The sequence below is a fragment of the Passer domesticus genome, chromosome 3, assembly GCF_036417665.1.
Source record: "Passer domesticus isolate bPasDom1 chromosome 3, bPasDom1.hap1, whole genome shotgun sequence".
NCBI classification, from domain to species: Eukaryota; Metazoa; Chordata; class Aves; order Passeriformes; family Passeridae; genus Passer; species Passer domesticus.
The window spans coordinates 37,768,667-37,840,755 of NC_087476.1; the positions used below are offsets into that span (position 1 = coordinate 37,768,667).

General features: G+C 37.0%; 2 long non-coding RNA genes across 2 annotated transcripts; both read left to right on the forward strand.

Moving 5' to 3' along the window:
• Positions 1–14,316: 14,316 nt before the first annotated feature.
• LOC135298017 (uncharacterized) lies at positions 14,317–29,738 on the forward strand. The gene is made up of 5 exons (XR_010359977.1): positions 14,317–14,428; positions 17,176–17,278; positions 18,340–18,467; positions 19,826–19,938; positions 29,651–29,738. It is a non-coding gene; the product is annotated as an uncharacterized LOC135298017 (long non-coding RNA).
• A 2,132-nt stretch (positions 29,739–31,870) lies between these two features.
• On the forward strand, positions 31,871–44,970 carry LOC135298018 (uncharacterized). Its single transcript, XR_010359978.1, has 3 exons — positions 31,871–31,921; positions 42,401–42,440; positions 43,115–44,970. It is a non-coding gene; the product is annotated as an uncharacterized LOC135298018 (long non-coding RNA).
• Positions 44,971–72,089: the final 27,119 nt, after the last annotated feature.

Below are 72,089 nucleotides of genomic sequence, written 5' to 3' on the forward strand. Positions count from 1 at the left end.
GGTCTCAAATAAATGTGGTTATTGTGTCTTTTTTGATATTTGCCAGCCCTTCTAATAACAGAATTCAGTTGCTGCCATCCTAATGGCCTTCAAGAGAGCTGTTAAGTAAGATTAGACTTAACATGAAGTTATGAAAACTTTGGATTCAGAAAAAAATATCACCCTCCTTTCTACAGGTTTGTTTTTTCAGTTAGAGATGGCTGATTAAAGAACAGCATCAGAAAAGAATACTTCAGATAAAAGAAGGCTGGATCATATTTTATAATTACATTTTTCTAGTTCCTGTTACCTAAGGATCAGAAGATATTATTTTCATGTTTGAATTTCCACAATAACAGAAATGACACAAAAGAAAATAAACACCCATGGGTAATAAGATTGCTTCTCTATTTCAGCGTTTTGGGATACTGAGTTTGCAATGTCACAGAAAACCATAAATGGTTAAGACAACATGGTTACAAGTGGTCTAGTGTTTGAATTTAACTTTACTTTTTACAATTTATAGATGTAAATAAGAAAAGTGTTTCTCTCTGCTAATAGAGATTTCTTGCAGAGGCAGTGCTATGATTTTAAAAATTGTGCTTCCATGTAATATATAAGGAGGTGATAAAGACTAGCATCTCTCTGTGAAAGGTAAAGTAGATCATGTTTACAATATAATTTCAATTTTAAAAAGAAAAACAGGACATTGAAAATGACTTGGCATTGTCCCAAACTCACAGAAACCAGTAAGAACTCTTACTGATTATATCAATCAAATACACCCAAAACTAGGCAAATGGTGGAGCTTTTGAGATTTCATAACTTTTCTGTGCATAACAGATGTATTAATTAAATGTATGGATACTTCCCCTCCATCTCCCACACCCTCTCAAAAAGACTAGAGAATATCAGAAAATAAAATGTATCCTACAAATTAATTTAAGTGCAATAACTTAAGACAAACAGCTAAGAAGAAAGGGAAACCAGGTGAGAATGACAAGGTTCCTAAATGTCAACAGGACAAATTCTCCCATTCCTTTTATGAGTAGTGATTGTGGTGTGAGATTTTCTTCCTTCCACAGAAGCCCAGTGAATATTCATGGATTATTTCATGAGGAATGGGGAGCATTTGCACATAGATAGGAGCTACATCTAGCATGAACTCAGTCAGAAAACCTGACTGTGAAATATCCTGTTAGATCACTGAGTCTATGTACCTCCAGAGGCAGGGGTCCTCTTTGGCCAGGTCTGCCCTGTAGCATCTCAGATCACGATCCCTGTGTACATAATTCCTTGGCTTTTATGAGAGAGAAAAGCACAGCTGACAGGCTAAAGGAAAGCAATGGTGATTGTCAACATATTTTTCTCTCTTGGTTACAGAGATGGCAGAAAATAGAGTGTGTGTAAATGTGCAGAGATTTTTAGTACATATCTGAGTTGCTTTTGGTAAAATTAGCTAAATTCTGCTGTTTTCAATAGGAATAGAAGTTGTCCTGCTGAAAACCAGATTCTGCATCTGATTTCCTTAATTTTTTCCTCTGCTAGCCTTAATTTGTGTGTGATTGCATGTGATAGCAGATTGCAGTGGTTCTAAGGAGAAAGAATGAGTATATAACAAGGAGAATGAAGACTCAGAGGCAATCTCCCTTTATAAAAGAAAAAGTAAAAATCTGGACTTTTAAAAATTCTGTGTTATGATGTGAAGCCTGTAACATTTTCTCTTTGGGAGAACAAGTCTTGAGAACTTCATCTAAGTGAAGTGTGATTTACCAAAAAAAGTATATCTTTCAGAAGTAGATTGCCCTCAAAAAAAGTTCCACAAGGATTCCAGAGTAGTGTCATTTCACAGGACACCTCCATGCCTTCCTTGTGTCTGAAAGATGACACTGATCCCAGGTAAATCAGTTTTTCCCCAGCCTTGGTAAAACTACCCCTCTTGGTAAAACTGTTGCCTGCCATCCTCCTCTCTTGTGTAGTCCTCAGCAATGCCTTAATCTGTAAAACTCCTGATGTGACAATGTATATACCTCTAGTATATGTTAACTATTCTTATTGACTACTCTTCCAGCAGGCCAGGTGCACATAGCTTATAACATTTACTTTCAGTGGGATTTTTTTTGTGTGTGGCTGGTTAGCACTTTTTGGCAGTAGAAAAATGTGACCAATATCCACAGTATTTTTTCTTAATCATCATTGTTGTCTTTGGTCCCTTTTTTGTCTAGAGCAGTTTTAACTGTTTTAATTCAGCTGAATTTCTTTTCCCCCTTTTGTTACTGACAGACTGCTTTCAGTGTGCTGACTAAAAAATTCCTTTGGAAAACTGCCTGGTTTCTCTCTAGAGCCTGATGTAAAGTCTTCAAAGTAAGATTAAGAGCTCTTTGTTAATTTATTTATTTACAAACCGTGTCTTGAAGAAAGGGAGATTTGGGTTTTTTATTTCATAGACCCTGAACTTCAAGTACAAATCTTCTAAAGATGAAGGCTCATTGTATCAGTTCAATAGAAACAGAATATTCCAATTAGTTCTAGAGGGATAACCTGGTAGAGAGTGGATGAATCAGCAAAGCTGTAGTCAGTGTTTATCATTGCTGGTCTTATTGATAGATTACTATGAAATGCACAATAATCTGGAAAGGTCAGGATGGTCTGTGGATTATTAGACATCCTAAGAGTTGGAAGTGCTGTGAAAAAATAGTCTGGAGCAAGCGTAGGAAATACTCTTCAGTGAGTCTTGCTGTGTATCAGTCACCTGCAGTCAAACTCAACAAATATATCTTCTAAAAGTCTTCAATTTTTTTTATCTGAAACTCATTATAATTAATAAAAGCTTTTCTGATAGCTAAAAAGAAAAAGACTGAGATCTGAAGTTATGTTACTTGGAGGTAGAATTGTCTTATTTTTTGTTCAGATTTCTAAAATGCAGCTGATGAGGGTTTACAAGGTGGTTACCAGGTGTTTAGATTTTTTATTTAGAAGCCTCAGAATTGTCTGTCAATGTGAATAAGTAATGCCCTGATACCTCTGAGGCAAGGAAAAAAAAGTTCCCCAGGGACAGTGCCTCATGGATGCAGTTAGGATCTGATTATTACGAAATACCTCTGCCCAAATAAAGGTGCAAATGAGACCCAATTCAATAGTAGAGATTTTATTTAACAGTAAATGTGAGGTAGAGAGATATAAATAGGACAGAAAAGAGAAAGATTAAACAAAGATATCACTATGTGGTCCTTCTTCACTCTGCTTTGTGGTGGGTTCCCCTGAGTGTCCTGGAGACACCTCTTTTATTGAATCCAAGTACTGTGAATCCACGAGGTCTATGTGCTGTTCCCACAACTTGGGATGGTATGTGTTTAACTGGCTGTTCTCTTTCTCACAGTTTGCCCTGGTGGGAATTTTTGACCAGATAGGTTGCCTAGATCTGCCTCACCAGGTCTGGCATCTTCCCATTGTTGCTGCCTGCACTTTGCCTGCAGTCTACACAGTGGAGTTTTGTCCAGTGTGCTAATTCCAAACTTTCACCTCTATTTAGGTCTGGGTTTGTTTGCCATCATGCTCATCTCAAGCTCCTCTGATGGTTTACCTTGAGGGATCTTCCTTCTTTCACAGTGTTTGAGGCAGTTAATTGTGCTTCTCTAAGTCCTCACAGATACCACTCATATTTTGGGGCATGACCAGTCAGGATTCAGTTTGTTTTGCTGATATTTCAGCAGCTGCATTAGGGCATCTGAACATGATCACAGAAGCATAAATTTAAAATATTAACTCAAACAATTTTAGTTTTAAGTTATTGATATTTTCTTCATTTGCATCTCCACTGTAACAAAAGGACTGTATGGTATGGGAATAGATTGCCATAAGGGAGAGGTTTACATCTTTTAAAGCAGCCCTGTAAATCTTCTGGAATTGCTGGCAAAAAAGAAATACACTGATAATATATGGGCCTAATCCAGTGGCTGCAGAAATCAGCAGGCATGCTGGAAACACACTTTTGACCAGACAAGCAAGCTTTGCCCAAGGAAAGTATAAAACCAAATAAGCAAAGAGTTCGGAAATGCTTCTGAGAATTGCAAGGAAGAAACATAAAATGCAGCAGATTAAAAGTGAAGGTAGAAGCAGTACAAGTTTACTGTTTTTATTTGTAAAGTTAAGGTAGAAAATAAACAGCTATCCATCAAGGATAGATAGTGCAGTTCTGAACCTCAAGTTAGGCTTGTTAGTAAACTGATTTTTGATTTTTTTTAAAGGAGATGATTTTTTGAAAATATATAAAAAACCCAAAGCAAACCAACTATTGAACTGAAATAGTACACAAACAGAAAAGCATTTAAAAGATCATAAGATCACATTTCCTTCCAGCAGTTTTACAAGGTGTTCAGTATCCAAAATTTTACGTCATTCAAAATATAAGCAAATTGGAACAAATGTAACCAACAAAAATCAAACTGAATAATTTTGAAGTAGCTGAAACTAAAATTCTTCTAGGACCCTAAATCTCAGTTTTGACTCCTAAACATAGATGAAGTTTTGAGTTTTCAGTCTAAGCTTGATTAAAAAATTTGCAGTGCCTTGATCACTCTGACAAGTGAAAAAAAGTGGAAAGTTTTCAGTCCTGCTTATATCAACACTATGTGGGCCATTTGTGTGTTAAATATATTACCTTAATCCTAGCTGACAAAATGAAACGGTTACATTTGTTTTATTTATACTGTGATATTTATCAAAAAAGGTGATAAAGATAAGGCTATAAAACTTGAAGAGAAGTACATGTTTTACACTAAGTGTTATTAAGTCCCTGAGAAGTAATGCTATCTTTATTTATTGTAATGTCTGAGAGAGAATGATTTTACAATTATTTTGACTATCACACTTAATTGAAATGAGAATGTGTAAATTTTCTGTAAGAGTAAAACAGATGGTGGTACTATAATATAGTTGCAATTTAGGCTGTGTTAATTCCTCTTTATAAGCCTGAATCTCCACCTCATTACCTAACATTAATGAATTCATGCCACAAAAGGTTCAGCTAAGGGAAACAATAAAGAAATAAATGCACAAACTAAAAGAGCAACGAAATTATCATCTGAAGAAAAAACGTACATGATTCACCATGTCAGTAAAGGTACAGGAATAATTGGTTATATGGATCACTGCTCCTGCTGTGTTGTATAAGAAATCACTGGATCAGTCTCATACACACGCATCCCTGGAGGGAGCGTGACGAGGAGAACAATTGCTTTTCTGCAACAAGAAAACCTTGAGAACATTTGTTTCCATCCACTGGCAGTTTCATAAACAATGTCATGTCTTCAAAACACATGGATTAAAATCTTTCATTTTAGACCATTCAGCTATTCTGTTACTGGAACAAATCAATGCAATTCTGTTAATTTTAGCAACACAGCCCATGGTTATGATGGTCACTAAACCTCAAAACCATTGTAAATACAAGAAGAGAGTGAGAAACACTATAAGTGGGTGGGACTGATCTTGGAGATGACTGGTTTTTCTTTCAATTTCAGTGATGATAATAATCTTCTAATTCAGACATCAGGCTACATACTGATGTTAGAAGGATAAATCCAGATTTGGCCTTCTTACTTAGATGCTAAATGTGAAGGCTGCAAATATGAACTGACATCCCAAACCCACTGGAATGTGTCTGGGTTTGCTTGTGGGAATATAATGCTTTAGCTCCTAAAAGAACCCCTGTGGCTGCGAATGACCCTTCCAGAGTTGTTCATTGTCAGTGCACAGTATTGACAAATTTTCCTTCCTTTACCTGGGCCATTAGCTTCTACCTTACAGGACACACTGAGACCATTGGGATGAGAAAGGCTTCTTTGGTCTTCTAAAGTTACGAGATTTGCATTGAGAATCTGTAATTTACTCTTACAAATCTCAGGTCTGTCAGAAATTTGAGTTGAAAAGATGGTTCCACATGCCTGCAAACAGAAAAAGAAATAGCTAAGAACGAGTAGAAGAGGTTAGTTTTCACTAAAAGTCAGTGCAAGGTGCTCCATTCCACAACTCTCCCATGAACTGGAGGAAACAGTTTTTGTAATGTGAGAAAGGAGGCTGAGTGCTTTTCTTACCATAGTCATCTAGTCAAAGCAGCAGAATGCAGTGAAACCATTAATACTCATTAATTTTTTGAAAGACCAGTGATTGACTCAGTAGTAACTTGTGTGGTACATGTGTGAGTTTGTACTAGACTTTTCTTACCAGAGGCACAAAACAGCATTAAAATTATTAACTGAGACTGTGTTTTACACTTTTATTACACTCTCCTCTGCCCATGTCCCAGTGGGAACCCCATTTTAGTGAATGTGCAATGTAAAAATATGAATGAGCTAAACACAATTTAATTTTAACTATGGTCATTCCAAGGTCCATAAATACCTATAGATTCAAAAGATCATGAAAGGATTGTTTAAGATGTAAATTACACATGTACTGGCTATTTTGACATAAATTTAAAAATAGCTTTAATGCTGTCATGATGAGTGGTACAGAGTAGCCTAAAGGATTTTCTGTCTTCCTTTGTACTTTGTTTTATTTTGTGTAAAATCCTGTAATGAAAGTATTGTGCACCATCCAAGTGCTAGTAAAGATTGGCAGTAAAAGATATTGCTGTATTTAAAACCTGGCAATTAGTTCAATGAATGATCTTTTGTTTTTTAACAGGCACATGATAAAAAGGAAGCAACAAAATAAGTTCATGAGATGGAAGCGATAAGCCAGCATGAATGATCAGTCAAGGCTGTCAACATTTTATATAGTGTATTTTGCTTTTGTTGCTATTTATGTTCCAATTCAGAAATAAAGGGGGTTTATCTCTTCAGCCCCCTGCCAGACTGGAGCAGAACATACAGATTGTTTTGTTGCTCGGTGTTTGATCTGCACAGAAAAGCTAAGGGTTGATTTTTAATAATTCATTTTAATTTAGAAGATACCCTTATCTCTACAGCTGTAAAGTCCCCCTTTTTCCTTCCCATTCACCCAGGTCTGTGTCAGTTATTTCATACGAAGGACAGGATGAGTTCTAAATTCTGTGTTGTCACACACAGATACCTGAGGTACTACAATAATCCCATGATTTTATAAGGTGAGCAGACTAGCCTGCCATATAGCATAGTGGTTTTAGAGAGAAGTGACTGCCTTTTAGTTTCACAATTGCATCCTTTTCTGATTTACATTCAGCTCTTGTACACACTTTCTGCAGAAGCACTACATAATTTAGTGTAGGGAGGAAAACACCAGGCTAGGTATAGGGTAAAAATCTGGTTGGTGTGAGTTATTTTTTCTCTGCTTAGAAGAGGATAGGGAGGCAAAGGGAATGAGATAGGAACATGCTCATGTCTTACCATTCACTTGGTTTTTTCTCATCATGGATATGTTCTTTCCTTATGACCCCTGCAAAATGGCATTACCATTAGATGGTAAGTGAAAAGATCTCTCTAAAAACATAACACTTTAACAAATTGTTTAGCAATGACTGCATGCAGTTATCAGGAAAAAAACTGACGAGGACGACAGAATTTCAATACTGAATGTGAAAGTATTAAAATAATCTGAGGATTGACTAGAAAAGAAAAGCCTGATTAAATATTCTTGATAGCTTCTGAGGCAGAAAAGAAACCAGACGTCTCTCTGTCTATATTTATTACTGGAACCTCTGTTCATTCTTCTTGGCTACAGTAATAGAGGGGGGATATTATCTCCTCTTGGGAACTGAGAGGCTCAGCCGGAAAGATATTGTCACTGTTCAGCCATTGAGTCTAAATTTCTGTTTTTAAAAGTGTTATCAACCTTTGCCCAAAAACCAAAAATAAACCTGCCACGTCTTTTCTCCTTCTTTGCAGGGATTAGAAGCACTGAAATGCTATAAAAGAGGTAGTTTTTAATGTTTTAAGATTTAGGCCAAACAGTGTTGAGGAGATCAAAGATGTGTCTAAAGCTTTCTCATTAAAGAAAGAGAAATGGAAGCATTCAGATAAACATCCACATTATATTTTTATTTTGATTAGAATGATCTTTTTAAGGTTCACTCATTACTACTTTCCATCAAACATGAGCTTGCACTCACTGAGTGCAATACACCACTCCAACCACTTTCTGTTAATGACATTAATTTTTCTTGTGATACCTATTTGCCATGGACATGTTGCAACTTTCAAATCTCTCAGGACTGTCAGCAGCTTAAATCAGGTGCCATTTTATTATCACTAGAGTGGAAATGAAGGCCACATCTATGTGGGTTTTGCCATTATAGTAACTGCCATTACCAGTTAAGGGATATGATGTTTAGTGACATTTTTATACTCACAAAACCAGCAACATAAGCAACTCTCTTCATAGCTTCAACTTTTATGCATGTAGTCAGCATAAGCTGCATGGGCAAAATATGACTTTTACTGCTCAGAGATACATCTCTGCTAGAAGGAATTTCCAATTCATTGAGAGGCCCCTTTTAATGGAGACAAGAGGTAAGAGAGGGACATGATAGTGCTTTCTCTAAAATGTGGTTTGTTATGATTGTTTTGTCCTGGAGTTCAACACCTTAAAATATTCTGTCTAATGTTGTTTGTTTCCTCTATGCTGGAGGAAAACAGAACAAAATAAGAGATATTGACAAGTCTGTGAAGCAGTGTGAATGAAATACATAAGTAATAATAACCTTCTAGAAAGGTTTTGCAGAAAAGTATTCAATTTATTATCTGCTTCTTAAAAGAAAGCATCAAAGATTATAAAAAAAAAGGAAATAGCACTGTGCTTCTCTAAAAAAAAGCAGAAAGCTTTCTGATTGTGTCTCATAATGCTGCGTTAGTCTCATGTTTTTGCATGTTTCTTTAATTTAATCAGGATACAATTGAATTTATGGAGTGGCAGGATTTAAAATTTTTAAAATGTAGAAATACACCAAATTCTGAATAAAACGGATAGAGTCAGTTGTGCTCTTTTCAGCTGCTATTTGGATTACCATAAGATGATGCTAAATTTGCTGGTACTATTCTCTAAAATGAAGGCCACTTGCACAGAGCTTTTTGTACAAAGCCACCCCCTTATTCTACAAAACAAATGGCTGCACAAAACCTGCTGGTTGGATGTGATCTTCAATGCTGGATTTGTTCCTTTATCTGTGTGTACAGTGCTTGAACACAGTATAGTACTGTGTTCAAAGGGTAGAGACATTTGGGTGCTAGCACCCAGCACGGAACTTAGTGCTTTTTACCAACTGATATTTTTAAAATATATAATGAGAAGGATTTGACATGAAAGGATGCTTCTGGATCAAGAAGGTCTTGCAGTCACCAATAATGATAACTCTTTCATGCTTTTACAGACAGTAGTATTTAAACAACTAAGGAAAGCTATGTGACAAAATGAACAATATACATGTGATCTTCCTCATAGTTCCAAGGTCCAGAAGTTCAGGCTTTTTTTCTTCAAAACACTGGATGTGAGAGAAGCTAGGGGTTCATGGGGTGCAAACCCCAGAGTGCACTATGAAGTCACACAGTAGTATGATACAGAAGAAAGTTAGCTAAACAAACATGTTAAAGCAATTGCAGGTGAATACTCTTTGATCAGCACTTTGCACTTTGATCTGCACTTTGCCAATATGTCAAGGCAATGTTATCCATTTTGTATGCTATGGAAATTCTATGTAAAATTTTAGCAGTTAAAACGTTGAGAATTTTCAGTTTCATGTCTCTAAATCAAACAAAATCATTAAATTTCCTACATATGAAACAGTAAGTATATTTTTTCCTATTGACAAGATAATGTCTTCTTGTCTCTTCTCCTACAATACTCCTGTGTTTTCTCTGGAAGCCTGATTGATTCTTTTGAACTCTGCATGACGTTACAATGAGATTTCCCTGTTTTGGTAATATCTTCTGATGAATAAAGAGTTCAGTATTTCTGAAATATTTTGTGTATACACCCCTTCTATGTTAAGGGCAATATATTAGGCTTCTGGCCATATAGGTTTTTAGGTGAAAACACATAATGACAGTGGACTAAACACAGCTTGTGAAAATCAGATATAGTTTGGGATATCTCTGTGGACAACTGACATTTGAGCACTGGGAAAAAAAAATGCAGTGGCAGAAGATCAAGTCTTAGATACTGGCATATGCACTGCAGAGGCTTATTAAGACACAGGGGAAATGGAAGAGGTGTTGAACAAACAGCTTTCATACTAAAAAATCAGGAAGAAGAGGGACAAGTGAATAAAAAGTGACCATCCAAATTCAAAATGGAAGATCTGAGATGGAAGAGAGCTGTGGTTCAAACGACAAGCCATGATTTAGAGAAGAAAAATCGCTGACAACCTTGAAGAATGTGAAGTGCTGGGAAAGAAAAAGAATGAGAAATCAAGGATAGTACAGATATGCACATTTCTTATTCTACCAAACAGAGATTAAAAGAGCTACAGACTTTCTGGTGTGCATCACACCTGTCAAATGTGCATGAAAATGGTAAAAACCAGACAGGACAATTAATTCCCTCACTGGGCTTTGGGAGGGTATGGATGATCTTCTTGGGGATATGGGAATAGAAATGAATAACATTGGATTTAGCACCTACACACCCCAAAGCACAAGCTACTGCTTAAAATCTTCCCTTCCCCAGGAAATTAAGGGCAGGTGTGAATCTGCATTTGGCTCTTCTCACAAGAGTATCTATCAGGGAGAGGTCAATGACGTGTAACTACCTGCTGGCCTCTTATTCCTCCATTCGACAAGGCTGAGCTTTTCCTATAAACTCACAGCTCGGAGGGGTACAGTTGATTGGCTTTCCTTCTGTTCCGTTCCTCTTCTTTGATTTACAGCAGTCTCCCACACCTTTTTCATAGGTCCTTTTCTAACTTCACTGATAAGGGATTTCTCTGTGTCCAATTAGCAAGGCTAGTGTATCAGGCTGGAACTAGATAATTAAAAGAATGAAAAGACACAGAATGACCTTGGCTCACAAACCTCCATGGGCAATTTATAAAACTTTAAAGATTTCAAGAAAATGTATTAATGTTATTATTCTATATCTTGTTCATCAGAAACAGGTCAGTTGTTCTTATATAACTTCAAGGTCTGTCTAAAATAAAGAAAAAGGTGAATTTCTTTATTTTTTTTCTTCTTCTACGTTTTTTTTTTTTTAACTGTCTTTTAATATTTAGGACAAAACTGCACTATTCAAGTTTCCAAATGGGGGATTGACTTTACTGCATTTTATTTAAAAGCATATAATTTGTTTTGAAGGGAGAATATGAGTGGCACAATTCTCATGGTAAATCTGGAGCAGCAGAAACCACACAAAACAGGAAACTCCATGCTTCATTTTATCTTGCCTGCCTCTCACATATTTTCTTTAGAAGGAGCAAGGGAGAGATATAGTTGCTGGGTAAGGTCCTTATTTGGCTCTTCCATTTGTGCTATATAAATAATGACGCATCTGTGCTTTTAGCAAAGAACAAAAGGTGCCAAAAAACTACTGGGGAAGGTGTAACTCATAAGTTGGTAATTCATCTTACATAGCTAGACTCACCTAAACAAGAGGGAGATCTAATTCAGTTATTTACATTTCAGTAATGGCTGGAAGAGGGAGATGGCAGAGTTATCCAGAGCTGTCTTATCTGACGGCTCATAGCAAAAAGGAATGTCAGGCAAAGACACTCTAGAGGTGCCCTACACTCTGCCTGTCCCTCTTTTGGATATAACTGTAGCCCAGATGGCTTGCTTAGACTAGATGTTTAATTTTTATTTAGCTGTCTAAAGTTAGAGAAAATAAAATGCATTAGAAAACTGGGCTGGTACAACTAGGCTGTGTTTACATAAAAGTTTAATGAGATATTTTGAAAAATACAATGTTGGTAAATTGTCTTATAGCCAAGAAGTTTTAGCTTTTCTGACTAATCCAAAATTAAAAAAGAATAATCTCTTTTTGTCAGATATATAGATCAACAGATGCCAATGAAAGAAGGAAAATATTTCTTACTGAATGTGCATTCTTGGCTTTTAGATGCCTTGAGTTTCCACTGGTATTGGATTATTTAGCCTCTGCTTTTGTGTCAGTTTGATTCCAAGTATTATATTGTGCTATATTTGCTAGGGCAATTTATTTTTCTTTCCTTTGTGTATGTGTCTCTCCTATGTGGATGCAAATTTTAATGTGTGGCTGTGCGTTCACAGGATGAAATCTGCTCAGAAAATTAAATCTAGCTCTGTGGACTGAGCAGAGAGAAGAGTCTCTTCCCAAAAAACACAACAAAAAAATCCAATCTATGGGTCTTTACTCATTTACTGGGTTCATTATATGAAGGCGTTCCCATCTCAGTTGCAGAGAAATGAGATATATCCACTTCCAGATAAAGAACTCAGCTCACAAAATTAAATACTTTTATTCTCCTAATTCCTTAAGACCCTGAAAATAGGTAGGGTGCTATAATTTGATTCCAAAAATCAGCATTAAAATATTCCTGGCCCTCTTTCAATGTCCCCATGTGTATATATCTAGAGGTTGAAGCCAAAGATTTTTCAAATAGCTTTTCTCAAAATATTTCAGACAGACAACCCTGTCATCATTAAAATGGCAAGTTTCACTGCCCAGAAATAAGGAGCATTTTCAGTTATGTGTCTCACCTCTGGGGTTTTGTTTTCTCCATGTCTGATGTGCTTTTTCACATTTGTTTACTTCTAAGACATACTGCAAAACTTGGACAGCGGGATTTTGTTATGGTATGCAGGCATAGCATGCATCCCAGATTTTTAGCACCAAGTATTACTCTACTACTAGACAAAAGTAACATCTGATTTCTTACAAACAATGAAATAGCTGATTTCTTACAAATGATGAATTATCGACATATTGGTAGGCATGGTTTAAAGCTGCACTTAAAAAATAATGACAGACATAAAGAGTGTGCCCTTAAAACCACTGCTGCTCCTAAATCTTCTCTACAGCTTTCAAATTTTCTTCCCTCTAGGTTAGCACTTTTTCTTTTACTGTTATCCTCTCTCTGTGCAGTTTTTGCTGGTTTTGAAACAAACCTTGCAATTTACAATTTGCCTATTACTGGCATTAAATTATTAAACCCTTTCACAATTAAGTAATTTCAGTGTCTTGAGAATTTATTAGCTAGGAATTAACTCTTTGTTCACACATTTACTATCTATGCTATAGTCCCCAGAGATTTTCTTCATAGATCTTGTTATTCCATAATGCTAATTGGTGCCAGTGGAGGAAACCTAAATGCCAAGCTATTTTCAGCTCATCTACAGCTATTTCACTAATGAACTTGTACCATGAGCAGAATAAAGCTAGAGCTCCAACAGAAATGAATGTGTTTGGATTTCTCACAAATGCTTCTGTTGAATTGGCAAAAGGGTGCACTTGTAAAATGCATGAACAAATTTCAGCTGGCCAATCAACATCTGTTATAGAGATAAATGTGAGCCAAAATTTCTTGTTCTAACACTCAGTATTTGGCCTAGAAAGAATGATTATTTAAACTTTTCATGGCTAGATCCCAAATACAGTCTCAGAGCCAGCTAAAGCAGCTACCAGAAAGGTAGGTTATATTCCATATCTGACTGGAAGGATACTTGTTAGACTTAGTTTATTTTCAGTTCAGTTTTTCAGTTCTTTGGCTTTTTTAATTCTAAATTTTCATTTGCATTATAGTAGTACTTTAAAGAGTTAATAAATTCAATTGTTGCTCTTACAAATTCTATTTAACTGAATATGCAAGTAGCCAGATTATTTGCAGAATTTTGGGTACAGGTCTTTGTAGAAGGTATGCACATGAAAATTTGATAATAAAAAATTCTGACATAAAGTAGGATTTGAATGAATAAAAAATTTTCTGGGTAGATATTGATTTCAACAATCATATTAAAAATATTAACATTTCAGAAGAAAAGCTTAAAGCCTATAAAATGTCTTTTTCAATATTTTTCCTTTTGTGACATTTTAAAAACTTTCTAATTTCATGACAAAGGCATTTTCTGGGGATACAGATTCACTGTTCTGAGCAGGTCCCCTATAAATTTTTTCATTTCCTGAGTCTCTCATACTGGAACAATAGATTGGATGCTGAGCTGCTTTTTCCTGAATAAACCAAGAAAGAAAAACTTTTCCTCTGGGAGAAACTGCACTGCCTGCAGTACCCTGTCCTGCAAACTGCATTAAATTATCTTTGAAGGTTATCAGTATCTGCTGAATATCAAGAGGTGTCACTGTTGAGCAGTAAAAAACTTCCCCTTTACTGAGTGAATTGCCCTTGTGAGGTCTAATTTCAGCTTTTTTCCTTGCAGGTGCGGAAAATGGTCTCCAACCCAATGGCCTATTAAGGCTGAAACAACGTCACTTACTGCAGAAAGCACCTATAGAGCACAATGAAAAAATTATCCTTGTTGCAGAGGTCACGGGGAAAAAAATATCAGAGGTCTGTCTCAATTCTAACTTCAACATGGAGATATTCTAATTTAGTCAATCAAACACATATATATATCACCTTCTAAGAATTCTGAAATTGTCTGTTTTATGAAAAGAATGGTTTGAAGGACTACAAGGGAAATGGACATTATAGTCCAACCTCAGGCATGCTAGAAGCTCTGGCCAAGATTGGGATTAGATCCTGACCATCATGTATTTTGGTGTAATTTTGCCTTTATAGACAGGTTTCCTTTGAATCTTAGCTGATGCTACCCAGGCATCATATATTTTGAAATGTCCTTTCTCATTTTTAAGGACAAGGAAGCTTCTCCCTTATTCATAATTTCACCAACCCTTATGTCCTACAAGCTGTTTTTCACTCATGTTACCACCTTAAATTTTCTACACAGGAGCAGATGGTGGAAGAAAAGAGAATTTGATTCATAAAGTGCATTCTTCCCTCATTCTCTGACTTGATAAAAGACAAATCTCTGCCCTCAGGTTTCACATAGGAAAAACTCACCAGAACAGGAACCCTGGGATCTCAGGGCCAAAATCATTTTCAAATGCAGATGGAAGTGTCACAGTGCCACAGTCCTCAGCCAGCCTGAACGGATGTTCCTTTGACTACTGACATCTTGCTGCAAATTCCAGTGTAGTTGCTGAACACTTGCTTGTACTTCTCTTTGTTTACCTTGGACTTAATGTTTTTAAAGCTTTCATGTTCCAGATAGAATCTCTTTCATCTGCCATGGTGTAAATATAAAGTTTCTCATTCTTAAATTCAAATCCATATTCCTTTTTGAAGGGTTTCATTGAAGACTCTCTTTGCTTGAAGTTATTCTATACCAAGTAGCACATGCAGAACCTTAAACAGGATAGCATCATTATTATTAATTTATTAAAATCAGCTTTGGAGTTTTCATTCTTACTCCCTTTAGATTGACATGAAAACAAATGAAGTATATTTATGTGAAAGTATATTGATGTAAGAAAATTTTATCTTGATGGAGTATCTTCAAAGGGAAGGAAATCTTCCTCATGGGGAAAAAAAAGTAAAAACTTTTTGTCTTTCAATATAGTTATGAGAAAGGACAGAGGTCAAAAGGTTTTCCTTGTTTGTATACAGTTATGGAGCCACAAGTCTCTCACTAAATTTGAAGCTTATAGAAGAAAGTCTGTGATGAAAGCACAGTTTTCTTTCAAATGTTTGTCTTCTTTTTGACAGGGTACTTTGTTTTCAGCTGAAGAGCTAAATAAGGCTAAAAATACTCAAAAAAAAAAAAATCAGCCATAGATAAAGGCAAACATATCTCCCAGTGAAGAAAAGCTTAGTTCTATTGATCTAGTAAGGTCTGGTCTAAGCATAAGATGAATACACTTAGATCTAAAAGGCAACTGTGTGAGACAGTGTTTTGGCCAGGGGTCAGGGGTTTTCATGGCACACTGACCCTGGAACCTGAAAAAACACTGGCAGAAGGAGCAGCAGGGAAAACAGCCAGTGTTTCATGGTGGTGTTGTCCCATTTTATGAAGGAGCATCAGGTCAGACTATTTATATAAAATGTTTCAATTCTGGTTTAGTTCTACTGAGTTTTAGCCTCTGGACTTCTGTACTTGTAAAAGGTAAATGACAGGGGATTTTCAGGATGTTTTTCTCTCTGCTACTCCATTTATTAAATATGTCTTTTTGTCACTGATGTCTTATGAACTCAACCCCATGAGTATGAAGGGGCTCCTCAGACTTCCATCACCAGTTTTGTGTTAGAACTGTACTGTGAGTTACTTGGACGTCCCTTGAACCAGCTCCACTCTCTGTGCAAAGGCTTCCTTGGTCCTCTTTTGAGAGATAAGGCATTCAGCTACAACTTCAACAGGAGTTTCTCTTTTGAGTGTGTGTGTTTATGTGGCTGACTCAACATAGGCAGTCCCAGGTCTTAGTCCTGCAAGGCTGATGGCTTTAACCACCTCCTTTGAGATACCTGTTTGTGGCTGAGCCCATGTGTTTTCCTTGTAGCAAAGGAATGGAGCTTGTTCCAAGTTTCTCAGGTTTCCTTGAGAAATGGAGAACTTCTGACACTAAAAACTCGTGAACTTCAGTAGAGACAGACAAAAATTTGAATACAAGCTTATTAAAACCACTAGTTAGAACCCAGGACCATTTCCTATGCCATTACATATATTTTTGTTTATTACTGAGTTTCCATGGATCCAGGACCCTGGGAAGCATAGAGAGCCACATCATTGAAGAGATATTACCCCCTTTTGGTGCATTTTATTAATAGACTAGGGTTTATTATGCAATGATCCTGCTTTTCCCACCAGAGTTTACATTAATGATAAACCAAGCATAATTAACATATGTGCAAGGGTTTTTGGAATATATAAGTTTCATTTCACATTAAGTGACAACTCCTCTGAAATCACTGTTGTTAAGGAAAGTGTGGCACCATGCAGGAGTTGATCAAAGGGGAGGCCCTGAAAAATAAGATATCATGTAACTCAAGATCTTCATAAACACTTATTGAATGTAGAATTCATGAACACAGATCAAGCTGAAATTATGTCAGTTAAAACCAGACTGAAGTAGTGGATATGCATGCGAGTATTTAATTTGAGAAACTCATTGCAGAAGAATTTTTGGGGGAGTTTAATATTATGAAAAATAGGCCTTAGGAGATTCTGCATGTGAAAACTGGTTAACAAGTAAGTAGAATTAGAACAATTGGGTGCATGGATTAATGTCTATATTTCACAGTGTTCTGATCTCCAGATCCTCAAGGTGATGTTGGAAACTGAAGAGTGTGGAGGAAAAAAGAACCAAAAAAGTGGTTTGCAAGGAAGACTAAAAAGTTTGCAAGGTTTGTCTGAAGACTTCAGTCAGTTTGACTTATAAAACAAATATTAATGAGGCAACTTAGAGTATTTATTGATAGCTTAGAAATATTTGGAAGGAAAAAAAAAAAACAACAAAAAGACCAAAACCTGACATCAAAACTGTGTACTATAGGAGAAGACACAACCAATTTCTGAAAGCTGAAGGCAAATATGCAAAGGAAAAAAATATTGAAGAATAATCATAGAACTAATATTGATCAATACTACATACTGTTGAAGGAAATATGGCCTCATGGCCTCATCTCAAGGATGAATGTCTTTCCAGAAAGTGTATTTCAGTCAAGCAGAACTCAGTAAGGGGAAAAGCATGGATATCTGTTTTAAATTTAGTGACCTATGATCTACAAGAAATCCAGTTGTATTTATCTCTTACATATAAACAAAATTACAATAAATACTGAAGCATGAATTTTAGAGGTATTCAATTGATTTCAACAGGCTTTCATGAATTAAGATGATAAAATAAGTTTTATACTCTAATAACAGGACCCTATTTTATGGTCATCTCTGGTGCTATGAAAAAATGTTGTGGCTATGAAAAAAGTCCTTAGAAAGAGACGATCCTGCAGTTAATTAAAATTTGATGTGAGTTAGGGCCTGGATTTACAAAGGTGTTAAGATATGCTTCTTCTGCTACTCTTAAAATAGTGCAAACTTCTAAAAGGTTTATGGAAGAGCTGCCTTAGCTCAGTTGGTCAGAGGATGGCTCTAATAACACCAGTTTTGAATTGATCCCTGTAGGCGCCACTCATTTCAGAGCTGGACATGATGATTCTTGTGGGTCCCTTCTAAATCAGAATATTCCATGGTTCTCTGAACATAGACCAGAGCTATAGGGGTACATATGTGATTTGGAAAATCTCAGATGTAACATTATACAAATATTCTCTCTTATAGGCTATTTTAAAATAATGTCTATCAAAAGTCCTGTGGTGGTGTTTCTTTTTCTGATTCTGTGAGCCATTAGCCAAGAACCTCATGTCATTGAAAGCAGTACTCTTGGGAACTCTCTGCTCCTTTACAGGAAAGGCAGAATGGCTCTGGATGTGCAGCAACACTGACCCAGCAACCCAGTGATGGTGAAGTTGCTGCCACCCTTTCTTTCACTGCTGGGCAAAGGACCCTGGTGTTCTCTGCTTCGGTATCCTGAAGGTCAGGAATCAGCATTTGGCTGCACCTCTTATTAATTCTCACAAATTCTTTCCATAAGCAAAGGAACAAAAAGCAAAAATAACTACTTCAAAAATATGAAGTACAACGATTCTTAATAGTTAAGTTGGGTTACAGTATGGCAAAATGTACTGCTGATAGTGTCAAGATACAAGAAACACAGATATTGTGTTTATTAAAGGCTGTAAAATGGGGGACATACGTTACACATCCTCAGAAATTACTCTCTTTCATCAAAATAACACATGAACATCAGTCAAACACCAATAAGAAAGTTATTTATCTTAGAATGAAGAAGAAATGATACCTTGAAAATATAACTGATGTCAGCATTGATGCTGGCATGGACACAGAAAAAAAAATTGTTCTTCCTTGAGTGAAGAGAAATTGGATTTGTCTCTGAGAATATCAACTACAATCCCTTCATTCTGATTTCTTTTTAAAAGTTCAGTAAAAAGTTTGAATGTTCTTTCTGCTTTTGGTTCTTTTATTTTTTTCTAGTCCAGTAATTTTTTTCATTTGTTTTGCTTCTAATTAGAAGACAGATCCTTCTCCTTCCTTCCACTATGTCTTTGAAAGAACTAAGAAAAGGCCTGTTTATTTCTGTTGTGCTAATCCCTTTTTCATATGGTTGTGCACAATGCCTAAAATGATGAGAGCATCTGCATGTGGTCTCTGAATATATTTATTTTGACAAGCTCTCAAGAGACGAAACATGGAAATTACCATATTCTACTTTCTTATCTGTGATGAGTTTCCAATTCCAATCTTCTTTTGTATCCAGCATGAGTTCTTAATTTCCAATGGTAAAACCTTCAGTGGCTATATTTATTTATTTTGTAATGAACCAAAAGTTCAGTTCTTGCTTCCCTAGGGCTCACGTTTGTGGGAAGGGTATAATCACACAACTGTAGTCTGGGCGGTGTCCCAAGGGCACCTTGTGTGAAGACTTGAGAACCTTTTCCTTCCTGGCTGTGTAACTTTAGACACAGGACTATGAATGAAATACAATTTTAGCTGAAAGTGAATTTCTCCGCTTTTCATTTAATGGGAATAAAGGAGAAGAGAAAATGTTTTGTTTTAAATTTTGTTCTTGTTGGGCAAAAAATAAAACCTAAAAAAAAACAAGCGTGAAAGCAAAGACCCATAATGGGCTGTATCTTTTTCTACCTTGGACAGAAGCTAGGGGCCTTGAAAATTACAGTCTTTTATATGGAGGTTTGCAGTAAGCCAAATTCCAGCAGGCATTTCCAACAGGCTGAGTGTGTGCACTTACTCATATTGAGTTGTTTTGACAGAATTTATGAAGTTTTAACATGTAAATTTCTCATTTACCACAGTTCTCAAATGCCAGGAGAATCTACTTGAGGTTTTACCACATGTCTGCAAGAACTAGTGTAGAAAACTACTTGGAGTAGCATTCAAGATTTTTCCTCCCTAAAGACAGCTAACTGTAAGTAGTCTAAAAACCTCATAGGAAAACTGTCCAATTTCTAGGAGAAAAAATAGCATTGGCTGAATAGAAATTATGTTTTAATATTTTCCTTAGTATCAGCTGTCAAAGACAGCTGATTCAAAGACAACTCTGATTTCAGTGTGGGATGAACCACCACACAACTCTATCACAACATGCATTTAGCAATCCAGGCTCTGAGCTGGTGAGTGGGGAACAAGGATAAACTGTGGGTTTGCATTGTAACACCAAGTGCACACACTTGAAAGACAAGAGAAAAGGTCTCCGATTTACAGCAAAAATGGGTCTGAGAGTTATCTGGTTGGGTGCGATGTACTTGCTAGAATGTAGAATGGTTATGCAGGAATTAGGGCTTCTTTCCCCAAAAAGGCAATGGAACCACTACCTCAGCTGATATGTATCTACACCAATGCATGTGCAACAAACACCATGCAACAGCAGAACTATGACACAGTTGCCATCACATCAGAAACATGATGGGATGACTTGCACAACTGGAATTCTCCAATGGATGGCTATGAACTCTTCAGATGGGATAGGCAAGGAGGAATAATCCTGTATGATAGGGAAAGTTTTGATTGTCTAGGGCTTAATGATAGTGTCAATAGCATTGAGTATGGGTAAGGATCAGTGGAAAGGCCTGACAAGGAAGATGTCATGGTGGGAATGTTACAGACAATCCAACAAGGATGAAGAAGCAAAAAAATATTCTATAAGCAGCTGGGAAAAGTCTTACAATCACTACCTTGTTCTCATGAGAAACTTCAACTTAACAGATGGAAATGCAGCACAACATAGTCTAGGAGATTCTTGGAGTGTGCAGAACTTTTTAATGTAGGTGGTAAGTGACCCAGCCAGGGAAGGTGCCCTGCTGGACCCATTATTTTTGAACAAAGAAGGACACGTGAGTGATGTGATGCTAGAAAGCCATCCTGGGCAAAGAAATCAAAAAATTATATGAGTAGTAGCAAAACAGTTACCTTGGACTGCCAGAGAGGAGGCTTTGGCCTGCTGAGGAGATTGGTTGGTGGAGTCCCTTGCGAGGCAGTACTGAAGCACAAAGAGGAGTCCAGTAAAGCTGGACATTCTTCAAGAAAGAAATCTTACAGGCGTAGGAGCAGGCTGAAAGATAGAGTGTTGTGGAAGAAGACCAGCCTAGCTGAACTGAGAGCTTGGCTGGAACTCAGGAAATAAAGAATTTATGAGCTTTGAAAGAAGGGGCAGCAACTCAGCAGGACTACAGGATGTCATGAGATTATGCAGAGGGATATTAAAAGCACCAAACAGAACTTAAATTACAGTAGAAATGGGTCTAGAAATACATCAGGAATAAAAGGAGAATCTCTACTCTTTATTGGATGCAAGAGAAACATGGTGACAAAAGATGAGGAAAGTATTGCAGTATTTCTTTGCCTCAATCTTTAATAGTAACACCAAAGCTGTTCTTTAGGTACACAGCCCCTCAGCTGGGAGACAGGGACAGGGAGCAGAATGAAGCCCCTATAACCCAATGGAAATGATCTGGTGATCTTGCTGCTCTTACACACACACACACACACACACAGGCCTATGGGATGAGATGGAATCCACCTAAGGATACTGACAGAGTTGGCAGAGGTGCTCACCAAGACACTTTCAATCATTTACCAGAAGTTTTGTCTCAGCAAGGAGGTTCCAGTGGGTTGGAGGTTTGCAAATGTGACACCCATCTACAAGGAGTTCTGGAAGAAAGATCTGGTGAACTACAGGACTGTCAGCCTGACCTTGGTGCTGGGGAAGGTCATGGAGCAGATCATCTTGAGTGCCATCATGCAGCACCCACAGGACAACCAAGGGATAAGAATCAGACAGCAGGGGTTTGGGAAAGGCAACTCCTGCTTAACCAACCTGATCTTGACGCAGTTCATGGATGATGAAAAGGCTGTGGCTGGTGTCTACTAGGACTTTAGTAAGAACTTTGGCACCATTTCCCACAGAATTCTGCTGCAGAAAGTGGCTGCTCATGGCTTGGGTGGGTGCATTGTTCATTGGTTAAAATCTGTCTGGATAGCTGGGCCCAGAGAGTGATGGTGAATAGAAGTAGATTCTGTTGGCAACCAGTCACAAATGGAGTCCTGCAGGTCTTAATATTGGGCTCAGTCTTGTTTAATAGCTTTATTGATGATCTGGATCATGTGCACTCAGTTTGCATATGACACCAAGTTGAGTGGGAGTGTTGAGCTGCTAGGGGGTAGGAAGGCTTTACTGAGGGATCTGGACAGGCTGGATCAATGGCCTGAAGCCAATTTTTCAAGGTTCAACAAGGCAAAATACTAGATCCTGCATTTGGGTCATAGCAACCCCATACAGTGCTATAGGTATGGGGCAGAGTGTCTGGAAAGATCCCTGGTGGGAAAAGACTGGGGGTTCTGGTCAACACCCAGCTGGACATGAGCCAGGAGTGTGTCCAGGTGGCCAAGAAGTCCAGGGGCACACAGGTTTTTATCAGCAAAGTGTGGCCAGCAGGACCAGGGAAATGATTGTTGCCCTGTACTTGGCACCGGTGAGCCTGAATCTCAAATCCTGTGTTCAGTTTTGGACCCCTCACCACAATGACATTGAGGCACTGGAGCATGTCCAGAGAAGGACAATGAAGCTGGTGAAGGCTCTGGTGCACAAGTGTGATAAGGATCTGGTTTTGGTTAGTCTGGAGAAAAGGGGGCTGAGAGGAGATCTGTTGCTCTCTACAACTATGTGAAATGAAAAATTTCTTCACCAAGTGTTGTCAGGCATTGGAACAGACTGTCCAGGGAAGTGGTGGAACCATCCTCCATGCAGGTATTCAAAAGACATGTAGATATGTCACTTAGGGACATGGTTTAGATGTGTACTCTGAAGTGCTCAATAAGGTTAAGAATCTTATACATCCTAAATTATTCTATGATTCTATAATCCTCTACAGATGAATTGCAAATGTACTTGATCCTTATAGAGGATTTCATATGAGCAAGGTGGACACAATCCCATGCATGTGGGTTCTTCTATATCTGGCTGTTGGGAGAGGGAATAGGGTCAGATCTGCAAAAATCACACCCATGAAGGCATGTAAGCTCCCATTCTTATGAGAGCTCATACATTTAAATAATATTTTTATCAATCTAACCTTTATTTTTTTTTTTTTTTTGCCTATGGAGTGTTCAAATTCTACCATCAAATGCTATTTTTTCTAAGTGTAACCCTGGTGTGACTCTGGTGAAATAAAAGGATGTACACTATTCTTACTGAGATCAAATACTGAATTCTGAATTTCTCTTACTGTGTAACACCTAGTAACTCTGATTGATTGTATGCACTGGATGATTCCTCCTTTCCATGACATCATTTGTAAGGCTACATTTCATCCCTGTGTATGAAACACTGGACAGGAAACAGGAATGTATCCAGAAAAAGCAACACTAAAGTAGCACATCTGCAGCCAAATATTTCACATTCTTAACATTTCCTTATCATGTGCAAATGCTTCAAAAACACTTTAAATATATACCCAGTTGAGTAGAAAGAGCAACATTTGATAATAACACAGAATATTGCCCTGAGCTCTTCAAGTCCTTTATCAGGAATGAGAATATTGTCCTTTTGTTACAGAGAAAAACCCAAACTTTTGAGTGAGCAAATGATCTGCCCTGGAGCACATGCAAGGCAATAGTAAGACAGAAATATTATTAAAAACCATTTCTTGGGATATGCTGATACACCCTGCTCCCACTTCTCATTCTGAGATATCAACCAACTTTCTGTCTGCCTTTGTGGGAAAAGGAGACCATAAAGCAGAGGACATATGAGATAGAGCTTCAGTTTACATGAGATAACTGAAAAAATACACACTTAAATTTTTTGAAATACTAAACTTGACACTGACACAAACCAAGATTGTTTCAGAAAACCCATACTTGGAGTCTAACTCCTAAAATGACTGTGTGACCTTTTCTTCATCTTTTGGTGAATTAAATGGGACTAACCAGATGTAAGGAAGGTCATGAATATACAAAAGATTATAAAATGTAGAGAGGACTGAAATGCAACAGAATTTTGTTGAACCAGAAGAAAAATCATCGGAACATGAAAGAGCATTTACGGAGTGAATAGATGTAAAGAATAACAAATATACTTACAATTCCAGGCTTGTCTGAACTAGAACCATAAATTGGTGGAGGGATGTTCAAACTGTTTTAAGCAGAATCACTTACACTTTGTGGATCACTTTTTCATTACCCAAGTGCTTCCTCACAAAAATATTTTCATTTTATTCACTAGTTTTCAAAAAAAACCCCAGCATCAGTTGTAGAAGCTAGTATGTGATGAACAGTTTGGTGTAACTAGAGTATTCATTTGTTTTGGTCTCTGCTTGAAAAATATTATCTCAGGAAAACTGCTTTAGTGTAACCCATTGCTGCAGTGTGTGCTTCATGGATCCCTAAGGCCCTTCAGTGCAATAAAATCTGCAAAGGAACAGTTACTGCTCACAAAGAATTATCGAATTTCAAGGTGTGTCACCAGCTGCACAACCACTGCATTTTCTTTTCTCTTTTTTTTTTTGGTTAACTGAAGCACAAGATGGTAAGTTCCTATATGTTTTTGAGTGTTAAAATGTCATCTTTGGAAAAAAAAAAACCCAATATGAGTGGTTTTGAGTTATATAGAATGGTAAGATAAAAAGAGAAACTCACCCTATCATACCTACAGAAGTATTTTTTTTTCAACTGCTCTGTTCTCTGAGGAAAAAAAAAATCTTTTGAGCTGAGACCTTGTAGGCTGTTTCCACTTGAGGTGGATTATTTCAGTGCTCAGAAGGCACAGGAGCTCGAAAATGAGTTTATAATGGAAAAGTTTGTAGAGCCTTAACTTCATCAGTGCAGACAGACACTTCCAAAGGAAGTAAAAAGATATTTGAAAGATATTTTGCAAAGCAGGTTTTGTCCTTTTGAAAGTGAAGAAGGAGCAGAGCCTTTTTTTCATTTCACCTTCCCCTGATGGCTCACATCTAACTAGCTAATTAATTAAATGTACCTGGTTGCTAATTAACCAGTTGAGAGAAATGGCTTTGAAATAGAAATTGGTTCATAAAGATACAAGAAAAACATAATAGCTGAGTTGTAAAGTATCAGTGAAATTCTGGACAGTTAAGACAGTACTCTGGTATATTTCTTCAGATGAGCAGGCACTATGTGACCTACAAACAGAGTTGTACTCATTATACAAGTGATTACTGATTACAAAATACACAAGTTATGAGCCATTACACAGCAGACAGAAAAATTAACTTCATTATTTAGAATGATTTTGGGTTTTTTGAACTTGAATGTGATTTTTAAAATAATGAGATCAAGGTAACTATCAGATCCAATCAAGTGATTGTTAATGAATACTTTGTCAAAGAAGTCTAGGGATTTCCTCAACATCGTGGCTGTCGTTGACAGTGTGGAATTGACTGAAAGGCAGAGCTCAAAGGATTTTTTTACTACAATAAGTGGGGCTAGAATTGGTTGCCCACAACAGTCCCCAGTGCTGTTCTTTTGATTCAGTTCTAGGGCCAGTTCTGTTCAATGTACTTATCAACCATCTGGATGCAGGAGTTCAATGCACTGTTAGCAAGTTTGCTGATGATACAAACTGGGAGGTGACAAGGCATGAGAGGCCTTTGCAGAGGGATCTAGACAGACTGCAGCGCTGGACTGTGGTTAATGGGATGAAATCTAACACGTCCAAATTCTGGATTCTGCACTTAGAATGGAGTAATGCTAGGCACAACGGGGAAGAAGGGTGGTTGGAGAGCAGCCCTGCAAAGGGATCTGGGGATGCTGGCCCACAGCAGGCTCAGTGTGAGTGAGCACTGAGCCCTGGCAGCCCTGAGGGCAATCCCCTTCCTGGGGTGCATCAAACACAGCAACACCAGCTGGTCAAGAGGTGGTGAATCCAATCCACTGTATTCAGCTTTGGTGCAGCCTCACCTGAGTGCTGTGTGCAGGTCTGGGCCCCACAAGTTAAGAAGGATGTGAAGGTCCTTAAATGTGGCCAGAGGGTAACAAAGGTGACACAAGGGCTGGAAACAATGGCCTATAAAGAGTGGCTAAGGACTTTGGGCTTGTCTAGTTTGGAGAAAAAGAATCTGAGGGGAAAAATAATTTCTCTCTACAGTTTCCTGAGGAGGAGAAACAGAAAGGGAGTTGATCTCTTCTCCCTGGCACCCAGTAATAGGAAGCTTGGGAATGGTCCAAAGCTGTGCCAGGGAAGGTTCAGACTGGATATTAGAAATAATTTCTTTACCAAGAGGATATACAATCACTGGAGTAGGCTTTCTAGAGAGGTGGAGAGTACCCCCAAACTGTCGAAGAGACATTTGGACAATGTCCTTAATAACTGGCTTTAAATTTTTGTCAGTCTTGAATTGGCAAGGCAGTGGGACTAGATAATCATTGAAGGTCCCTTCCAAATATTCTATTCTATTCTATTCTATTCTATTCTATTCTATTCTATTCTATTCTATTCTATTCTATTCTATTCTATTCTATTCTATTCTATTCTATTCTATCCTATTCGTCTTTCCAATAGCTTATATTACAGTCTTTTCTCTTAGGGGAAGGAGGGAGCAGTAGGCAATAGTCTGTAAGCGTGGTCAACTTGATGGATATGACACAATTGAACTTATGTGCAAACATGCTTTCAAAGATTATTTCTGTACATGAGTTTTTGGAGCAACTCTTAGACAAAAACTTCACCCTTTAGCCCCATTCTAATTTCTACAGTCTTTTGTATTAAGAGGGATTGAGGAAGATGTAATATAATTTTACTCACTTTCGTCAGTTCTGAATACCTGCCTTTTAGATGGCTTAATTGGAAGATTGTGAACTTCTCTAGATTCATATCAGGTATTTTTAAGAGTTGCAAAACAGATATGCATTTTAAGCAAGATTAGCTATGAAACATATATGCGAGTATCTTCATGCATGAATTACAATATTATTAAGAAGAGTCTTGTTACAGTCATATAATACAGAGTGCTGCTTTGGCTAGTAGTCAGGAATTCCTAGAGAATGCAGTTACAGCTTTCTCCTAGAGCTTCTAGTTATCAGCAAAAACCAGCTGGAGGGTTATTTTTTTGAGCCTTTTTTTTCTGAGCTGAAAAAGTTTTCATATAATGTTTAACTAGAAAGAAGATCAGATGATTTTAAATGAACCAGACTTGTGGTGCCTTTCATTGCTCCTTCAAAACTCTCCTATGCAGCTCTGCTGGTTCTGAAGCTAAATTAACCTTGGCATCCTGGTTCCAGGGATGGCTGCCGCTCAGCTTGCTCTGGTTATAGTCACTATTATGCTCAGATGCCTAGGCTGAGATTGTTAAGGGTATTTAAAAGTTTTCCAGTAGATGTAGTAACACCTAGTTGACTTCTTGACAAGGACTTGGCATCACATGCATAAATATCTTATGCTGGAATATGTAGCCATGTGCTTCTGCATGGCTGAAGATATGCAAGAACGAGGATGCAGTGCCAATACAGACACAAATTTTAAAGAAAGCAACTAAAAATTAGAAGCTATTGTGCCAATATATCTCCTTTTACCCTTCATGAATGCTTTAATCATTTCAGTAAAAAGTTCTTCCTTTCCCATTTGGTCAGCACATCAGTGGTGTAATATGCTGGTACTTTTTTGTTGGTAAAAATCCTTTAAATCTAAAAATAAAGTTTTTAAGGTCCAGATACTTAAAAGTGAATCACGTAGATCTCTTAGATGTTTGAGACTGCTACCTGAACTATGGTTAAGGTTTAAAATTATATTTGGGGTAAGACATTCACCTAGGGACTTTCCAAGGCATCTTGGCTAATATTGTAAAATGTGCACTTCCCTGCCTGTTGAAGATGGGCATATGAGACAGAGAGAATGCTGTAAAAAAAACCTCTGTGCCAACTCCTGCCTTTGCAAAGCTGTAGGCAGTGGCAATTTGAAATCTAGATTAAGTGACAGAAATCTTATTACTGTGCATGGGGAGGTGTATGGCTGTTTAGCATTTGGGTGCACACCTCTGAATCCTGTCCCTTAGGAAAGATGTGCTCTGGGGCTGCCTTTGAAGCCCTCTGCCAGGCTCTAAGTGCCACTAACAGTATTCACATCTGCCCAAACTTCACAGGCTGCTGGTGGTGCTGTTGACCGGCTTTTATGCAGGATTTCTGCATCTGGAACATTTACTTGGGAGGCAGGAGATCCAGTTTTACTGTTGGCCTCAGCTTTTAAGAGATGACGCTCTTAAAAAATGAGTCTTGGCTCTCCCGGTCAGTTAGTTGTTGAAGGCTGAGCAAAGCCATGACTAAATTTCATTAAAATGTCTGAGCCATAGTTCATAAAAGTCAGAAGTGAAAACAGATGATTGTGAAGCTGGGGAAAAACTGCTAGGTGTCATTGATCTGAAAAATGAAAAGATAGTACAGGTTATTATATATTCTCATGCATTAGCTATTCGGGATAATACTTTCATCTTCAACCACAGTGAAACTTTGACCCTCCTCCTCTCTCACTGGTTGGCCACATTTGCAATCTTTCCAACTGCCACAACCTCCAAATTTTTTTTTTTTGAGAGTATGAATTTTCAGGTGCAGCTCCTCACTAGCAACTCCTTATCTTGACTGGCAGCAGCTGAGGATGTGCTTTTACCCTGCTTGACATATCTGTCAAGGGAAAACTGGAGCGGGAGCAAACCCGGTCCATGCTCCCTCTAGCTCTGCTCCTTGCTGGTACTTTGCACTCTAGAGAATTTTCTTGTTACACTCTCAGGGAATTCACTGTCACCTCACCTTTACATATTAACTCCAGCACTATTGTTTTCAACCAGTTCAGCAAGTAAAACTTAGTAACCAGATCAATGAGAAACTTTTGCTATACCAAGTAAGCATTAAAAGGATTATCCCATTGAGTCAGACCTGGACAACATCTCATTTGGAAAAAAATAAAAGGGTTTTAAGCAACAGCAGTGTTGTGGATAACTGTGGATAATGCATTGAAACAGCAACTTCCCTTTTAAAATCAGGAGACATAATGCCTCATATCTAGAAGATAACCCCTTCTTATTTAATTCATGTTTGTCCGTGGGATCTGTGAGTAATGAGAAGTACTCTAGTTCTCCCCTTAAGAAGTGAAATCAAAGAGCTAAATATGTCCTAAATATGATGTAGAAGTGTGGAAAACACACAAAGGAGTACAAATGAAACCAACTGTAACTTTCACAAAGGAAAATAGCCAATTAAAACTATGCCATAAGATAAAAATATTTCTTTGTGTTCTGTAAGCTGTGGCATTATTTTAACCTTTCAAGTATGTATAATAGGTAACTTTATTCATTTTTTGCTCTAAAAGTAGAAAACACATATAAAAATGAGTCAGGTTGATTACTAAACAAACATCTATTTGCTTTGAGGGCAAAATGATTATAATAGGGCTTAAAGTGAAGGTTGTGTTTTCCTGAATTATGAAATAAAAATCCATATTTTAAATACTATTTAGAAAAACATAAAAAGCTGAACTGACAACATAATATTTATGATTACTTTTGTTTTACCTTCCTACAGAAGGGCATAATTTGCAATAGTGTAGATCTCCTGATACTGTACCACTGTTCTATGCATAACATAAGAAATAACTGGCAAAAGTCTTCTCATTCCAGCTACTGAACTAAAGATTGTTGCAGCTTTTAATCACATTCACATGGAAGTCCACATGGATGCAAATAACAGGAACAGTAGTGAAAAGGTATGAGTTTATCACCTTTATTCTATCTGCTATCACAAAAAAATTGTGTGTAACACAAAATACACATTTTCTTGAAATCATCTGGTCCCTCTCTTTATTTTATGTATTTGTTTCTTTAACACAACATAAAGATCTTTCATCTCTTCTCTCAAGGAAGCAGGAAGCAACTTCAAAAATGCAACCCATACTCTGACATCCCTTCAATGTTTCAGAGTTTCCTTGAAATCCTCAGTAAGATATCAAATGCCATTGTAAATTGATCTAAATCATAACGTGCCTTTACTGTAGAGAAATCTAAGGAGGGAAGCTGCTGTCCTATTTGGTGAATACATCTACAAAACTTGGAATTATGATGAAAAAATCATCACCTCATTATTCCTGAAACCCTTTCTCAAGTCACCTTCCAGATCAAGTGCTGAATTCTTTGGCCAGGGAGTAGCTTAACAGGTGGGGAGATGCAAATATTGCAGCTGGCCAGCCATTGCATTTATATTTGTTTTCTATTCCTTTCCACTTTGCCTTTTTTCTTTTTTTTTTTTTTTTCCAATATATTGGTTTTTTAGGGACTATGCTTTTTTCCACTCCAGGCATCACTTTTATTAACAGAACTGTGCAGGTTTGAAAAACAAGGCCCTTGCACCATTTCTATAAACTGCATGGGAATTCCTTGGGGGGTCTGCTAAGTAATGACTCGGCTAGATCTTGCTTAGCTAATGAATTCTTTCCAGCTTACAGACCAACACATCTATCTCGGTGTTCCCTTATTAGTTTAAGGCTGTGTATACGAAGCCATCAAGCATACTGAGAGAGCTGCTGAGGGTTGCAGGTTCCAAGCTGTTCTGCTGAGATCTCATATCAGAGGCCACCCCACAAATGGTTTGAATCACTCTCTCTCTGACACCCAAAAAATACTGGAGGGAGAGGGGAGCTTCTTCCAACCTTGTTGATTGGTCTGGAATCTGCTCCTCCTTGCTGTAAATCACATTTGGGGATTCTTCCCCTTTTGTGGGAGAAACCACAATGCGATACATGCAGTGTTTGTACTATTCATGCCCCATTTTTTTCTTCCCCTTTCCTTTGTAATAAGGTAGGCAGAACATTAGAATGCCGTAGAGCGAAGGGTGATCTTAAACTCTTTCTTTCAACAGAAGTATTTCCATTGGCTCTAATTATTAGTTCAAACATTAATGCATGGGGGTGTGTGGGGGTAATGATGAAAAGCAAAGCTATTCACAGATTGCACTTTAATATGCTATAGATTTCCATGGAATTTACTAGTACTCTATAAATTTTCTCACCGTGTTGAAAACCTTCACAGGCTTCACTTCAAATATATTTATGATGGCCCTTCTGCTGACCCCAAGCAGGTTAATCTGGTGATGCTTATTATATAATGTGATTACAGAAGGTAAAATCAGGATAATAAGGTACAATGCATGGAGTTCTTCAGTGGCTTTGATGTGTATCTTTCAATTTTCAGTCTTGCCTGTAAAAAGCAATAAAAACCCCCTCAGTTTCAGCAGTGCTTGTACTCCCAGTTTCACATTGCTGTGTTATTCTGGTCTGACATGTATTGTACCTGTCTTGTTTCTCACATTTGTGTCTCTTTGGTCTTTTCAAAGTTATGAATACTTGAGACACTCCTACAAATTACTATGCTGATTAAAAATCCTTGATCATATCATCTTTTAGCTTTTAAATGCACTGTCAAACAACAGAATCAGGAATATGGGGCTGATGCAGTTATTTCATATTAATGCTTCAAGTTCAAACAAAGTGTCAAGATGACTAAGTACAAGGGATTTTCAAAATGCTTTAATGTTGCCTCATTTCAAATCTCTTCATAAGCAGCCTGGTAATGAGCTCAATAAATTCTACTGGAAAAAAAATGCTACCAAAAAAAAAAAAAGTAGGTTGCTATTTTATAATTAGCCCTCTGGGCTTGTGTGAAGGAGTCTTTCTTCCTGTTAGAAATCCACTTTGTTAGTGCTGTGATGTGGAGATGGCTAAATGAGTATGAAATATTGTAATTAAGTACATCACAAGTTGTTTATCTTATCAGCAGTGTTTTTCTTTAAAGGACGGCTTGCTGACCACTGTTGTATCATCACAATTTTTCTCTGCTTTGTCAATTTAGGTTTACCAAACACTGCAGAAGACAGCAAACAAACAAAATGGAAACCAAGTAGGTTTGGGTTTTCTTTTTTTTTTTTTTTAAGGAGCAGGTATGTTTCCTTTTAATCTGAGCTGTTTAATCACCAGATACAGCAAGTTTCTGAAATTTCCTCTAGATCTGATGAAAGAGTTGACCATGGAGGTGTTGGGGCTGTATGGTGGGTCTTTGCACACCCTGCTGAGCAGCCCTGCCTTTGTTCATGACAGAAGTAGAAAATCAGTCTGACTGTGTGAAAGCAAACCAGTTCATGATTTCATGGACAGCTGAGCCACTGGACTCCTCCTTGCTCTCTGCTGTTATTCTAAAGGCTTTGTAGCATGATAATCTTCTGACCTCCTGAGTCTCTTACATTAATTCAGCCAGGTAGGATTGATGCAGCTCATGACACCCTTGCCTGTGTTGACAGTATGTTTCATGCAAGGATCTCTTGAAAAGTTTCTCTGGAGGGTCACATCCTGCAACTGTGATTGAGTCAAGTGGTTGAGATTTCTTGTGTGGTTTTCATGGACTTTACACAACTTGGTTCTAACTATGGGCACCAGTTTGACTGGAACACAGAGGTACTCTTAGTGTTTTGCTCTATTTGCTCACCGCTGTCCTCCTGATTTCAGAGACATTATGTTCACAATGGGCAATAAAATATCATGCTGAGCACCTCAAGCTTTTGCAGAATACCTTTTCACCCCTATTATGAGACATAAGATGCACCATCACGGCTCTGCACTTGGGCTAATTTGTTCTTCTGAAAGGGAACTTCCTGTCTCCGCCCACTGCTCAACTCAGCCATTTCCTCCGGGTTATGGGGCTGTAGGGTTGGATCTCTGGCAATGCCCCTCTAAAATATTGGGAAATTCTTCTTAATGTGATTAATAATTTGTGAAGCATGGCTTAGTGCTGCAGGAGCTGTGCTCCTAGTTCACAATTATATCACATTTATCCATATGTCTCCTCATTTTATTCTTCATATTAATTTCAACAAATTTGCTAACTAAAGAATTCAGTCTAGTATGAAGATTCACACATTCATCCTTATGGCATTTTTTATTCCTTTGGTAGCAAGTCAGTTTTAATTTTAACTTGCGAGCAGAGTTTATAATTCACCAGTATGGTATTCTTTCAGAACTTGGCTTCAGAGTGCTGAGTCTCAAAAAATTGTTACTTTTTTTTTACCACTCTCTTCTAAAACTTCTCCTATTGACATTTAAGTTCAAGATAGTATCCCCTAAATATAGATTACCCCTCTAGTATTAAGACAAGTACTAGGAATTTATTTAGTACTTCTGCAACAACTTTGCCTTCCTTGGGGACTCTTTGCACCTTGGCCACATTTGTCAACTAACTGACAAGCTTTCTGTTTTAAACATGTTTAAGGAAAATATTTATTAGCAGTTTTATGCCTCTGTCTGGAGTTTCCCATTATTTTGCCTTGACTGTTTTGTGATGGTTTTAAATTTAACTTTCCTAATCTTACGCTCCTTTTCCCCTGTTTTCCTTATTTAGACTATTGTTTTCTTTTTTGTTTGGCGAGGGTCTTTTTTTTGTTTACATTTTAAATTTTGTTTTGTTATAGGTTCTGCACAGTGTTTAGGTTAAATTTGTAACTTCCTCTTGTCTCCCCTTCCAGCAATTCAGACTGTTTTGGTGACCCAGGCTTTAGCACTACTCATTCAATAAATTAATGAAGGAATTACATTTTCTGTTAGGGTTTCCTGATAATGAACATAAGTTCTACCTGTTTTATCACGTGAAAAAATAATCATTCTTTACTTGACATTTTAATGGACTTGTTCATTACAGATGTTTTTTGGACCACAGTTCCTTCCAAACCAGATTCATGCCACTGGCAACTGTACATTAAGTGATTAGGTGCAAGTAAAATTTACTTCACTGTACTCTGCTGACCTCATAGTGACGTACGTTGTGGGAAAAGGCCCATCCATATGCTTAGTTATCCACTCCTGTGCTCAAAGGCATGAGATCAAGATGCACCTCCTTGCCAAAAAGAGACTAAACCATAGCTGAAGTAATAAACACTACCATTTATCTAAACTTTTGTTAAAGCTCTGCATGACAGAATTTTCACAATCTGCCTTAGGTAATATGTTTTTACAATTAACTGCTCTTGTTTCTTTTATTTGTCCTTAGCTTTTTATAACAATAAATTTGTGCAGTTAAGCTTGCTCTGAACTTGACATTTCAAGTGAATTTTGGAAGCCTAAACAGGTCTCCAGTAACATTTTAATATATCAGATCTCCCTCACAATCTAGTACACTTGAAGGGAGAAGCCATAAGTTCAGGCACAGAGCTAATGCAGTATGGCATGGCAGCAAATTCACCTTTTCTAGAAGAATTTTTAAATTCAAAGGTACAACTGCAACTTGATTCCTTTGTGTAGTGTGGTTGGTAGACAGAAACTAGATCTCATAAGGTTTTTGTATTTTTGTACCTAAATATGGGCATATCATTATTCAGAGCCATGTATAACTAACTTAGCTGCCTCATCAAAATTCCCCAAAATACATGCTTCTGTTAGCCAGTTGCTGTGGTGTTACAGACTGCTATCTTTATTGAGTGTATATTTCACTTATTTTTTTCCCCCTGGGACATTAATCCTTTTAAATATGAAAAGTTTTAGATTATGAATATGAATTAGCTTATGGCTATATAGTTTTGGATTCATCCCACCTTCACATTTTCACAGTTTGATTGCTGAGTTGATGACAGTTTATTTACTTAAATATTTATACACGAGCAGCTTAATCTCTTTCTATTTTAAGGAAAAGTAACATAGAAAATAAATTACTCTGCTATTGCCTACCATGATGTTTGTCCCTGGTTTCCTGTGTGAAAGAAATAATGAAATGCAGGACCTATACCCAGTGTATGTATATGTTTCATTTTTAATTCCTTTGTATTCTGCAAGGGATTTTCAAGCTGATTCACAAATTTTGGTTTTAAGTCTATAGAGGTAGTGGAATCCCACTTCTAATTGAAGTAAGAGGTCCATGAGGGCTTAAATAAGAGCCAGTGACATTTAGGACAGGTAAAAGCAGCAAAGGTAGTTGATTGTAGAAATATATGACCCAAGGCAGTTGTGGAATTTCTGTCATGCAAGGCTTTAACAGAAGTTTAGACAAATTGTAGTGTTTAGTACTTCAGCTATAGTGTACTCTTTTGGCAAGGGGATGTATTAAATCATTCTTTGGTTTCTTTGTCAGTGTTATTTTCTTTTGGTCTGTAGGAAAGAAATCGCTTATTTACCTTCCCTAAGTGGAGGTTGTAAATTAATTAAAAATAATAAATAAAATATAGGGATTTTAGACTAAGAAAATCAGTAAAATGTGAAACAAGCTGTAACATAACTTTACAAGCTTGATGATACACAGAGCAGATAAGGCATGATCAATGTTACTTCAGAATTTAGGCTTGGGTTGATGGCTTTGAAATTTTAGCACTCACCACAGGAGACAGAAGATTCTGTAATCAGTATTAAAACTCTTTATGAGAACAACCACACTCTGGACATGTCTAACAGTGTATTTAATGGCTCTTCCATGAATAGCCAGTAAAATTCTTCTCAAAATCTTATATAATGTATAGTATAGGCAGATTTTGCTACCCTTATTATCACAGTTAAAGCACGCGTGTACTCCATGCCATAAAGACTGTGCTCACCAAATAACTCGTTAATACAAGCAAAGTCATATATGAATATATGCTGGATATATTCTTGAGAACCTTACCCTAATTCTTTTGAAGAAACAGATTACTCAAATCTGTTATTTATAAATACCTAAATTTGAATTTGTGTACCTGAAAAATAAACCTGATTTCCTGGTGCAAAAAAACCCCAGACAATTTAGGGCTTTCTCCATTGTATACAGCTGTGGTATATTTCTATCACCTATGGTTATCTATGCTATCAGAGTAATTCCAGCAGTTCAAGTCCCATTTTGGGCAATAACAATTCTACTGAGAAAGTGAAATTCCTAAGAAATATGGTTTTCTTGAGAAAACTGTGGCTCTAATGTTGGAAGTTGTAGTCCATCTGTCAAGACTGAAAACATAACTACAAAAGGACAAAATATTCCTCACTGTTTAATGGCACTTAATTCACAACTAGCACACTGTCTCTAAACTATTACATAATTAATAGCATATGCATTGATAGGTATTGATATCATTCAGCTGCAGTGGTCAATATACACCAAGGTTACGTAATTCTGTTCTGCAGATGGCAAAGCTATGGATATTGCTGTGATATATCCAAGCAGAATAATTTTTCCTAAAGATATCCTCAGTATTTTCCCTGTGTCAATAAAAATGGTAAAAAAAGTATCTGAGAGGAATAGTAATAGCTTCTGAGTTACTGTTGCCAAGTATGAACTCAGAAAGAAGTGAATCTAGTATGAAATGCACATTAAGAGCCATACCAGCAGTAAGATACAATTTTAAAAAACAGATACTTTTACTCCTTATTCTTTTAAAGTCTTTCCCTTGCCAATAAGTATTATTTGGGTTTTATTTAGATTGAACTTCAGCTAATTCATGCTATCCATGTAATTTTATCACATCTGTCAAGCACCGTAAAGCACAGAAATTTACGTGTAGGAGTTTAATGAAAAGCATGTGAAAACTTTATATTTGTAATATTATTAATATTTCTAGCAGAATAGATCTTTCCTTTCTCACCACTAAAGCCCTTTCTCTTGTGATAGGCCTGTCTGTCTGCCCCTCACAGGTCTCTGCCCATTCTCAGGGGACAAGCTTGTATAAGCATGGTAACCTTACTTTTAACTAGGCAGGTGACAGACTGGCAATCTCCAAAACTACACATCCCAGTACATTATGGGCTGGGGAACAAGTGCACATTAAGCATAGGAGAAGGGACCACAGAGAAAGAAGAAACCCTCAGTCACTTCTGTAAGGCTGCACTGTCTCTCATGTAACTGCAGAGCTAATGGTGTCAGTGTTTGTTGACAGATATAAAAAATTCAGTTAAGCTCTTCATTTGATTTTGAAGAATGACACTAGATACTACAGGCTGAGGTTCACTTTTCCTCATTAAGGTACCTTGTTGTGACCTTTTTAAAAAAGGAACAGAAATTCCAACATAAGATGGAAGAATCCTGTCTTAGCTTGTACATTTTGTGACTTTACTTCCAAAACACATACCAGTTATCATAAAAACAGGGCTCTTTTTCCTTGTTCCTTACAGAAGATTGATTTTACACAGATTTAGGTGGGACAATTCAAAAGTTTAAATTTTGCTTCTATGCAAGTTTAACTGAGTGGAAAGATGTTCTAGTTTCTCTCCACAGGACCAGCTACTATTTTCTGGTATTTTTGTGAATGATTTTTCTCCTCTGAACAAGAGAGATAAGACCTTTTGGATTCAAGTGCATTCTAGTTGTAAGGGCAAAAATGGTAGATTTGAACATCTTTTACCCCAAAAGATTTATGTTATTTTAGCCCATCACAAGAAGGTCATTTGAGGTGAAAATGTAGCAAAATAGATAGATGAACAAAGCAGGGGAGATGTCACCTAATTTTTTCTGAGAGAACTCTCAATCTTCCTGTCAGCCTAATCTTCTGAGAAGAATTCTTTCCCCTAGAATAATTATAATCAATAATCTTATGTGCTAGTGCTATAACTTCTGCACCATTGTTTACCTGTCTGCCTTTGGGATTGGAACCATATTGTGCTTAGACTGCTGAAATTTTGTAAAATGTCATTATTTGACAGTTTAGCCATCTGCCCTCATCCAGATGCTACCATTCTCTAGACTGATCTGTCACTGAGTGAATGCAAAAAGCACGGCAGTCTCTGGAACCCATTTACAGTGTGGAGCAGTATATGCTGCTGTTTGCTGGCTCAGCCATTTCCTCCAAAATGTTGTGCATATTCATTGCTCTTCTGAATATTTTGCCTAAAATGTGATTGGGAACACTCCTTTATATATATATATATATATATATATATATATATATATTTTTTTTTTTTAAATTCATGTCAGAGTTAGTAGATTTTATGTCAATAATTCAGGGTTTTTTTGGTAGAAATGCTGCTGTCCCATCTCCACCATTTGTAATGCCAACATTTGGATCCTGTCCCAAACTGCCAGTGTTTGTTGTACAAAAGATCAAGAGAGGGTGCAAAGAAGATGAGTACTTTCTGCAGTATTTTGGAGCTTTACTACTTTCTTAAATATCCTTGGATTTTACCTAGTAGTGAGAACACCAGCAGTTCCTTCAGGACATTTTTACACTTAAATGGGTTGCTACATTATATCTTTGAAATATTTTTGGGTTTTACCTTTCTTTCTTCTAATGTACTTTGTGATCCTAGGTAATTTTATTTCCAGGAAAAAAAAAATCTGTACATAAACATTTTATTTTATTTTAAAAAAAAACAAAATTTAGCAAAAAGTCACCTAGGTATTTGATCAACCTTAAAGAAAAGTGAATCCTTTTGAGATGGATGAGGCATGCAGCTTTGAGGTGTAGCAGAGATATTTCAACAGGGAGAAAAACATAATTGAACAGGGGATAAAGGAGAGAAGAATTTACTTATTTCCTCTGTTCAGACTCAGAGTTTCTTAATACACAGTAGCAGTCTGCAGGCTGCTGGAGGGTCACAGAGGGTACGAATAGAAGGTGTACTTAGGATTTAGACTTATATGTCAATAAGTTATTGCTTCAGAGATGTGACTTGCAGGCAAAAGGATACAACTAATAGTCTTAGGAAAAAATACCCTTCTCCTTTAATCATGATCATAGAGGAAAGAATAAATCTCATTTTTTATGTACTGTTCTTAACTGCTGTTATTATTCCTCACTGAGAGAGAGGCTTGAATTGTTGGAGAGACTGATGGGATCATCTTTATGCCCTGGTACTTAAGTAGAGCTCCACACTATAGTGCATGAGTGCCTCTCAAATACTTAGAAATAAAAATAATAGCTCACGTGTCCTTTCTGCCATCTGAGACTTTAAAAGAGATAACGGGAATTATAAAAGGAGTTGTATGTGTCTGAGCCAGGTGCACCTAATGTGTGCAAAACCTGTTGTATCCTCTCCTCAAGAAATCAATTAATTTTTGTTTGCTTCCAATAAGAAAAAAAGCATGGAAGAGTCACCAAGATACATGGAGAAAAATGAGGAACTGCTGGCTGTGGAAAATAAAGATTAAAGTACATTTTGCCAGCAGCAAAATTAATTGGGATATACAGAGACTGAGAGTTCACATGGTCAGTTTTAGTCAGTGGACAAGCTGGTATTTATCCTAGCAATAGAAGATGATAAAAATAAGGTATACATATTAGACAGAGGTTCTCACCACAGGAAGAGGTACACTGAATATGGCCTTTAACTAAATAAATCAAAAATAGATTAATTTCTTCAATGTCTCTAGTAAAACATTGAGCTAACATTATGGTGCACTAAAAAAGATAAGTTTTAGTCACAGATACTTTGGCTGGCAAGTGGTCCACATTGAAACAAGTGATGGACTTGTTCTATTTCTGCAGGTGCTTCTTAGAGAACTAGAATACAATTTTTTTCATAATATCTATCCTGGTATTGCTTATTAATATTTATTAGTAATAATTGCTTTTGTGTTCACTAATACATATTCACCTTGAAAGAAATTTCAAAAGCAAAAACCAAAAAAATTCTAGTATATGGGATGAGCACAGACTAAAACACAAGGAATCTTTGTTTTTTTCTTATCTCTTCTTGTCTCCTCATGCTTCTTTCTGTCACCTCATACCATTATTATTTATGTAAACATTGTGACAACTGTGTTGCATACTGCATAATATTTATTCCTGTGTTAGAGTCTATCTCTCAGGCTGTGGAACTGAAGGAAAAGGAAGACCATATTAAAACCTGAAAAATTATTCATAATTCTAAAACTTGTATCAATTAGCATATATTTGATACTAATGTTAAAATGTTAAAACTGACCTACATGCCCTTTTACTGAGTTCAGAAATGTTGTATTATATGTAAATCATATGTGCCAGCTTAGCTGTAGGTTTGGGTGAGCCTGAAGAAATGGAAATTACATCTTAGTAAGGACAAAAGGGAAACTGCAACTGCCACAGACTCACAGAGAAAGTCTTCTTAACAAATATACCCCACACACTACTAGTGTTGTAGATTACAATTAAGTTAGAACACGTCTGAGATCTTAAATCAGCAAGAGTGAGGCTCTTCCTTTAGGAATCTTTTCATTGGCTGACAGACCCAGTAAAGGGTGGACAGCTGAGCTCTGTAAGTTCTCTGTTGACCATGTATCTCTCTTTCCAAGGACAGCAGTTTTACCAGTCTACTTTCCTCCACAACGTGGTTAGACTTCCTTTGGGTAGTCTCTTGCACTAAGAACTAAAGGTTCTAAGGCACTTATTTGCTTAAGTTGTTTCTGCTGCACTGAGTTACTTGTTTAACTATAATGGCTCTTGGGCTAACACACTATTTTCAATGTAGGACTTTTCCACCCTTTTACCTCTGTAGGTGAAGTATTTGTTTTAAAGAACTGACTGCATGACTTACACAGCAGGTGACAGAGATGCACACAACAAGAATCAAGATGAGTAGGCTGAAGCTGAAGATGCTGCCCTGCATTGTCCATGATAGTTCTGATGCCTTGGCTTTTTTATAGAGTGAACATCAAGCCATCATATCCATAAGCCTTATTGCATAAATGGGTTGTGAGATGCTTGTGAGAAAAAATACAGCTGCAGCTGAAAGGCAGCAAAGAAAACAAATAGGGATAAAAAAAGAAAAACTAAGTGTAACTGCCTCGCTGTGCAAAAATATGTGGTGTATGGATGAAGTTTAATGTTAACTGGTTCTGCTAAAAAATTTCCCCACAGCACAGTTCCAGGATGCTAATAAACAAGAGTGGCTTGTTAATTATGAGCACTCATGTTAGACTTTTTATTTCATGCTCCCTGCTTTTGAGCAATGTTCCTGCATTGTTTACATTTCTAGGTATAAAAGTTTGCTCAAATATTAGGTCAAAAAACCTTACTTTTGTTCCCATCTTTTCTCTGCCCATCTTTCACGCTCACCATCCTGTTGTTCATTGCTTCCTGCTCAGTGTCAGCAGTGTCATCAGAACACTTCCCACAGTGATCTGTGGTTTTGTTCTTCTCATTTTTACTTATTTACTTCATTGTATCTACTTGATCAGGTGAGCTTTTTTTTCCCTCTACTGTGACCTCTTTGTGCACTCACTCATATCTTAAACCTTTTTTGTATCCTGTAGCAAAGCAGTTTCAATTTCTGCCAAGACTTAAAATCATAGAATATGAAGAATTAGATGGCTCTCCTGACTCTGCTGACTCTGCTGACTCTGATGACTTAACAGAAAAATCAAGCCCAACTCCTGGTCATCCACAGGACTTCCCAAGAATCACACCATGCATCTGAGAGAATTATCCAAACAGTTCTTCAACTCTCTCAGGCTTAGTCATGTGATCACTTCCATGGGGACCCTGTTCCAGTGCCCTGCCATGCTCTGGGTGAAAATCTTTTTCTAATATCCAACCTAAACCTCCCCTGACTCAACTTCGTGCCATTTCCTCGAGTCCTGTCACTAGTCATGAGAGTGAACAGATCGGTACCTGGCCCTCTACTTCTCCCTATCAGGACATTGAAGACCACAATGAAGTCTCTCCTCAGTCTCCTTTTCTCCAGGCTGAACAGACCAAGCAACCTCTGCCTCTCCTCATAAAGCTTTCCCCTCAGACCCTTCACCATCTCTGTTTCCCTCCTTTGGATACTCTCTAATAGTTTAACATCTTACATTGTGGCACCCAGAACTGCCCCCAGCACTTGAGATGAGTCTGTCCCAATGCAGAGCAGAGCAGGACAATCCCCTCTCTTGCCTGGCTGGTGATGCTGTGCCCAGGACAGGGTTGGCTCTCCTGGCTGCCAGGGCACTGCTGCCTCACATCCAACATGGACCAGGACCCTCAGCTCCCTTTCCACAGTGCTGCTCTGCAACCTTGGAGACTTTGTTGTCTCTGTACTTGGCTGACTTTCAGATCCCAGCTATTGACCAGAGAATTACCATTGATTCTGGACTGTCCCTTGGCCCTGCAGAGTTCTGAGGTTGCAGCTTTGACGTTTCTCAGCTGAAGTATTCCCATCTTGAACTAAACTTTAGATTGGGGACCTGGGATGAACAGATACTGGATTAATATCACAAACCAACAGTTTCTAACACTTCAGGGAAAACAAAACTGTAGTAACTCAAGCTCACTTTAAATCTGATTGATAGAAAACTGATTGTTCCATTTGCTGAAAAATTAAATATTCAATGAGGACTTAGTTCTACAAATCACAGTAAAGAGATACAGAGCTGAATGATTTGAATCAGCTGTTTCTTTCCATATGTTCCTTTTGTAGCAAGCTGGTTTTATTGAGGAGCAGGGGAAAGTTTTATCAACTTTTTCTTTAATTTATTGTCTTTCTCTAGGAAAAGGACTTATACTACCTGGTTATGGAGTTTCAAAAAAGTAAGTAGAAATACATGGATAAAATTTGGTGCAAGAAATTCAGATGTGATGTTTAAAGTGTAGTGCAATTTTTCATCTTCAATGTCCATTCTTCATCTAGAAGATGTCAATATTTACTGGGAAAAAAGTGAATGCCTCAGAGTAATTTCCTCACCTTCCATATTTTTGGCTTTTATAAAGATTAGTCCACCAACCATCAACTTCTTTCCTTTGAATCAGTTGCAACAGCTCTGCTGTGGATCCATACACAGCTAACAATAGCTAGAGCCTCTGAACTATTCAGAAGCTTCTGTGTAAACTTTTTTTTCCCTGACAAATTCCTCTTCCCTACATTATGAAGGGTAATATGAACCTGATACATCAGCTCTATGTTTTTTCAGTCAGAGATGTTTCTTCTAGGTGTTTTCTACCCATTTCCCCCTCATTTTTCCTACCTGAATTATGAGAAAAAATAAATCCCTTGAACTAATAAATCCAGGGAGTTGCTGGTTTGGACTACTAGATGTGGTAGGAATCTTTTGCAGTCCCTAAACTACACAAGCCTGGGGTTTTCAGCCTAGTTTCTAGAATCACTCTGTGCTACATCATTTAGCAAAATATTAATCTTGCAAATGTTCTTTTTTCAGACAAAGATGTGCTGGAAAGCTGACATTTTTTGTCTCTGGTCTTTGCAGATATCCTTAAACAGTGTGATTCTCTCCTGTTCTGGGTGAAGGTCATGCTGCATGAAAATTAAAGTCCCTTTGATGATCTGCTATGCCTTGGCAAATGCAATTGACCTTCTTTGAGAGGTGAAAATTGCCTTCTGTCTCACCTAGGGTCAGGCTAAACTATTCAAGCTTACAACAAAACAACCCCTTTTCCTCCTTTTAATTTGTAAGGTGGACTTTAGCCATCTGACCCTACTTTGGGACAAATGTATTGCCAATGGGAAAAATAGAACATTAATACTTTTTAGTGTCTTTTTCAACCAATAACAATGGCCTATCTAACTACATTTTCTGTCCTCAGTTGGGAAGGAGGGGAAGACTTATGCACGGACATTTGGCAGTCTGCCGGCTGTTCGGTACATTTCATTTCAATTGCTGCTTTCTCTTACTTTCTGAATAAACTCTTTTTAACCAAGTCTTGCTTGAACACATTGTAGTTGGCCCTAGGTGGCACTTTTAAGCCCTAAGGACTACTTTAAGGAGATTGATACATCAAAGGATGTTCCAAGTCACTCCAGAAATGTACTAACAAGTTAAGGACTTGTGAAACATGCCTAGTTGGAATGGTGATTTGGTCTGAAAACACTTTAATCTGTGTTTTAGGTCAGGACTCTTCTGATTTCAAGGGATGATGGGTAACAGAATAAAAAAGTATGCTGCCTTTCTTGAACCACTTAGGGAAAAAATATAGACTGTCTTTTAACACTTGCAAAGTGAAGTCATTGCATGAGTCTACCTTATCTGGCTGGCATTTCTAGTTTATTTTGCTGCTGCTGCTGGTTTTGTTACTGTTCCCTTTTCCAATTGCTTTTTCTGATCTTTGCATGAACATGGTTTTCTTATGTTTTTGTATTACACCTCTGTAATAGTGGAAAAGGGTTCCATAGCCTTTTCGCAATACTTTCTCTAAATTATGTTATTAGAAGATTGCAGGGTTTTTTTGTTGTTTGGGGTTGTTTTTATTTGTTTATTTGTTTGTTTGTTTGTTTTCCCACTCTGTCACATTTCTGTTTGCTACTAAATCACAAAATGAAAATGAGGTCCTTGTAAAATGCAAGAATATCCTGGAACACTTTTAGCAATTCCAAAGGATCTAGAACTTGGATAGAGCAGCACGCTATTCAAAATTATGAAAGGATATTATTAAGGATATTATTAAGGATAATAGATCTTTAATGAAAACAACATAGATGCTTAAATAAAGACATAAAAAATTTTGTCTTCTTTACTGGGCAAAATATTTTAACATGTCTCCTGTATTGTCCAATTACCATGTTAAACCCTTTTCATTAAATGATATCTTGGAGTGTAATTTGTGGAAATGAAAATTTGGTCCACATAAAAATAACTAGTATTTCTAAAGTAAACAGTAGATCTCAACCTGAATATGTATTTTGCTTTGTGCTCGTGATTCTCAGAGTAGCCACACCCATGCACACATCTTTCATATTCAGAGGTGCAGTGGATATTCCTATGGATACTTTAAGAATGTGTAAATACCACCACGCAGTAACTGAATCCAAATTTCAGAAAATTATGCATATCTTATTTAGTACTTTAGCAGAATGTCTTCTGATAATGCTATCCTAACCTTTGTTGCTCAAAACAGAAGTCGTGTAAATATCACTCTGCAATTTTTGGGGTTTTCTAAGAAATACTCCAGATACTCTCAATCTGTTAAAATGAATTAGGAATAATTTGCTTTTTAATTCCATTCTGTGATTGCTGCTTATATAGTTTTCTTTCTAAAGGAGCTGTACTATGTCCAGTGCTGTTGGTCTTCTAATATTTTCCAACAGGATAATATATATCTTCAGAGTTTGAAAAGGGAAATAAATACTGCAAAATGTCAATTCAAAGCTGTGTGTTTGTGTGTTAATTTACTGTCTGTGTTTACAATGAAAAATGCAGTCAGATTTTTACATTTATGGAGCTAAAAAGCAGAACTAACAACAAGTTAAATCAAGCCTGTGTCTATAGTTTAAGAGCAGTTATACACAGAAAAAGACCTTTACATTGGGACCTCTGACCTCTCCCAGATGGAAGTGAGGCAAAAGGCAGACTGGCATAAAACACTGGCATACACTAAAAAATGGCTTGATTTCTGGGCAGATTTTGTCAGTTTTTTCATACCTGAAAAAAAATCCTGTGTTCAAAAGCCCTAAGTGGGATATTGTATAGGACAGGGGGGTGTTAATAACAGTTATACATAATCTGAAATTCCAGGCTGGGCACAATTCAGCAGTGTACTGAGCACTTAGTTACAAATCCATAAGAGAAAATAATCGGGTCTGTTTTGAAGGGAAATGTCAAGATCTAATTTTCTGATGGTATTATGTCTGCTTACCACAGTGTGGTCACAAGCACAGTGCATAAACCTAATGTTTCCTTGAATAAGGCCAATATCTTGACAAGAGATGTCCATTCTCCATTTAGAAGTAATTTTATAAATTCTGGGAACACTAATTTGTTATTGTAGTTTAGTTTAGAAAATGTCACCTTCATCTTACAAGCATAGGTATTCCTCATGTATACATGCCTCATCAGTTTTTATGGATATTATACAGCTTATCATACTTATGAATACAGAAGATACTGAATAACTCACATATCTAGTCTGCTGTACTTCCTTCTCTCTCTAAGTACAGTCCTTAAAAACATCTGGATTTCTAAAGGATCAGTGTTACTCATGAGTTAGTATCCATGTTCAAAAGTGATTTAAGTGTCAAAAGCTAAATATGCAAAGGAAACTTTATGAATTGAAAAACTCAGTTTGCTGATGTGTAGGTTCCCATTCAAACTATGGTCTATAAGATGCAGGAAGAGATAAGTGCCTACGTGCCTCTTTTTCACAAATTTCTATGCACTGAAAAGGTGATTTCTGGAGATGATTGCCTTGGCCAGTGCCACCGGTGAAGCCTGCTGAGGTTAATGAGGAGCTTGCAGGTAACGTGGGACGATCAGCCCATTTTTTTTGGCATCAGTGCATGCTGAATAGTCTGACTGCCCTGAAGATTGCTGTTTCTTCAGGTGTCTCTTATTCTTGTCCCAAAAATGCTCATGCCTGCGATGTGTGAGATACTGGCTTTGAGCAATCCACTTGTTGCAGATGTATATGTCTTAAATCCTCCTTAAGCACCTGTACCTGTCAGAATTAATTTCACTCAACTTGAGACCATTTCAATGGGTTTGTAAGCCTAAGCTGATAACCTTAGGACTCTTTTTTTTTTTTTTTAGGCCCATTAAACAGGCATAGAAAGAAGCCAATTCCTTTTGCACCCTAGACACACGTTACTGATTGAAGTGACTAGCTGAGCTTCTGCAGATGAACTTATGCACATCAAAAGTTAAGAACCTCCTGTAGGAACTTTAGTCTCCTTGAAGTCAGTTGGATTTGGATTCTGATGGTGAAATCTTAAGCCACCAAAAATGACCTCTGAAGTAAAAAAGCCTATTGACATTTCTGACACCGGGTTTTGAGTCTAGGAGCCCTGTGATGCGCCTGCAGCATAGATCAAGGTGTGGGTACTGATCATATTACTGTAACTTTCTCATTTTGCTGGCAGCAGTGTGTTGGCAACAGCCTGGAATTTACTGTGGGCTGCAAAATCCTTCTGCAAAGCTTGGCTAAATATTACATGTTAGTCTGCCCTGAACTCTGTATTGCTTTATCAAGGCCAGCTAGCTTGAGGAAATAGTCAGCAATCCCCTTACGGACTGCCTTTCCCACACTCTTATAGTAGAAATTCTGGAATGGCAGACAAGAGATAGTGTATCCCTATCTTGTGTGAGTGTTGTGGTGTTTCATATTTCATCAGTTTCTTCGAAGTGCTACAGAACTTGTCGATAGAAGGGAAAAGAAGCACTGCATTTTCTTGCCAAAAAGGCTTAGCTTGGTGGGGGCTGCAAATCTATGTGCATCAATTGACACCCAGTGTCTTAGACCTCAAAGGGTGTAGTAACCCTTCTGATTGAAGGTCATTAAGAAGAGATCTGTAATGCACTTTTAAAATTGCCTGAAGTCCAGAGGCAGCTTTGATTTTCCAGTGTTCTGAATTTAATGTAGGCACTGTACTAATTGCTCTGATCCTCTGTGAAAGGTAACACTCACATATCCATGTCAGTATTTCTGGATCATTAGGTGACATTGACTTCTAGCCTGAGGATATCACTAAAATTAGAGACCTTTAACTTTAGCTCAGCTCTTTTTGCCTTGAGGACACCAAGGTATTTACTCAATAACTCCCTGCTGGGAGGTTCCTAAGATCTTTGCCCCTTTCCTTTGGCAGCTCTCTTTACAGTGTATGATTGATTGGCATGTGCTTTTCTGTCTCCTATTTTGGGTCTTCATTAATACTTATGCATTTACTTGGAACTGTTTCAAGCTTCTCTGCTCTCTAAAATATTGCTTATTGGGATTCTCAGATCCCAAGAGTGTCCTGAATCCTCAGTTCCCAAAAGACCTACATGCATGTTTTCAAGGCAGCTTGAACTCCTGGTTTTTACCCTCAATTTAGGACATGTGGAAAGCTATTCTAAGATGTGTTTTTGACTGTTCTGCCAGCTCAGCACTTGTCAGGTGACATTGCAATAAGAATAGTTGAAAGCTGCTGTACACACCTTCTCTGTGGCATTTATATGCCAAGTCACAAGGTTCAGTATGGGTTTACCTCTCTACAGTCCAAGCCAAAACTTGAGGATGCTCTGGCAGGTGGATAAGAGAAGCAAATGATAAAATTTCACCTCATGTTGCCTGAAGATAATGGTCAGTATAGCAGAAATTTTCTTTATGTAAGATACAACTGAAAAAAATGGTGAAGTGTAAATTAATTTTCAAGCATTTTTGTTACATGAAAAATTTTTCATTTTTAACCTAATGTTTCTGGCTTTACTTGGTCCAGTTTTTTAACATACTAAAAGTTGTTTTGTTTTGTTTTGTTTTAACTCATAAAAACTGAGATTTCATTTGTACTACTGACCCTGAGAAATTCAAAATAGCACTCCAGGAAAAAGAAATACAGAGGTGAATATCACTTGCAGATTCTCCCTTCACTTGTACTGCTTAAATCAAAAATTTAGGTAGTTATTGAATCTGTAGGTCCTCAATCATCATGATGACAGAAAATGCTCTTCTGTCAATTACATTTGACCAGAAAGTTTTAACATTCTCTTTCAGATATGGAACGAATCACACAGCACAGTACACTACAGTTTGTCACTGTATGAGCAGATTACTGCAGAGTGCTCTTCTTTATGGCAAGTTATTATAACAATTTGCTGTAGCAATTTGCTGTCATGCTATAGTGGCATAACAGGGACAGCAGAGAGTTGTGCAGCTCTCACTGTCTAGAACTCTTTGTCCATCAAGTAGCAAGAAGGTCTGATAGAGGTGTACCAAGGGATTATTTTCAAAATACCTGTTAAGGGAATTGTGACTGAGAATGTGTAGACACAGGAGTACCAGATACCTGTCATGGTTGCTAAAAATATTCTTGTTATTGTCAGATTGCACAATGGTTTAATTCCCCATGAAAGTCTGGGTGACATATTTGTTACCCAAGTGAATAAAGTGACAAATACTACCAGGGCTAGTAATAAATGAATTTGCCTTTTGGATGGTAATCTTTCATGCCAGCTCATATGCTAGTGCTTAAGGCAAACTATTTAAAACACACTTCACCTAGTTTGAACCTGGCAACCACATACAAACAAGACAAATGAATCCCAAGCTTTTCTTTATGACATGTCTCTCTTTCACTAGAGATCTAGAAGCCATTTAACAGGCCTTGTAATCAGAAATAAGAGGAATTTTATGCAATAGATCAGCTTTCTTAACAATAATTCATCCAAAAGAGGTGAAATGGTAGCATGTATATGTATGTGCTATTTTAGGAGGAAATTTTTATTATTTATATATATATATATATATATATATATATATATATATATATATGTTTGCATGTGTCTGTGCACTTGCCTGTTATGTCTTTATATTTAAATATGGATACATTTGATATATTATTTTGTTATAAATTACTTTTCTATTACAGTTTAGTAATAACTCTAAAATGAATTATTTTTTGCAATCCAGTGAACTTTACAGACAAGTTAAAGCCAGGTTTTGTTAAATTAATGTCACTAAGTGGATTGAAACATCTGAAAGATATCTGCTGGGGGTCCTGAGGTAGCAGAAATTAGTGACTTTTCAGCAGAGTTCTCACCTGAATTCTATTAGCTGAAGTTCTGGTGTAAGGAATTTAAAATTAAGACAATGCTTTGAAAAACAGAATAACATGACAGAACTGAAGTAGCTTATTTGTTAAGTCGTAGTGTCAATGACTGGTAAATAGAATAGGTTACTCTCAAGAGGTTATAGAGTGACCTGATGTCTGTGAGGAGCACTGTAAGTCTCAACTCTTGTTTGAAAAATAGAACTGACTAAGCAATAGTTTCATCAAAAGAATAATAATTTTGGTAGCATAGAGCTGTCAATGGCAGAAGTAGTGTTTATTTTTTCTGTAATACTTTGGGACTTAAAGGTATAACGAAAGCTTTGTGAGATTTTCAAAGCCTAAAGTAAATTTGAAAATTGCATTAGCTTATGAAATGGTTGTAACCAATATACTGATCTATTCAGGTAGGTCAGGTGAGTTACACTGAACATTTTTGTAATCTGGTCTTTTATTTGGATGCAATATCTTGACTCTATCTCATCTTCAATGAGCAGACGAGCCTCGATATTTATCACTAAGCAAGTGCTTTATGTATTTTGATAATGAGAAAAGAAAGAACTGGAAGTAGAAACATGGAAACAAATAAATGTCACTCTCTTAGAATTTTCCATAATTAATTTCTTTAACAGTGTTTTTCTTAATTCTCTTGCCTTAGTCCTCTTTATTTCCATTCAGTCTTTTATTATTCATTTTATTCAATTTTCCTCCTCACTGCTCATTGTTCAGCCAGATCTTTCTTTCACATACTCTTGTTTCCTCCGGTGTTTATTTTGCTATCAAAGCTCTTATGTCACTCCACACCATTCCATGAAAATCATGCAGTTGTTCCCCACTACATGATGATGGTGCTGATAATCAGATCATCAGAGGGTAAAAATAATCTATACAGTATCTGCTTACCCTATTATGGCACATCTGATGCTATGAATATGAGGATTCAAGCATCCCCCTCAAAAGAGAGAGGGATGAAAAAGAGAACAAGTAAATTTTATTTTCTTAGCCAGTGATCATTGAGAATTAATCTTAAGACTGATAATAATTTTCCAGCTGCTGATTGTGTAGAAACTACCCAACCCACCCCCTCCTCCCCCCAAAAAATTGAACAATCAAGAAATCATGTTTCCTGCAGAATGCCAAGGATTTTATATGACAATGTGTATCAAGCACTCAGGGTGCTAAGAGAATACAAATTAAAGTTCACTCAGCCATTAAGCTGTCTATCTCACACCAAAAGGTCTAGAGAGTCTTAAAGAAAATTACTAAATTACTTTTTTATTTCTAGTTTCTGTGGAAATACTTTACATCTGAAATATAGTCTTGGTGTTCCACCCAAGTGCATATGCAAAGTAAGGCTGAATAAGCTCTTCCATTTAATATTTCACAAACTTGGAAACAACTGCTCCTTACAGAATTGCAAAGGACATTGAGAGTCCATAGAGCATGAACAGCCTGACTGTACAACACTGCCTAACATCAGGCCTCCTATTACTCCCCACTGACTGTTTACAGAATACAGGTTCATCATTTCCCATGCTTCTAATTGTCTGAAATTAAAAATGTGAATATTCTCTTCTCCTTCCTTTACTCTTCACCTGATTTTGCTAAGCTCATGATAAAAAAGGAATTGATTAAAAGCACAGTCTTTGGGTGATTGCACAAAGCATTTCATATGCAAAATAAATTGCTTTGTGAATTGTAACATAAACTACTAAGCATTTCTATTTCAGGTGAACATTGTACAGGACAGAGTGCACAGAACTGCATTTAAAAATATTTTCCCTGTTAGAAGGAATATATCTACTGCTCCAAACAGAAAATACATAAAAATTGCAATGCACTGCTTTATCCGTCTCGTAAATTTTGTAAGTGCTAGTTACTGATTGCTCATTCTGTTTCTTAATGGTGCTTTATTTTAAAAATATGAAATCAGTAAAGTGATAGGCTTAAGGTACAGAGGACTGAAAAATGACATCTATAGGACATGATCCACTAGTTTGAAACTGCCTTGAGTTAGACTATTGCCTATCAATAGAGTACCAAACAGTTTACTGACTCAGTGAGAAATGTAATATGTACTTAGGTCTTGTTTCACAAGAAATGATAGAAATGATTATAAAGCAGACTTTCTCAAGTCCTGGTAGAATGTCAGAAACTCTTATTATAGGAAATTCCAACTTCATAGCCTCCCCAGCTCTGATGCATTATGTTTCTCAGTTCCTATGATTGCTTTTGTCAAACTGTTAAATATGAAATAACAAAATGCCGTGTAGACATATTTGTAATGAATAACATGGGCAAAGCAGTCATGAGCAACTGCCGTTTTATAAAAGTTCTTTTTGATGTATCTATAATTTTTTTCTATTTTTGCCTGTTGAACTGTTTGTAACCAACAGAGTGGAAAATAAATTTCTCAGAATTTAGATTCAGAAAAAGAATCTGTAAGGCTTCTATAAAGTTTATGAACTTGAAAACATCATTATTTTCAAAAATGTTCTAGACTCATTGAAGATGATGAAATTCCTAGGTTTGTTTGACAGAGAGTAAACTTTTTTGAGAAATTCGTTTTCATATAGATGCTCAGCCTGGTATCTGAGTAGGTATTATATCAAAATTTAAAAATGTAGCACTGTTCCTGGTTTAGAGTAGAATTTGTTTCTTTAGTCAAGTCAGTATGTTCGCAGCTTCAATCTTCCTTCCTACATTTTCTGCATGAAAAATGGTTTGTTCTGATCTGTTGTTCTTCAATTTCCATTTATAACTGTTACTATATAGTCTATATAAGGAAATTCTCTGTTAGAATTCTTTGTGGTATTTAAAGATTTTATACTTGTCAGTTTTAATCTTTTCCACCTTTTCTATTTCATGGAATGAGGAAGAAGGTTTTTTTTTTCTTTTTTTGTTGTGATCTCTTTCCTTCTAATTAAAGGATTTGTGAACTCTGTCTCACAGAGTTCAGACCGAAGTTTTCTTGGTAAAGGCTACAATTAGTTTCACTCACAGGTACTTGTCTTTACTGTCAATAAATTTTACATAGAAACTTGGCTGCATAGGAAAATTGCTAAGTTTTCTTGTAAAGCAAACAACAGTATTACTCAAATTTCTTAAGAAAAAGTTATCATGTATTTTTTTTTTCCTGAAGCTAGTTCATTAAATCTGTAAAAATATAGAAAAATAAAGTTGTCACTGTCTGTCTCCAAAAATACCTTTTGTCCACATTGTATGAGCTGCAGATCAATAACCTTTTCTGTTAAATGTAAGCAGCAGTTTTGCCTAGTTGTCTAGAAATTTTATCTAGTTGTCTAGCTGTCTAGAAATTTTTAGGAAGCAATTTGTCTCAACTATCTTAACAAAATCAGAATAATCTCCATTTGGAATTTCCCCTCTCCTTTGTGTGGATTGGTGAGGAAAAATGGCTAATCCAGGCACCTAGATTTTCAGATGTATGAACTAAGTGGAAATAACTCCTACTCAATACACTTCATGATGAGAGAGGGAAGAAGGAAAAATCATCCTGAGGAATGTGGTTGCTTTAATAATTCTGTTCAAGATGCCATTGTGCCTATGATCCATGATTATCACAGACTGTCTCCATGAACAAGAAATGAACTGGGAAAGGTTATTCAATAGGAATAATGTAATTATACAAAGGACACTGTGCACTAATAAAAGGAGGTGTTATTCTACATGTACAAATATTTTTCATTTATCCAAGACAGTGATAATGAAAAAGAGATTTGCAGTTAAGCAAAAATGTCATTTACACCCACATTAAATCTTTCTCATATTTCCACAGCAATGTAAAGGCTCTTAGTGCAAATGAGAAGTAGGCTTCCAAGGGCTTTTCATCTGATGATTGTGAAGTGATTCATACCGCACTGCTACTGCTGCCATTAAGGATGAGAAGGCAGAATGAACTGCAGGAGATTGACAGTTTTGTAAATCAGGATGTAGGTTGTGAGTGGTGGGCACCTGAAAACTCAGGTGAGTGTTTGCATGACAGCCTGAAATAGGAGAAGACATCAGTGATGATATGGCATTAGCAGGCCATATTTATACCTGCCAGCACTCCTCAGCAGCTCTGTACCAGATTGATCAACTATGGAAAAAAGACAGGGAAATCTTTCCTAATATATGAGAAGCAGACTGAAATCATACTGGCCTTTCTGCAATTTTTCATAAACTATTCAAATCTTTGAAAGTGTATATTTTACACATGAGATTTGAAACCCTGTTGATGTTACATTTTAAGCTGTGTAAAGATTGTGTTGCATTAAATATTTTATCTGAAATTTTCCATACTGTGGATCTTGGAGCAAAGAAAGATACATTGTGGCAGTTACAAAAAGGAAGAAGATGGGGTAGAGACAAAGCCTGGATAACAAAATTTTGTGAAGAGACAGAGGAGATATCAGCAAGATACCCAGATGCTGGAAGTTCTGTATCTTTGAGTGATAATAAGTCACTTGCAGCAGACTTTTCACTTCTCTATCATTAGGTGCCTGGTCTATATTCATGATAGTACCTTTATGGAAGGAACAACAAAATCATGTTGTACCTGTATGAAACCTCCATATGCTTACGCTTGTTTTATTTCTAATGCTTTAAAAACCATAGGAATGCCTGTTGGGTAAGAACCACACTCTATACACTTAAAAGTAAAAATACTTTTATTGGGGACTAGAGCTTGTATATGCCTTTGAATATGTTTTTCCATTCGGATACTATTACTGACTATCCTCAAACCTTAACCTGTCACAATTTTATAATAATAAAGGGTGTTATCCCATGAACTGTGTCCTTCATGGGTACTGGCAGTTGCTGGCAGTAGAGAACATACTGAAATAAAGAAGAACCACTGAGGGATCTCCCTTATGCTGTTGGCATATGTCCCTGAATAAGTCAGTTGAACCACCCACCAATCCAGCGGGACTGTTCAAGGAAGGGTCCCCCTAATGGGATGCTCACAGACTGGTTGGGTACAAAAGTCTTGGCGTTCCTGGGGTGCTGGTTGCCAAATTTAATGCTACAGATTGTATAAATATTTATTTTTCATGAGACAGTCTGTCTTTCCTTTCTTTGAGAGAAATCAAAAGAAGACTGATTCCCCTAATGCCAGTATGAGAATAATGTCAAAATTTGCTGATGTGAGATTACTTTCTTGCCAGAGAACTTGAGCATGATGAGATTCCTTCTTATAGATATAATTCCTATCTCTTTTTCATTAATATTTTCCTGTTTTTTTCTGCAACCTCATTTAGATAGTTTCCAAAGAGCTATTCCACAATGGTTATGCATGGGACACCCTCTTGCCTGCAACAGTAAAATCCGCAGCGATAAACCCTTATGCTCTGCACTCTAATACATTAAATATCTCAAAGCATGTAGTCATAAATTGCTCACCCAAGATTACAAGAAAAGTTGACAGTAGAGTGGAAAACCCAGTGAACCCAATCATTAGCTTAACATTCTTTTCTTGTTATATGAATAAAAAGCAAATTTATTACGTTAAATGTCCTACTAAAATGTTCAGAACCCATTAAGTGGTATTTTCAAATAGCAGAATACGTGCTCTTACGTTACAAAACAAATACATTTTAGTAATTTTCTCTTGCAAGAAAGAATTCTGGTGTACTCCAGTCTTATACCCAATTAGTGATCTGATCTGCATCTACTGAAGCAAATGACAATGTTTTGATTTGAGGCCAGCAGTTCATGATCAAGCTGTAAAAGCTATATTGTGCCCTGAGTGTTAAGTAAGAACAAACCTTCCCTTGTTTCTTTCTCACTGAAAAATTCCTGTTCTCTGGAACAAGACTCATTACTCTTGGTTGGTTGCCATGGTTCTCTTTTCTTGGCAAAGCTGTCAGCTTGTTACTAAACAGAAACAGAGGGATGATTACCTATTTCTCCCACCTCTAGCCACTGATAGCTCAATTAAGGTACAGACTGAACATCTTACTATTATGAGGTGTGATGGAGTGAGCAGGTAAATTTCAAAATCAAACTTTTGAATTCTTTGCTGTGAGTACCCTAGAGGTATATAATCTTTCTGTATAAGTAATACATGGAAAGGTTTCTTTACCATGCTTTGCAATTAAAAACTAACAAACAAATTAAATTCCCCACCCACAAAATAAGATGGGAGTTTTCCCTAAGGTTCTGCAGAGTTCTCCTGAAAAGCAGAGTTGAAGTACTCCCATGCACAGATTTAATAGTGTAAACAGGCTTTGTGGAATTCTTTTTGAGTGCACATTAGGCAAATTACACATGCAATAAACATAATGCGTAATGACATAAAATCCAGTATAAAAAATAACAACTGAACTAATGTTTAAATACTCAGACACTTTATTTCATAGAATCCATTGCCAGATGCTGAATTGAAAGGCAAAATATAGCCCACATAAATGTGACTTCCACAAATAAGCTGAATACAATCAATGCTATTCCAAGTGCTAACAGATTCACTTAAGTTGGCTTTTGAAATGAGTTATGATTATTTTCAGTTATTTTCAGTAAAATTGGAACACTGGGTTATTTTATGTTTCCTGCTCCAATTACATGAGGTTTGTTCTGTTCAAATTTCAGTGGGATTCCTGTGGAATTATATATGACATCTGAATTAATACTGGAAGAGTTCATAATGATTAATGTCATTATAAGAAATGCTGAGGGAATTAATAAGGATTTCCTACTTGTTGCAAAGTGTAAAGATCCTGGGGGCTTTGCCATCGAAGAACACTGGGGTGGCCTCATCTAGTCAGATCTTTTGGATCAGAGATATTAAATAAAAACATCTGTAAACTGCTGCAAGATTTATATTCCTCGTTTCTGATATAAATGATATTACTAACTCTACTGTACTTTTGGGGCCCATTTAATTTAGCACTTTCTTCAGAAAGTACTTAATAAAAAATTTATTGTATTAATTATGATATTTCTAGTACATTATGAATTTATAAGCTCATCACCACCTGTAAACTCATCTCCCAGTTGCCTTGTAGAGGCAAAGCCAAAACATTTTATGTATCATTAAAGTGAAAATTCCAGTAGTCTTAATGCTCTGGTCTTGTCATGTAGCACTCTGCAGACATGTCAAGAGTTAAGTTTGCTGCCATTTGATTTGTGCCTTCCTTCCAGTTGTTTCTTATAAATGGGGACCAAATATCCGAGACCCAAATCTCTCACACCTAATATTGTCTGGTTTTGACGTTGCAGCTATTTGAGATAAAGACTACTGAAATATTACACTTATTGAAAGAAACTGTATATAGCTAAGCTTTGTAAGTAGTTATAATTCTTATACTGGCAGGGGTTCAAACTGATGTCACAATTGTATAGGTAACTGCTTAGGAAATACCTAAACCACAGAGGAAAAATGTCTTTAGAATTTGATAAGATTTCTGAGAAAATCTGTAAACCCTTTTTGAGAGAATAATATACTTGTTCATGTATATACATGAGGGAGACTGAACATTAGGCTAAACTTCCAAATTATTCTTATGTGTTTTTGGAGGGTTCCTCTTCGAAAAAGTACAGTTCTGGCAGTCTTCTCTATTTGTGAATATAACATGACTGCAAAGGATCCTCTTAGCAGGTAAGGACTCCTGAGTCTTTCTCTCCAGTCTATAGTCATGGAGAAATTAATACCAGCTGTCTTAATCTTAGATTGAGTCTTATCCTAGCTACCTTTTTTTCTCTATCAAATTTAGTTTCTTGTTTGAACTCCCTCTGATGCACAAACAGGCAGAGTATCTTCAGAGGACAGTAAATATTATAAACTTTAAAGTTTGTTGAAGCAAATAGCTCCTTGAATAATTTTTTCTTTCATCACTGATTACAGAGAGAACCTAGAGGACTTTCCTAGACCACAAACTTAGAGGTGGTATTCAGCTACCAGAAGATAAATAAGCACTGACACCTGAACTGCCCCAGGATACATGAGACTTGCATGACCAGAGATCACAGAAGATATTCTAGGACATTTAAACATTCATCCTTTTGCAGCTGAATCCCATCCTAAATTTTAGATGTTGTGACAGCATGAATGCAATCCTGTCTTATAAATTATATGCAAAAATTTATTATCTCTCTCAAACAGTTTAAAGGAGTTTTCTTATTTCAAGCCTTTATGTCCTGCTTCAGGCAATTGTCCAATGACACAACTAATTTTCTTGAGGGATATTTCCAAAGTTCTTGGTATTTTTCATAAGTAATCTTGCTAAGAACCTTGAAATAGGACTCTTCCATTTAAAAGCTAGTATTCAATATAAGAAGAAAGATTGCATGGGGAAAAGTTCTTAAATCCTAATGGAAAAACTTGAATATCCAACCACATGAAGACACTATGGATCAAAGTATGTTCTCTCCTACCATGGAAAAGAGCTCAATTAACTTTTCTAAATGAATCTTTCCTGTACTTCAATCCTGTGTTTCTGTTGACCTATACCTGGCCATTCCAAGATCTAAATCAAGTTTTATGTTTCTAAGATAAATTCATAGTAAAGACAGTGGCGATGCTTTTACCATATAGAAATAGCAGCTTGTTGTACATCCTATCAATCCCAGCGTGACATTACAGTTTGTATAGCAGCTCCACACAGGACAGATGTAAATGGTAAATCTAGTGGCCTAAACTGTTCATTCTTCCTAGGAAAGTACACTTGAGATGACACAATAAATCCCTTCACAGTCCCAGGAGTCAAGAAATGAGAATTATGACATATGAAGAACAAATATGGCCTTTACAGCGTTGTAAATGCATCATAAATTATACAGATTTTAGTATGTGGTTGTATAAGGCTATAAAAAGTATTTTATCCTACAGGTGTGAAAGATGTCTGACATTTTGTTGCCTCACTATTTGTGTGTAAATAAAATAACTCACAAGCGAAATCAGATTTTTAAGACCTAATGGTCCATTCTGTACATCACAGAAGCTTTTGAATAGGGTTCTACTTCAAAACAAAATAAAAAAAAAGCCACCTGTCTTATTTGTAGGCTGATCTTCACAAGGGTTGACAGTGTATGAGTTACAATAAGAGCTGGAAGTCTGCATCAAATCATATAGAGGGTAAAATGGGCAGCAAAGCTTGCATGGGGAAGATAAACTAGATTTGAAACATAGCAGAAGGGTTTTTCTGGGGGATCTCTAGAAAGATTTCAGAACCAGCCCATAAAAACACAGGGTACTGGCCCAATTCAGGTTTCCAGAGCAGTGGGAAGTACTAGTTGATTTAGTACCCTCTACAGTGGGAATATAACAGTAAGAATTGGTAGCTAGTTCGTCTGTCAAGAGACTGGATTCTCTATACTTGAAAGCAGAAAATGGGCATGGGCACTAATACTTAATGTGGAGCCTTATTTTCCGGAATTGCAAATCTATTACTGCAACTATCATGCATACAAATAATTTATCAACCTTCCTGGTTCTGATCTCATGCAGTACCGTGTTAAGAAACTACACCAATAGTTTTACTTGATAAACTAAAGGATATTCATTTGGTGAAGGCAATATTTAATTTAAAATATATTACACATATTGTGGTAGCAATTTATAATCTTCTTAATATTATAAATTAGCTTCACTGTTCAAATCTATAATCTCTGCTTCCCAGAGGGAAAAAACACCTTTTCTGGATCAGTGGAAGTATCAGCCAGTTGTTGCTGCCAGCAGCAGCAGTAATGTGTGCAGCAGTAATGTATACAGCACTATAGCTGTGTCTTACTGGAGTAATGCTCATTTTTGTTGCACCTGTTGGATGCACAGGCGGAGCCTAGAGACAAACTGACACTCAGCAACTAAAATATGAGAGAATGTAGCTTGCAGGTATGAAAAAAATAATTTTTTAAAAATTATTAAATAAAAGCTTGGTGATACAAAGAAGTAAAGAAAGAAATACAAGGACTGAAAATGAGTATTCCTAAATAAGTGAACCATTTAATTCCAGTGGATGAGCATCTTTCCAGAAAAAAAAAAAAAAAAGCAAGCAGTTTCTGGAAGATAGCTTAATTGCCACTTGATATTTTTCCTCCCTTGAAATGCGTGTTGGATGTTTCTCTCAATGTTCATTTGGTGACTTAGTTCCAAAACAAAGACACATCGTACCATAGCACAAATATTAATCCTGTTCAGTGTTCAGTGGCTTTGAGCAGTGAATACATTCACATCTGTGGTTCAAGTTTTGTTCATGGAGACAGGTCAGAGAATGCTTATTGAGCTATTAGCACTTGCTCCAAGTTCAGATTAGTTCAAGAAGATGGATATTGTACTGAGGGATTTAATTCTTCTAAAACACCATTGAGAGCAAAAGCAAATGAGGAGGAAGAATAGCATAAGAGAAGATGCTGAATGGTCATAACACTCAGGTTGGAGAGAGGAAGAGCAAAGGAACTGATGCAGAAAATTAAATGGTCTGATACTGACTTTGAATAACAGCTATGGGTCACCCTGAATCTTGCTGTACTGGAAATGCACACATAGTCACACCCCCAGCTGTGATCAGTTTTGTTAAGGTGCCAGCCATTTTCTCTGCATCTGTCTTTTCTTACATAAATACACATCCTTAGGCTAGCAAGAAACATCTAACCTTAAAAGACTATTCCATAATATTATCTTCTAAATATTTTTGAAAATTTGGATATTTCCTTCTCCTTTCATTAACTCCTGCAAAGTTGGTCCTCCTGTGAGTTCTTCACTCATCAGAATCTAATTATTATTACCTTCCATTCAGGTTTGGCTGCCTGAGTGTAGCTATCAGAGGCAGTCTCATGGGAAATCAGACTTGCTGAGATATTTGTTAGCACTGCCAGTTTCCTCTCTAGTGGGAGGCACTTTTTTTTTGCTTTCATTAACTCTTTTTCTCTTTTCCTGCTGACCACTCTTTCAAACCCACAATCACTGTATACCCACAGTGAGCTGGGGCAGCAAAACACACAAGCCATGGATTTTGAATTATAAAAATTATAGCTGGAAGAGATCAATTAGATTATCCTACTAGCACTGCAAGATTATATCACACTCTATAGTTTTCTACTGTTTTATTCTACCTAATTTTAAAACCTTGAGGGACAGGGCTTCTGCACTTCCTTATAGAAGACTTTTCCACAGTTTAATATAGCTTACTGTTCATAGGAGGATGTCTTGCTTTCTTTTTCATCTACATATCCCTCTACATAATACATTTCCATGACACTTAAGTTACCTTGTTTTGGAAATATTTGATAGTGTCTCAACTATAGGGGTTTTGTTGTTCAGAATAAAACAACAGACAATTGCTATGGAACATATGAAACATATAAAAACCTTCTTCTATTGTCTTTCACATGTATCTGTTGAGAGGGTACTTTTCCACTTAAACTACCCTTATCAGAGAAAATGTGAGGATTCTTGAATCTAGAAAATAATTTAAAAAAATGTAGATGTCTGTCTAAAATGACTTTTCCTAGAGTATACAAACTTGCTATGTTCAGCAATTTATTTCTTTGTCTTTTCCTCACCTCTTTTGTTAACATCTATACTGCATCCCTGATCTGTCCTTGACAAAAAATCACCACTTATGTTCCTCAGCCAACTTATACGTCTTCTTCACTTCATCTGTTTCACAGTCTGCTCTCATTGACAGTGATTTCCAGTCTAGAATATATTTCATTTCAGCTTTGGCATCCTGGTGTCTGAGGTCTTTTGCTACAGTGCAACTAGTACTAGTAATTACATCTTCTCCTTTCCCATATTTCACTGCATTTCATTAAAACTCCTTGTTTCATACCTAACAACATCACATAGATTCAACTATTGATTATGTCTTTCTGTCTCTCCTACTCCACATCCAGTTCCCTATATGAACACACGAATTTCACAGCTCTTGTGAGCATTTTCAATTCTTCTCCTTACCACCACTTTTGGTTTTTTCCATTCCCTGTTCTCTAATTCTGGTAGTCAGTGCTGTGTACTTTTTCTCACATAATGACCTTGGACTATTCTGCTCTCTCTTCATTTTTTCTAGCAAAGGCCTGTGTCCCTACAGTCTTCTCTTAATTACTGCAGCTATAGCTGTCTATGCTCCTAGAGCTCTGTTCATTGTTTTTTCAAGGCATCCACAGTACCAATACACCTTGCCTAAGAAAACATTTATCATGCACATGTATTAATCTTAAACTCCTTGTGCAGCTTCCAGCCCTTGCCCATGAGGTCCTGTCCAAAGCTTATCATGAACCTCCACATTTTATTTCAATTGCATCCTTCGAAAAACCATCTTCATTCTTTCTCATGCTTTCTTTATTGATCACTCTGCACACACACTTCAAAAAACATTTCATAGAGTCATAGAATGTTTTGGGTTGGAAGGTGCCTCCAAGATCAGTTCTAACCTCCTTTGCCAAGGACACCTTTTCTAGACTATGTTGCTCAGAGACGCATCTGACCTGGCTTTGAACACTTCAAGGGATGGGTCATGCACAACTTCTCTGGGCAGCCTGTTCCAGTGCCACACCACCCCCATGGTAAAGAATTTCTTCCTAATATCTAATCTAAAGCTACTCTCTCTCTCAGTTTAAAGGCATCCCTCCTTGACCTGTCACTACATGCCCTTGTAGAAAGTCTCTCTCCATCTTTCTTGTAGGCTCCCATCAGGTACTGGAAAGCTGCAGATAGGTCACCCTGGGGCTTTTTCTTTATCTGCTCCACTCCTTCTCAGCAGGGGTGATCTTAATCTGTTCATCCCCCAGCCTGTGTTGACCCTGGGAATAGCCCTGACCCAGCTGTATCACCTCTCATTTGGCCTTCTTAAACCGTGTGATATTCCCATGGACCCACTCTTTTTACTTGTCCAGGTCCCTCTGGATGGCATCCTGTCCTTCAGCTCTGTCAACAGCACCGCTCAGTTCTCCTTTGTTTATCCAGGGTTTTGGTTAATCTTTCCTAAGCAATTTGCCATGCCCAGTGTCCTACTTATGCCTGGTTTCAGTTTGCAAATACAGGCATAGGTGTCACCATGTGTGCATTAGCAGGGCATCAACATTACAGAAAGACCAAATAGAAGAGCCTGAAAAGAGTTTATTAAGAACAACAGAGAGTCAGGTAGAAGATACTCAAAAAAGGAATTTGAGAAAATAGTTGAATGAAGTGAAATGAGAAAATGTTTTATTCTTGAAAAATGAGAAAGAAATGGACAATTTCTGCTGCATAAATATCACTACTAGTATTTTGTATGTAATTAAATGTATAAGAAAGAAGGAATGTCTTTTGATACATGTTTCTATGTTCAACCTCTAAAAAGGGTGATTTCTTGCTACTTTGCCTCTCTTGTGGATATTTCAAAAGAAAAAGCAGGCCTCAGCTTGGTAAATCAAGCAAACCATGAAGAATTCTCATATATTCTATTGAAGCTTTTGACTGAAACATGCTTAAGAATTTCATTAAATCACTATTACATCTTTTTCATATAAAATACTGCAATTTTTACATTTGTTTCAAGACACCAAACTAGTACAACCAAGCAAAAAAAGAATTAATGAAAACTTCATCAGCTGTTTTCTAGGTATCAATTTTTGTCCTAAAAAATATTTTCTTCAGAGAAAGAAATGGTTTTAATCAAAAACACTTTCAACTATGTCTAAACCAGATATATTTCTATCCAGGGGAATCAGAAAGTACTTTGTACTGAATTTAATGTCATGACAACACTGCTACAGTTTATATTACTTAAATATTATTCTCAGAAATATTATCTTTTAATTTTAATTTTTTATTCCCATGGGACAGATAAGGAACTGGAAAGAATACAAATGAGAATGGTTTCAGAGACAAGCATGCTTTGTCATTTGTCACTGCCAAAATCCATCAGTAATATGGTATCATGAGAGGGAAGTGTTGAAAGACTAAGAATTTTACTGGAACATTTAAACATGATATTAAAGTGAGATTTGAAGCAATGCCCCTAAAGAAAACTAATGCTTACTTTGTTAACTGCTGTGAAGCAAGAAAATGTAGACAGGAAGCCACCATTTATCTTCTTTTGGTTCCCAGGGGCTCCTTATGCTAACCTGCCTGACTTTTTAAAATTTTCAGCTTGCTTGATAATATTACAGGCTTGGGAACATTTCACTGGCCTGAGGAGCAGGACGGTAGGAGCTCCTTTCTACTCTCCTCCCTGACCTGTGGCAGGAACAGAAATTGCTGCTGATACCCTCGTGCCCCTTCTCAGAGAGCAAGTAGGTCCTCACAGGCCAGAAAATCAGCTAATAAGTGGTGGAAAGGAAAGAATAGAAAAGGAAAAAAGAATGGGGCAGAAAAAGATTTTAATATCAGCAGTTTTTCAAAGGCAGACATTATAGTTATCTATTCCACCACCTTCCTCCTCCTGTTTTTCAAATACTCAGTCATGAAGGCAGAACCTAATAGAGTGTTTGAACTAATTCAGTTTCTGCAATTTACCATGGCTCATTGACTCATGCCTGTGGGATTCCTGAGTGGTCTCTCATCCGAGTGCTAAGCTGGCCCTTGAGTACTTAACTTCAAGACACGATCAGGTACGCTCAGATGGGATGACTGACTTTGCAACAGTCCTGTGTCTTTTTCCCTTTAAAATTTGTTGTGAAAAGGCTAAAGATTCACGGTATCATGAGGACAGAGGTTCTTCATCAGCAGGATAATGAGCACATTTCCAAGAGCTCTGGAAAATATCGTGCTTCATAGCTGATTGGTTAAGCATCAAAATACTCTGGAGAGATAGCTGATTAAATGTTATTTTCCTTAAATCATGAAAATGTGATCATGAGGAGGCACAAGAAAATGCAGTATCTAAAGCCACACCAAGAATCCATGTCAGAACTCAGGACATCTTCACCGTTATTGCTAACGTTATTTGCGTCAGGCCATACTTGGCAATTAGTGTTTTCCTATTCCAGAGGGCATGAAATTTAGTGATAAATGGCCAATATTTTAATCAGATGTATGAGGTTATGATATGTATGATACAGACACAGATACACTGCAGAGTGTGAGAACCCTGAAGGTGCTGTATACCTTCAGGCACAACAGAAGTCATACGAGGTATGGGATATTATTATTAATGTACATAATTACATCCATTCTGTGTTCTTCTCAGTTTCCCAGCAGAACATATTACTTATGGTGAAAGAAAATTATTTGATTTGTCTTTTTGTCCACTATATTTTTAACACTATCCAACTTTAAAGGTACAAGTAGCAGACAAGCTTGCTATTTATCCCAACTGATCCTTAACAGACTCTCCTTAGCAGTTTTGTGCTGCCATGTGTGCAATCAGTGGCACCATAATTATATTCCATAACAAGCAGAAGGGCCAACTGCACCCTGACTTGCTTGATAAGCTGATGCATTTTATGGCAGCTGGGCAGAGCGGTGGTGTTTTCAGATATGCCCTCTTAAGTTACCTTCTTTCACCAGCACACTAAAAACATTATGCAAATTATCAAATAATTTCAGTGCTGCTCGACAATTTTCATTATGAGATTAATGATCAAATCGGAGTACCTTTTTCCAATAGCAGGGGAGGATCAATCAAGGTCAAAATGCTGTAAAAGAGCAGACAAAATAAAGCATAGAGAAGGTAACCATGTCTTTGCTGTTATCAGCAGTGAGGATACTTGGTAGCTGGCCAAACGATTCCATTTCAGTGTCAATATTTTTCAGCTTGTACAAAGCAACTTGCTGAAAGCCTCAAACTTCCTTTTTTTCAGTTGTAATGAGAAATTATTGACTGCTGGCTGTTTTGAAAAGTTGGTGCAGACCAATTAGAAAATATTCCCTGCATCCCACAAATAGCTGAGCTGGTGTAATCAGAACTGGATTTGCACAGCTGAGTGAGAAAACAGCCCTCTGATGGTTCAGATTTGGGAGACAGTTTGGTCACAAGGCCCAGAGGATTTGATTCCTTGACTGCAAATATTTCACTCATGGAATCTCAATGCTTTAAATAAATAGTGGACACCTGACTGGGAAATGCTTTAGAAGCCTTGTTCCACCAAGTGAAATTCAATTGCCTTTTAGTTCCCATCAATAAGATCTTTATTTCTGGGGTGTTGTAACTCTTTTGGCTGCTCTCCTTAGTCCAGATTCAAAGTCTGTGACAAACTAAGGAAGTTTCTCTGCTGATTTAAATGATTGCTGGACTAGACTTTGTTTGTTGCTTTTGTTGTCACAGTGTTTTTCTTTGTAAAATGCAATTTGATTGTTGAATTTACTTTCCTTCTTTCTCTTTCTTTTTCCTTTTCTTCACTTCCTGTTCAGTTTTTTCCTTTTTCTCCTCTGTTCCCTTTTTTCACCTTTTTTTCTTTTTTTTCTCTTTTTTACCTTCTTCCCCCGCTTCCCCTTCCCCTTCCGTCTTCTCTTCCCCAGTCTTCCCTTTCTTTTCTCCCCTTTTCCCTACCTTTCCCCCATCTTTTTTTAGGATCATAGACATTATATTTCAGTTACTTACTCAATCAGGCTTTTCTCATTTTCCAGCAAAAACTAACAAGGAATATGTTCTCACAAGGTATTAACACAGATCAACACCAGCAGAATGAAATTAACACCATTGGGATGAAATGAACTCAGTAACTCCCATGTCAATAGATATTGGTTCTTCCAGAGCTTTTGTTTGACTCTCAGTCTGGAACCTTTTGTACTGATTGCATAAGCTTCTAAACAACTAAATTAAATGTTTCTCATCATCTTTGATATAACTGATGTCTTCTTTTACCTTTACTCATTATTTTTTAGCATATTCATTAATCTGCATTCATTATTTATATTCACTGTGGGAAGCTGCTGCTTAGAGTTTCCTTTCAACATCCTCTCAGTTTGAGAGTTTTTACTTCTGAGACTTTATCTACCAGTCTTTAGCTAGCACAGAGTCATGGAAACCATTAATCACTCTCACTTCTAATATAATCTCATCTCTATTCTGCATTTACAATATTTTCTACATTACAGCAAAGATTGCTATGCTAAAGTGCTATGTTTGCAATCCTGTCAGAATTGTCTCTTTATATGGAGAACTTTCTTTTTGTCTTTTTCTTGAAGAAAATTTGCCCATTGCTCCACTATTTGAAAGTGTCCCTAGAGGTACGCGATAGAAGACTCTCAGGATCTGTATTTTTTGAGGATATCTCTGTTTTTGGAAGAGGCCTAAGCGAGCTGCCATTTGATATGATGTTCATAATATTAAGCTTCATATTTAATGGATCTTGCCAAAGCTGGAGAAAGGATGGTGCCAAAAGAAACAGACAGCTCTTTGTGAAGGAGCCTGAAACAAGAGGCAGCTGTTTGAGATGAGGGGCAGATATCCATGGCTGGTAGGGATAGAAAGTGCTGAGGGTTATCAGTATCAAATTGCAAAATCAATATCCTCTTACACCAGCTTCATGGGAATGACACTAAATGGTTCTTGATTTCTTAGCATTGTTTAAATATCGCTCAGTTGAAATGTCATGGGAGGCACATGATAGATGTAGACTGTGCTGAACAGAGCCCGGTCTTGTGTTTGATTGGTGACAGCCTTGGTGACAGCAATAAAGCCATTCTACTGTAAGTGAGGAGGGTGGAAAAGACAAAAAGAAGTGGCAGAGATGAAGAAACGAAGGACTAGATTGGGCTACTCAAGCCCATCTACATGCATAGGAAATATACACATTTGTTCAGGTAATTAGACAGCTGGAGGCAGCCAAGCAGTCATTGTCGTCTTCTTTGCTTTGCCAAATTCCTATGACACCTACTGGGGTGAAGTGCTAAAGATGAGAGTAGTACTAGTAGTACTTCATGTCTATACACACATACCCACACACCCACACCAACACCCCTTCAGCATGCCAGAGACAGCACTAGAAACCCTGTATCTCTGACAATTTTCCTCTCTGTGTCCAAGTTCTGCCACAGACAGCCTTTTTTAGGCATTGAAGATAAAATTAAGATTTACCAAGGCTTTGAGAAGTCTTTAGTGACTTTTGGTGCTGTGTGTTTCCTTTAAGAGACTGAATTTGAATGAAAAGTTAGGAGGAAAACTACAATTAACTCGATGAGAAAAGTGGGACAGAGATTAAGCAGGCTAGTGAAGAAGATCAATGAAAAATTGAGGTAGATTTTTCAAGAAACCTATAATGCTAATCAAGGCACACAAACCATTTTTTATGACGATTTACTGATTTTATTTTATTTGTGAGTACTTAGCTAATTCCTGGCATCTGATTTGCAGGAATGATGAGCACTCTGTGCAAGGATGATACCAACAAGGGTATGTACAGGGTTTATAAATGTGAAGTAATGTTAAGTCCTAGAAAAAAATAATTTTCCTAGTGACTTAAATTGGCCACTTCATATCAATGGATACTGTGGACTTTAATCAGTCTGAGTATAGCATCTCAGCTGTGAATAGAGGAAATGTTTCGAAAGGGTGCTGTGAAAATGAATGCATTATAGAGATGAGTTACACAGAAAAGCCCATGAAGAAATTAATAACTCTGTTTTCTGAGCAGTGTTATAATTGTGTGCAATAAATAAGGCCTAGAGCTGCACAGTGAAGAATAAGGAGAAAACAAAATACTGAACTGCTGCTCATTAAATGAGCACTGAATGAAGTAGAGGTCCTCTGGGAAAAAAAATGTGACTATGTAATTAAAAAATATACCATCATGTATTCACATGAGGGAGACAGAGTAAGGCAACTTGAATTCGGACATTTTCATATTTTGAGTGCATTCTATGCAGATTGTTTTGCAGACCTTGGAAACCAGAGCTTTAGACTGGTTTTATGTCATCAGATATTCTCTACAGGGACTCTTTCATCAATCCAGCCAAACCTGGCAAATTTACCAGGACATTAAAGGAGACATTCAGTTAGAGGTTAACTGTATAAATATAAGTGTATTAGGATAGTTGGTACCTACAGAGAGTAGGTGTCTAAATTCCTGGTACAATTGGTGGAGACCTAGTATCAATTCAATTGCCTGCACAACTGTTCAGTGCCTTTTAGTATAAACTTATATAAAACCAACCTGGTTTCCTCCTGCCCCTAAAGGATCATCTCTCCTAGGTCCTGTGTCCAGTTTGCTTAACCCACGTGGTGACCAAGTGCTTCTCTTTGTTTGTTTACACTTCAGTTAACAAATCCAGGGAGAGGATTGATGTCCTCAGAAGCAAGTTTGTCAGCTGGACCATTCCCTAGGTTTAGCTGACTAGTTAGACAAGATCTCCATTGAATAAAATTGGAGCTGAGAGATATCATATTTCCTTAGATACCTAAATATGAATATATAAATGTAGATGTCTTTTTATGACACTGGAACCTGTGTTAGGTACCTGAAAAAATGTTATGTTCTTTTTTTGTACCTCCCTGTGGGAATTTCAGGGTGAATTCAATCATTATCCATTATAACACAGCAAATCCCTTGTAAGTTAACCTGTATACATTAGCTGATTATGTGGGATGCACATAGCACCTGATTAGCTGTAGTGGATATTCTCTCCTGTGCAGATAGAAGAGAACACATAGGCAGTGCACATGGGAGGAAACAGGGAAAGGGTCCTGAGAGGCACAGGAAATAAAGAGAAGATATTGTCTGTTGATATGAGAAGCATCTGGAAGTAATGCACTAAGAGTGTTAACATAGGATGAGGTATTGCAATAAGGAGTAGATGACACACGAAATGTATGACACAGATGAGTTGGAAATATGGTTTGATTGATTCCTTGCTTCACAGACAATGCATTTTGTAGCATATTTAATTTTGGATGTTGTTAAGTCATTTATTTTCTTTAAAGAAGGCATGTGAATTCTTTAGCTTTAAATGTGACTTTGTTTTGGAGGGATACTGCCAATAGCTCACTTTGACTAAGGTGACAGGCAGGTAGGAATACAGCAGAAATATTACTCCTGTTTAGGAATGAATTTTTTGCCAAGAGTTCATGTCTAAGTCTGCCACTTTAGTGTCCTTTTACTTTTTAGCATTGAGATTATCTAGCTTAGCTTGAATCCAAGAGGCTTTGGGTAGATCTTGTAAAGGCTCCTGGTGAGGTAAATCTCCTAAATAAATAATGTGCAGGAGTGAATGAATGAATGAATACTTTCAGGTATTATCTAAGGAACGTTAAATTGTTTTCAGCACTGTACCAGATTTCTTTGGAATCTCTGTACTTGTCCATTGCCCATAAGCATGTTCAGTTTCTCAGATTAGGTTATTAATTTGCTGAAGTTACCAGTAGAGTCCTCAAAATATCAGGGTAAGAATTTAAAATAAAACCACAAGATGAAATACCCTGAATACTATTCATGAGGGATATATGGGATCTTAGGTATTTTATACGTATAGATTCTGACATTTTCTAGAGGTCACACTTCCTTTATTGTCAAAGGTAGGAGGAAATTCCTCTTTTTGATATCTACTTTCCCACTCATTATATCCACAGGGTATCTTAGAGATTCATTCCAGTATCTCTCCATTACCACCCTCTTCTTCCATTACATTTGTTTTTGACACTGCATCTCCCAAGTTTGCTCAGCAGCCAGTGTGTTTATGCCACCCATATCCCATCTGTCTCTCTTCTATATTTTATTTGTCATTTATTGTGTCCTGCCTCACTTCTCCCACACACTTTACAAGGTTCTCTTTTTACGGATGTTCTCGTTGCTTGTAACATTTTGTACTCCTGGCTGTCCCATTTTCCTTCCTGACTCGCCAGTGCCTGAGACCTCCATATGTGTCTGGTCTATTCTTTGGTGGTAGAAACTTGAGAAAATAAAGTAGTGTTTCAAGTGATGCAGCAATAAATCAGTTGTGGAGTACAATTAGTACAAACCTGCCATGCAAATGACCTTGAGCAACATTTAGTCACCCTAATCTACCTCTGTCATTCAAAACCAGGACTTCAACTCAGATAGTTCCTGATCCTGGTACAGAATCAAAACTATGCTACCATGGATAATCCTTTTGAGACAAAATTTAGATACTTGATTCTGTTTTTCAGGCAATTGGTCCCTTTCCATCTTATATTACACCCTGCTTGGATTGTCAATGAATTTCTAGCTGCAGCAGCAGCAGTCATTTTAGGTAGCACATCCCACTGTGGGCTGTGTATGAAATTTATGCCTTTGATTTTTGTATATAAAGCCTCACTATTGTGGCTGTAGGCATTTTATAAACCTCAGAATGAATAACGAAGATATTCACAGCCCACACTCCCACACTCCATTATAGATATGCTACAATCAGCTGGGAGTCATGGCATTTATCAACTGCTGAAGGATAATGCAGTTTATCACTTTTTAATGAATTATTTTCTGTACTGCTCATTTCCAGAACAGATAAATACAGTCAAGGACATCCTATATCAGGAGGGAGTTACAGTGAAATTTCGTCTAAGTTTAATGACATTTAGCTAAATCCTTCCCCACAGCTTACAGTTTGTTTTTGTTGCACTGTGGTGTAGAGGTTGGTGCAGAAAGATGATACGAAGCACAGGTGAGGCATGTTATTCTTGCACCCACCATAAAAGACAGGATCAAAAAAAAAAAAAAAAAAAAAGGGCTTCAGCTCCCTGGAGGGGATGAGGCGAGTTGTAGAGTAGAAACTGTCCTTTAGGTGGTCGTCAAGACAAGAAAATTTTGAACTTTCAGCTTGAAAAGATTTGTGCTGCCACCTATAGAAACAATATTATTTTGTGATATCTAGACATTTTTAATTCAGACAGGGTTTTTGAGAAAGATGTCTCAAGTCCTCATTTCAAATGTAAATTTGGAAACAGGAGCCAGACCTCTCTGGGAGATGACACTTCCATATTGCTACTGTTTGAAAGAAATATCAAGACATCCCAGGTCTTGTAAAGGAAACCCCCCCAAAAAAACCAACCAACCAACCAACCAACCAACCAACCAACCAACCAACCAAAAATAACCAAAAAAAAACCTAAGCCACACCAACAGGCATACTAAATAAAATGTAGGTATCAGAAACCTCAAAAAATCTCTTAGTGAAATTACTTTAAAAAATATATCTTCAGCACAGTGTTTCAGCTTTGGTATAATGAGGTGGTGTGAAAAAAATTTTGAATTAATCTGATAAACTCTCAGAAGAATGTTATTAACATTTGAAACTAGAACCTTTTCAGATGTATCAGCACTGGCATTCCTACAGATGTGATGAATGACTGCTCTGCATTATTATCTAGATATTATTCAATACATCACGGCTTATTTATTGATGTAGCTGCTGGCATTATGTCAGAATTTTATTAGCAGAAAGTTCGGAATATTTTACATATTACTTTTCAGTGATGCCACTCGATCTGGCTTGTATTTTTGTATTGTTGTTTAATGAAAGCACATTGTAAGAGTTTCTAATTATTTAAATTTTTGGTTATGAATATTGTCTATATTCAGGCTTTGAATTTTAGGTTTCCTATGTACTCTATCAAATATTCTGGTATCACTACTCATGCTATTAATGGTTCAAGCAGCTTAATGTATGGGGTTTTTTTGTTCTTACATACTTCTCTTTCTTCCGTTTATTTGAAACATTCTGGTTTGGGCCATGATTCTGTAATGCACATAAGTGTAAAGCACTGAAGAAATTCAGATTTCCAGAAATTTACTGAATAGTTATCAAGATCAATGCTAAAGACAAAATCCTCTTAAAATGTAATTGACTAGAGTTTTTATATGGTTTTAATGAATTATATACAGACGATAAG